The 72089-nt window shown below is 39.1% G+C and overlaps 1 protein-coding gene across 1 annotated transcript; it reads left to right on the top strand.

The window, feature by feature from the left end:
* The first annotated feature begins 14784 nt into the window (after positions 1-14784).
* ME2 (malic enzyme 2) lies at positions 14785-71853 on the top strand. The gene is made up of 16 exons (XM_080821737.1): positions 14785-14971; positions 22455-22574; positions 31753-31886; positions 36966-37115; positions 39203-39278; positions 40398-40559; positions 40873-40976; positions 43176-43285; positions 43603-43700; positions 44226-44339; positions 46732-46846; positions 49267-49409; positions 56806-56908; positions 65505-65575; positions 66259-66357; positions 70959-71853. The coding sequence occupies exons 2-16, from the start codon at positions 22467-22469 to the stop codon at positions 71139-71141; spliced, it is 1770 nt and encodes a 589-aa protein (XP_080677863.1). The 5' UTR covers positions 14785-14971; positions 22455-22466; the 3' UTR covers positions 71142-71853.
* Positions 71854-72089: the final 236 nt, after the last annotated feature.

Here is a 72089-nt window from a genome sequence, read left to right as displayed (position 1 = left end):
CACCTGTACCGCTGTCCCAGCTCAGGCCTTCATTCGGTTCCCCTGTCCACATCACAACCTCCTAAGTGTCCAGTCAGACTTTCTTCTTGCCTGCCTGGAACTCACACAGCTGCCTAAATGAGAGTTTTTTGTGTGAAAGCAAGTAGGCACTCTAAAAATGTTTTCTGAATGAACAGAAACTTGGGGAGGAAAGGCCAGGATCAAAGGTGAAAATTTCCAGCAGAGGACCCAGACTCGTAAGCCTTCATGATGGATTAGTTTAGTATTGAACCTCGGGGATCACCCCTCATTATGGGGCAACAGGAGGAAGAGATGGCAAATGTGAGGCCAATGATGAAGAGTATTGTGCCACAGATGCCAAAGGAAGTGTTTCAAGAAGGAGGGGAAGGTCAGCTGGGGCAAATTTTGCTCAAAGAATAAGGAAGTTGGGGATTAAAAAAAGGGTTTGGGGGAGCCTGGGTGGCTCAGTGGTTTAAGCCGCTGCCTTCGGCTCAGGTCATGATCCCAGGGTCCTAGGATCGAGTCCCACATCCGGCTCTCTGCTCGGCAGGGAGCCTGCTTCTCTCTCACTCTCTCTGCCTGCCTCTCTGCCTACTTGTGATCTCTCTGTGTCAAATAAATAAATAAAATCTTTAAAAAATAATAATAAAAAAAGGGTTTGGGGTGTCTGGGTGACCCAGTGGATAGAGCACCTGACTCTTAGTTTTGGCCCAAGTCATGATCTTGGGGTCATGGGATTGAGGCCCATGTTGGCTCCATGCTTTGTCCTGCCCTTCCCAATCCACTCTCTGTCTCTCTAAAGAAACAAATAAATAAAATCTTTTTAAAAAGGTTTAAATTCCACTAAAAAAGAGCAAGTTTTGCAGTTTTAATAAAGCTGTGGAGAAGGAAGCCAGACTGTACACAATAAGGAAGGTTTCCACAATGAGATACCACCTCACACCAGTCAGAATGGCTAAAATTAAGAAGTCAGGAAATGGCAGATGTTGGCCAGGATGCAGAGAAAGGGGAACCCTCCTACACTGCTGGTGGGAATGCAAGCTGGTGCAGCCACTCTGGAAAACAGTATGGAGGTTCCTCAAAAAGTTGAAAATAGAGCTACCCTACAACCCAGCAATTGCACTACTCGGAATTTATCCCAAAGATACAGATGTAGTGATCTGAAGGAGCAGGTGCACCCCAATGTTTATAGCAGCAATGTCCGCAATAGCCAAACTATGGAAAAAGCCTAGATGTCCATCGGCAAATGAGTGGGTAAAGAAGACGAGGCATATATGTAAAATGGAATATCACTCAGCCATCAAAAAAAAAATGAAATCTTGTCAACTGCAATGATGTGGATAGAACTAGAAAGTATTATATTAGGCAAAATAAGTAAATCAGAGAAAGACAATTATCATATGGTCTTACTCATATATGGAATTTAAGAAACAAAACAGAGGATCATAGGGGAAGGGAGGGGAAAATAAAACAAGATGAAACCAGAGAGGGAGACAAACCATAAGAGGTATTATATAAGACTGATGAATCACTAAACTCTACCTCTGAAGCTAATACTATATTATATGTTAATTGAATTTAAATTTTTTTAAAAAAAGGAAGGGACTGGTTTCATAGGAGCAAGCAAAGCTATAGACTCTTTGTTGAAATGGCTGAATACTGTGGAGACAAGTCAAGCTCCCCCATTTGGGTGGAGTAAAATGTGTACCAGAATGTTCTTTCTTATTTTCTTCTCACTTCTTCTTTCCACCCTAATAAGTACAGAATGGGCTGAATTCATGACCAGATAGTTCAATTTCCCTTTTCTCATTGTTGGTATAATGTTTTTTGAATGCTATTTTCACAGCTGGTGTGAAATAAAATTCTATCCCTTTCCAAACTTACAGAAGGATGATAGGTGCTTTTCATGTCTACTCAGAAAATGTGAATTAAATAAAAAATATGAACAAGTCATTTTTCTTCACAAAAGGAGCTAAGATACATTTCTCTATCAAGAAAAAAATTGTAAAATGCCTTAAAAAAAACCCTCATGGCAGGCTTTCAAAAATGTATTCTAGAACAATTACTACAAGAGTGAGAATGTCAGTAGTAAATTACTTTCTCAACAGGTCTAGCAGTATGTGCCTCTGGCACAAGGAGAGACATGAACAAATTCCTCTTAACGAGGAGCAGAAGATGACTAAGTGAAGTTTCCTAAATTATCAACCTGGGAGGCTGGGAAGTTTGGTCAATTTTCAAGTTGAAAGCAACCTCTGCAATGTGAACCAGGTAAATCCGAGTTTGTGTCGTAATGGTGAGTCACTGGGCCACAGGAAAGCCCAGGTGGCACTGTCCCAGGTATAGCTTAATAAATTGAAATGGAATAGAACTTACTGTATAATTTACTGTCACAAAAGACCTGTTGACAGGGAATGTCTCCGCATATCCTTGAAACTGGAGCTCTGACAAAAGAAACTGCTACAGGAAGTTATTTTCCAGTATCAGAAGCTGAACTCCTAAATTGCTAACAGGTAGAAGGAGGTTCTTAGCTGAACTTGAGTAAAAACTGTCCTGTACGGGGGGGTTCTTTTTTTTTATTTTTTAAAAGGATTTTATTTATTTATTTGACAGAAAGAGAGAGAGAGAGAGAGAACAAGCAGGGGGAGTGAGAGAGGCAGAAGCAGGCTCCGCCCTGAGCAGGGAGTCCTATGTGGGGCTTGATTCCAGGACCCTGAGATCATGACCTCAGCCGAAGGCAGGCACTTAATGAATGAGCCACCCAGGCACCCCTCCAGGGGGTTCCTAACCACAGGTGGTAGGTGAACTTGGATTGAGAAAAATATGTTGGGGCACCTCAGTGGCTCAGTCAGTTAAGCATCCGCCTTCGGCTCAAGTCATGGCCCAGGGTCCTGGGGTTGAGCCCCACATCATGTTCCCTGCTCAGCAGGGAGTCTGGTTCTCCCTCTACCCTCCCCCCCACTTGTGCTTTCTTGCTCTGTTTCTCTTTCTCAAATAACTGAAAAATAAAATTTTTAGAAATGAGAGAAAAATGTTTATTTTCACTATCTCTAACTAGAATTTAGCATTTTGTTCAATTATAGATGAAAGCAACAAACTGCTAGGATTAACAGAAACCCCAGATTTTTCATACCACCTTACAATTGTTGCAGATACTTTCAAATATCATTTATATTCATCATTATTAGTTATTAGACTAGTCTATATAGCTAGTCTATAACTAGACTAGTTATATTACTAGTCTGTAACTAGATTAGTTATATTACTAGTTATATTACTAGTTGCTAGATTTTTATCTAATGTATTATAAAGTAGTACGTGCATTATTGTATCAGAAATTTAGAATTTAAAAATATTTTGGGGGCGCCTGGGTGCCTCAGTAGGTTAAGCAACTGTTTTCAGCTCAGGTCATGATCCCAGGTTCCTGGGATCGAGCCCCAAGACGAACTCCCTGCTTAGCAGGGAGCCTGCTTCTCCCTCTGTCTCTGCCCCCAAATTGTGCTCTCTCTCTCTCATTCTCCCTCTATCTCAAATAAATACAATCTTTAAAAAATATTTTGATAATCTTATTTTATCGTAATTAGATTCTTTGGTTATTCTACATGCTTTATTTCATAAATTAAAAAAAAAAACCATTCTGAAGAGTCTCTAGGCTTCACCAGACTGTTGGTAATGTCCAGCGCATAAAAGAAGATGAAGACACTCTGATCTGGTGTTTTATGAATAAAGCTTATGGTTCATTTCTAGTTGCAGGCACAAAAATATGAACAAGAGATTATGTTTGCACCATTTGGTGCCCTTAATAAGCTGGAATCTAGATATAATTTTTCCAAAGTTGTGTTGTTTAGGACTAATCTTTTATTCTATATATATTTTTAAGATTTTATTTATTTATTTGTATGAGAGAGAGCACAAGCAGGGGGAGTGGCAGGTGGAGGGAGAAGTAGGCTCCCTGCTGAGCAGGAAGCCCAACTTGGGGGTGATCCCAAGACTCTGGGACCATGACCTGAGTGGAAGGCAGACACTCAACTGACTGAGCCACCCAGGTGTCCCTTATTCTCTATTCTTCTGTGCAATATACTTTTGGTTCAAGTGCAAAGAAGAAAAGATATTCTACTTCCCTTCGGATACCTATTAACACAAAATTCTCCAGTTAATTGCTGGAATTGGTACAGACCCCAAGATGGCCAAGTTCTAATGTGAAACATCAGCACTGAGTCAAATCTCCAGGGAGGCCCTGGGGTCCCCAGACATTCATGAGGTAACCAATGGCCATTTGAGAAACATTTCAGAAAACTAGCAGGTCCAAAGTCAAATAGTAAAGGGTGGGAAGGCATGCCTGGCAGATTTCTTCTATGGTTAGACCACACCTTGTTGACCTAAAAGATATGAAATCTTCAACTAAACAATATTAAAGCTGTTTTTAGGATCCTGATATCCCTTGCACCAAAGAATCCACCATTTACTGCTCAGTAGGAAAATATATTGGATAATCAAGCCCAATTTATTAATTCATGGCTTTCTTAAATTACTGTATCTATTGTAGCTACTCTCTCTCTCTCTCTTTTTAAATTTATTTATTTGACAGAGAGAGACACAGCGAGAGAGGGAGCACAAGCCGGGAGAATGGGAGAAGGAGAAGCAGCTTCCCACAGAGCAGGGAGCGCAATGCAGAGCTCAATCCCGGGACCCTGGGATCATGACCTGAGCCGAAGCAGATGCTTAACGACTGAGCCACCCAGGTGCCCCGTAGCTACTCTCTTGGCCACAGAAATTTTGAAAACTTTGTAGAAAAATGTCCCAGTACTACCCCTAAGAGATAGAATCTCAGAGATACATTTTTATCCCATGTAGTCTAAGAACTATGAAGTGTGCAGGGTCTATTTCTGTATGTACAGTAATGCTCAAGATACCAGGGATGCTATTTGGGTGATCAAGGCAAACATTTCTGGGATTCCCCCCCCCCCACCCCGACATCAGACAAGAGACCTTGCCTACATTCTATTTGGTACACATTTCTACCTGGTATCTAGACCATAACTACAACATATCTGGTGAATGAAGAATAAAATTGTGCTGCTCGCGGTTTAAGCATAACATATTCTCAGTACGGGAAGGAAAGAACAACTACATTTGCCTTGGCACAGGAAATTCTTGAGGATAAAGTTTCATAGGTTTCATAGGTTTCTAGAAATAAAAATTCATTCACAGCAACATGAATTCACAGAATCTAGAACTTCAGAGGTTCTTTGTGCTTCTCAAATGTTAATGTGCATGGAACTGCCTGACCGTGTTGGATTGATTCTGGTGCAGTAGGTCTGGGTGGGACCCAGATTTCATTTTTTTTTTTTTAAGATTTTTTTTTTTTTTAAATTTGACAGACGGAGATCACAGAGAAGCAGGCAGAGAGAGAAAGAAGCAGGCTCCCTGCTGAGCAGAGAGCCAGATGCGGGGCTTGATCCCAGGACCCTGGGATCATGACCCGAGCCAAAGGCAGAGGCTTTAACCCACTGAGCCACCCAGGCGTCTCCAGATTTCATTTTTCTAACAGTCTGGTGATGCCAATGTTGCTGCTCTTCCAGTCCTCTCTTAAGAGCTTATAGCTAATGATGGAGGCAGACTAGGATTTAGAATGAGTAACACCAAGCTGCCAATGGTTTTAGAAAATTTTAGAGGTGGCATTAGGAAGACTGAATCACCTTCATAAAAGAAAGAAGGTACTTCCACAATGACATGACACTAGCAAGTTTTACTCTCTCCGGATTACCTAAGTCCTAGAGGAAAATCAAGAGGTAAAATATTATCCATAAACACCAAAATGTTATTTTCTTTAAGGAGTAAAGATCCTTCTATTGTTAATAAGCCTATGATAGTAGCTTCTTTGTTCTTCACAAAAGTTTCTAGAACTTTCCTTAAGATATTTTGGTAATGGGGACGCCTGGGTGGCTCAGTTGGTTAAGCAACTGCCTTCGGCTCAGGTCATGATTCCAGCGTCCTGGGATCGAGTCCCACATCCGGCTCTCTGCTCGGCAGGGAGCCTGCTTCTCCCTCTGCCTCTGCCTGCCACTCTGTCTGCCTGTGCGCTCTCTCTCTCTCTCTCTAATAAATAAATAAAATCTTTAAAAAAAAAAAAAAGATATTTTGGTAATGAAGGAACTGCTTATTATGGTATTAATTTCTGCTTATTATGGCGCTAGTTTACTCTTTTAGCAGACAGTCTGATAAGTTACATTATTTTAATTATTTAAAAAATAGTACTGCTTTTTATTTTTTTATTTTTATTTTTTAAGATTTTATTTATTTATTTGACAGACAGAGATCATAAGTAGGCAGAGAGGCAGGCAGAGAGAGAGGGGAGAAGCAGGGTCCCTGCTGAGCAGAGAACCCAATGTGGGGTTCGATCCCAGGACCCTGAGATCATGACCTGAGCCGAAGGCAGAGGCTTTAACCCACTGAGCCACCCAGGTGCCCCAATAGTACTGCTTTTTAGCAGTAATTACTATCATTGGTACTTCATTGTATTTTAAAACATCATTGTTTTTTAATGATAGTACTTACCTATCCCAAATGCCTTTTTTTTTTTTTAAGCATCAAATGCTTGTGTCACTTCCAAACTAGGCTGACTGGAAGCTTGTTTCTGCAGTGTCTGGCATAAATGCCTTCAGATATACTGTTTATTTTCTCTTGTATTTTTAAAGAGTTTGCATTTTTAATGACCCTAATTTATTGAAAGATAATTCCCAGTGGTGCAGTCAGCATTCATTATTAATGTTTTCTGGTCTAAGGCAGATGGAGTTGTGTAAACCTAAACATGTGATTAGCACAATCTATCTGCTTTTGCTCTAGACGATGTGCCAACCTAAAACCAATGCGTCTACCACATATATTCTCTTTATAAGGAGAATGACCTTCTGTAACTCTCTGAAAACTCAATCATATGGATTTTCCTTAAGAAAACACACTTGTGCTTAGATGAGATAAAGTCGCTCTATTTTCATGGTAATTGGTCCTGATGTTTTTCCAAGCATCTTCCTTTAATTTTGAGAAAGGTGGGCAAAAGTGTGTCCATCTTGAGATAACTGGCATATATAACACTTTAAGCTGCCTATTGAAGAGCTTTATAAGGAAGTTACGTGACCAGGTGTGCCCTGGAAGTCTGTCCCTTTAAGGCTCCTCCCACTTCACAGGTGAACTGGCCAAACCGGTGACAAAGCCTGAGATGGCAGCCTCAGCTCCCAAAACCACAGGACTCACACAAACTTATCCACACCCATGTCCTTCTCTTTTTGTTTAGTGACCAAGCCCTATTCCTATTTCCTCCTTCTACTTTTCCATTAATTTGGGTCTTGGCACCTTGTTTTCCCTGATGCCGTGCCTTGTAACCTACCTTTCTTGGAAGAGCTTGTGCCTTCTTTCATTTGACAACCCTGCAAGGCCTGGTGAGCTACACTCCGGACAGCCAGCAATGGTCCCCTGCTTTTTCTGAGAGGGTCCAGGGGAGGACACCAAGGAAGAAGCCCAAAATGAGAGTATAGGATTCACAACCAAGTTCAGAGGCATTGACTTCAAAATGAAATAGCAATGCACAATGAAAATGGTTTATTTTATATGTTGGTTGGGGTAGATCTAAAATTCACGCAGTGAGGTGTGTAAAGCACCTCATTCAAGTGATGAACTTTAACCTACGTGTACACCTGTGTAGTCATCATGCAGGTTGAGATATAGAACGCTCCCTTGTTTCTTTTCAGCCAACCCCAACTCCCCCATTAAAGCTAACCTCTTGGGGCACCTAGGTGGCACAGCCATTTGAATGTCCAATTCCTGGTTTTGGCTCAGATCATGATCTCAGGGTGGTGAGACCGAGGCCTGAGACGGGCTCTAGGCTCAGTGCAGAGTTTGCCTGAGATTCTCTCTCTCTCTCCTTCTGCTTCTCCCGTTCATGCTCTCTTTTTCTCTAAAATAAACTAATCTTTTTTTTTTTTTAAAGACTTTTATTTATTTATTTGACAGACAGAGATCACAAGCAGGCAGAGAGGCACGCAGACAGAAGGAGGGGAAGTAGGCTCCCCGCTGAGCAGAGAGCCCGACGCGGGGCTTAATCCCAGGACCCTGAGATCATGACCTGAGCTGAAGGCAGAGGCTTAACCCACTGAGCCACCCAGGCGTCCCTAAAATAAACAAATCTTTAAAGCTAACCACTTTATTGACCTCCATTGTCAACAATTTCTCCTTAAAAGCTAAGTTCTTATAACTCACCCCGTTGTTTTTGTGCTCACGGCACCAAGTAAAATGTCATGACAGTCTTTGTGAATGCACAATAAATTTAGCTTGAGTATTATAACAAACAATATTTAAGTAATAAATTATCTGCTTAATTCCAACAAAACTGAAGTTAAGAACTATACATAGCCTTCCACTAATTTATTGTACCGTAAGGATTGCATTTTTGGATCATACAAATGGATGAAGCCCTTGGAGCCAGTTGGACTTGAGAACTTGGAAAATTCTGGATTTGAAAAGACATTAAAGGAGCATATACTATATGTTAAATTCTACCTGCAGTGGGGTCTAGGGCAACGTACCTCATAAAAACATTAGTCATTATTACAGAATATGTACTATACAAATAGGTAAGAACTGTGCTCGCTTCGGCAGCACATATACAAATAGGTAAGAACAGTAGCATAAATACAAATACTTACATTATATTGGGGAAATATAGACCATAAATAGCTTTGTGACAACTCTTATTTGCGAAAAAATAAATTCCGGCACCACAAAAATTATGGATAAGAGTTTGCAGAGCTGTAGGTAATACACTACTTAAGGAAATTTTCTACCCAAGTCAAGCCTTGCTCTCATATTATATCATCCACAGAGCTTTCTAGGTAATCCAAGTATAAGAAATGGTTGCTTCTTTTGAACTACTACAGCATTTTGAGCTTATTTTTCACATATTGCCTTAACATTTTTTTTAAGATTTTTATTTATTTATTTGATAGAGAGAATTCACAAGTAGGCAGAGCAGCAGGCAGAGAGAGGGGGGAAGCAGGATCCCCGCTGAGCAGAGAGCCCGATGCGGGGCTTAATCCCAGGACCCTGAGATCATGACCTGAGCCGAAGGCAGAGGCTTAACCCACTGAGCCACCCAGGAGCCCCGCCTTAAAACTTATTTATAATGAAATGTTCAATTATACAAAAAGTGGAGAATATAGTATAATAAACTCCCTTAAAGATATCACCAAACCTCAATAATATCATTTTGCCAGTCTTGTTTCATCAATTCCCATTTTTACCCCTAGAATAATTTTTTTAAAGATCTATTCATTTATTTTAGAGAGAGAGAGAGGGAGAGAGACAGAGACAGAGAGGCAGTGAGTGGCAGGGTGGGGGCAGAGGGAGAGGAAGAGAAAAACTTTAGCAGACCCTGTGCTCAACCTGAAGCCCAACGCAGGGTTATACCCCAGGATCCCTAGATCCCAACTTGAGTCGAAACCAAAAGTTGGCACTTAACTGACTGAGCCACCCAGCCGACCTTCCCTAGAATCATCTAAAACAAACCCAAGACATCATGATCCTGTCACCTCAACTGTAAATACTTAACAACTCATTGCTTATTAAATTACACTTACATGAGTAAATGTTTTATCTCCATATTATAATGTAGACTCTGCCAGGGCGAGCATTGTATCTTTTTCATTCTTGTTTCCCAATGAGCTCTTCTCAGTAGGAAATGCTACACAAAAACATAAATTAGATTTTTGATCAATGCATGGCAGCAGACAATGGTTCTTAAACTTGAGTGTGTATCCAGAGCAACTGGAGGGTTTGTCAAAACACACAGTGCTGGATCCCCACCCCAGAATTCCTGATTTGGTAGGCCTGGGGTGGGGCCCAAGGAGTCACCTTTCTAACAAGTTCCCCAGTTCCCAAATGATGGTGGTAGTGGTGGTGGTGGTGATGATGATGGTGATCTAGATTCACACTCTGAGAACTCCTTCATTGGAACAAGGAAGATGTTGACATTTCCAAACCTGCCTATTAATTAATCAAACATTAATCATATGTGAGGGCTTGAAAGGAATACAGGGAGAAATAATTTTTTATAATTTTTATAAGCCCCTACTCTCATGGAACTTTTATTATATGAGTAATTAAAAAAGAAATATAGGAGAATTATTAAGAAACACGGGTGCTGGAGTCCCATATCAGAAGATTTTTATTTAATTAGTATAGAATAGGCTTTTTTTTTTTTTTTTTTTTTAGTGTTCCCAGGTAATCCCAATGTGTATTTACATACCATCACACCAGGCTTTACTGAAGAGGTGAGATTAGAATTTGTCCTTGAGTTATGAAGAAGATTTTAATAGACAGCTTAAGTAGGAAGGGCCTTCCCACTTCCTAGGTGGGGGGCTGCGGTGGCATAAAGCTCCAAATGCTTTTTCTGGTCTTTCCAGGACATTGACCTGTACATAAAAATATTCAAAAATATTCAGAGTTTGTACAACACAGTTTGTATGCTTTTTTTCTTAGATGAATCAACCTCTAAATCCTCAGATTTCCCATATGTAAAATGGGAATAATAATTATACCTACATTATAGTATTGTCGAGACAATTAAATGATCTTAGTATAAATAAGGAACATTGTTTAGAATAATGTTTAGCAAATAAGTGCTCAATGAATGCTAATCATTATTTATTGAACATCATCTATATGCCAGGCAGGGAACCAGAATGAGAATACTTTGCATTTGTATTCTTTTGACTTTACAAAGCTGTTGTATATTTTTAAAGTCTTTTTTAAAAAAGATTTTATTTATTTATTTGAGAGAGATACAGATTGTGAGAGAGAGCAGGAACGGGGAGGAGAGAGAGAGAAGCAGGCTCCCCACTGAGCAGGGAGCCCATACAGGACTCGATCCCAGGACCCTGAGATCATGACCTGAGCCAAAGGTAGACGTTTAACGACTGAGCCACCCTAGAACCCAGGCACCCCAAAGCTGCTGTATATTTTTTATCACACTTCCTCCTTTCAGTGACCTTTGCAAAGGGTAGAGAAAGTTTAATAGCACCTACATGACAGGAGAAAGCTGTGGAGTGACTTTTTAAAAGAGTGCAAGAGTACGTGAACTCCAGTGTTTCAAACTCCCAAAGTGTGCTCTTTCCTTCAATAAAACAAGGAAGCAAACAAACAAAAACCAAAAACAAAAGCAAAAAACTGTTGAAGAACTGAGGCATTTGCTCAGCTAATTTGTACACATACTCCACTTTACCTAGACACAGGTCCATAGGAATCTCAACAATCTTCCTTCTGTCATTCCCAGGTTATCCATAAGAGGGACATTTAATTGGTGGATAATCTGTACTCTGTTTGGAATTACATTTCTTTTTTTTTTTTAAATTTTATTTATTTATTTGTCAGAGAGAGAATGGGAGAGAGAGTGAGCGAGCGTAGGCAGAGGGAGAAGCAGGCTCCCTGCCAAGCAAGGAGCCCGATGTGGGACTCAATCCCAGGACGCTGGGATCATGACCCGAGCTGAAGGCAGCTGCTTAACCAACTGAGCCACCCAGGCGTCCCTGGAATTACATTTCTTTTCTTTCTTTCCTTCTTTCTTTCTTTTTTTTTTTTTTTAGAGATTTATTTATTTATTTGAGAGAGAGCAGAAAGAAAGGAAGACAGCACAAGCTGGGACGAGGGGCAGAGGGAGAGGGAAAAGCAGACTCCCCGCTGAACAGGGAGCCCAACGATGTGGGGCTGGATCCCAGGACCCTGGAATCATGACCTGAGCCTAAGGCAGGTAGATGCTTAACTGACTGAGCTGTCCAGGCACCCAGGAGCTACATTTCTTATTCAGCTATATTTCTAGTCAAGGATTGTCAGATAACTCCATTTACTGGAGAGAACCCTGCCTTTAGGACAAGTTCTTTCATTCTCTTAAGGAACATCCAGAAAATGAAAAACCTAAAACTAGGCAAGTTGGAACAAGAAGGTTCTCTTCTTCAACGCACACATACAAAATGGAAAAGTTAATATAGCAATTAACATGTTCTTTCATGTAACAGGTACTTGGTGACCTCTTATGTGTATTATATTCTTGGTCTGGACAATACAAGAGTAGGAAAACAAATGTAATTGGAAAACATGAGTAATCATTAATAGAGACATAAAGCCTAAAACCTCCCAAGGTTTCCTCTACTGGTTTCTACAGGTGAGTACTGTGAAGGATACAACTCCTAGGTTACATGACGTGGCCGTTACTCTGTAAATGGTGGCAAATTTTCCACATAACTGAAAACAGATGTATAGAAAACCTATTATTATCATTACTACTACTGCTGCTACTACTACTTTAGGTGTGCTATCCTCCATTTGAGTTATGAGCTATTCTAAAGAAAAAAGTATAAACTAAGATATTATGGCAGGGAACAAGATCTTTGTGCATTTTAACAGTATTTGTTAGAAATTATTTTTAGCCCCAAACAACAGAAAACCCTATTTGAGTTGGTTTATACAGAGGCTTATTTCACAAAATAAGAAATATAAGGCTAGGAGCCAAGGCTGAATGTGACTCAACAATACTACCAGGGATCCAAGGTCTTTAATTCTGCCAATATCCTTAGAGTATATGCCTTCATACATTTGCTCGTCATCTTATGGTCCAATGATGGGTGCCATGCCTTCAAACTTTTCTGGCAAGAAGTGGAATGAAGCAAAAAGCCAAAGTACACGCCAGCTGAACCTATTTTTTAAAGCATTTTATAAGTCCCATCCAGCATCTTCCATGAATGTGACTTGAACAGGTTCCTTTTGGACTAGCACTGTCCAGCTGAAATGTAATGCAAGCCACAAATGGGAGCCACATATAAAATTTTACATTTTCTAGTAGCCATGTTTTAAAAAAGTCAAAAAGAGAGGAAATTAATTTCAATAACATATTTAACCAAAAATACTCCCCAATTTTTCTGATGTGTGACTAATACTTTAAAAATCAAATCAAGATACACATTTTAAATTCTTTTTTTGTATTGTTTTCATAGTCAGTCTGTATCTCAGTTTAGACAAACCAGCTTTCAAGTGCCCAATAGCCACATGTTACTGTCTTGGGTAGGAAATCTCAGGCCAATCACCAAAGTGACTCAGGAGGATATATGAATTGGGGCGGGCCATCCAAATAGCAGTGTTTGCCTTCTTGACAGTAGCAAATACTTCATTTAAGGAATGAAATGACCTGAATTGAGCCAAAATCAGTCCCATCCATGATAGCTCTCTACAACCCTTCAGACCAGGGTTATTCGAATGTAGGACAAACTGGCTTTCAAAGACAAAACAATTTTACTTCTCCTAATGAAGTATTTATGATGCTTGTACTTTTTGAAATTTCCCTCATTCAGTTTGATGTTCTTGACAATTTCTGGCGAGCAGGGTTATTTGAGGTGATGCTTATATACAGTCCTTTTTACTGTGGTGCTGACTATAGCAGCCATACCTATCATTTATCATCTAACTACAGTGTTCCCAAACATGCCCGCCCTTTGATGTTCCCAGTGGCCTGGTTGCTCCAGATTTTATGTAATTGTCAGTGTTTAGGAAGGGACAAGGCACTGTTCTCCACTTCCACTCAATTTTCTCTATTTTACGTTTCCATCACTTTCAGTTTTCTTATTCCATGTTCCTTGACTCTTTTTAAATCTTTTACATCTTCACCTCAAAATTATCATTCCCAGGGGCGCCTGGCTGACTCAGTCCATGGAGCATGCAACTCAGGATCTAGGGGTTGTGAGTTTGAGCCCCACTTTGGATGTAGAGCTTACTTAAAAATAAAATCTTAAAAAAATAAAAAATTATCATTATCATACTTTAAAAGTGCACAAACTCATTTATAGCAAAGAATTTTTGGTGATAAGATTTTCCTGAAACAAGAGTGAAGAAAAATCCTCCAATGTCATAACCGTGAGTGGGTCAAGGGGTACTAAGGTACAGTCCCCGCTGCTTTCAAGATGACAATTTAGTGTTCCAGTGCTTTTCTGAGAGAGGACATTGAACATCTATTTATGGTGACTGTGATGATAGAGATTAGTAAACCCCCTGCGGGCCGATAACTGTGCCAGCAGGCGTGGAGAGTGGCAAAGAATTCTGCAGAGATGGAGGCCTAGGCACACAAACAAAAATAGCTCAGAAATAGAAAGTGTTCCTTAACTACAGAGGCCTCACATTTCCCGGTCCCACCTATTCCGCTTCTCCAGCCACCTGACCTGTATCCAGCTCTTAATCTCTCCTTCATCTTCTGCCTGCCTCCGCTCGCTGTCCCTGATGGACCTAAACTCCCAGCCTTCCTCTCGCCTCCTGGGGCTGGGAGACTGGTACCCGCGGATTTCCCGGGCCCGCCCGCGCCTGCGCAGAGCCTCTTCTCGCGCGAACGTGTAGCCATCCCCCTCGAGTACCCCAACACCTCGGGGGATGCGGGGTCCGCCGTAAGCCAACCCCGCTCCTTTCGTGGAACAACGGGCGTCACCTGGGTCTGCTGCGGACTCCTTCAACTCTACACGGCCCCTCTCGCATTCCTCGAGATCGCGTCCCCACCGGCGCGCGCCGGCCTCTAAACAGTAACCTCAAAGAACCAGATCCAGGAAGGTCCTTGGGGGGGGGGGGGGGGAAGGAACGCGGGCGCGCCGGCCGCGAAGTGGCGGCCAGAGCCCGCCCCCCGGAACGGCTTTCTGCCTCCGCATTGGTCCGCGCGCCCGTCAGTCTCCGCCGGGCCGCGCCGGCCCGCCTCCCTGGCTCACTACACCGCCTGCCTGGCTACCTCGCCGGCCGTCTGCCGCCCCTGCCTGTCGGGACCTGAGCTAGCGCCAGCTCCGCCAAGCTCAGGGAAGAGGGGGGCGGACTCGGCCGCAGCTGAGCATCGCCTGTGTGGGCGGCAGGGCCGCGGCCTCTCCGCCGGCAGCACCACCTGTCGCGGGCCGAGACTTGGGTAAGGCTCCGCGCAGCACGCGGTTGCTGGCGGCCTGGCGTGGCGGGGCCGGGGCGGGAGCTCCGGGAGGGCAGCGGGGGCGGCCTTCTCCCGCCCAACCCGCCCACCCGATTGCGGACCCGTTGCCGGCTTTTGCGCGGGCGGCCGGCAAGGACCCGCTTGGCGGATGGGCGGGGCGAGGCGAGGCGAAGGGAAGCTGCTCCCCGAGCTCCGGGGGAGGGCGGGGGAGCGATCAGGTCGCGGCGGTCCCCAATACGAGCGCCCGCGGCTTTTTCCCGGGCACGGTTTCGGGGCGCGACTTTCCCGTTTCTCTACCCGCTGGTCCCAGGGCGGCGCCCTTGTTGCCCCGGGATGAGGTCCTGTGGCTTCCAGACCGCGAGCGTCGCTCTCTCCCGCGCCCTTTAAAGACCGATTTTGTGGTTTGATACCTTTTATCAAATCTCCTTCTGCAGGGATGAATTAATGACAGGAATCAGGCTGTGTGTGTGTGTGTGTGTGTGTGCGCGCGCGCGCGTTTGTTCGTTCCTCGCTTTAAAGGAAGTTTGCTACAAGCTAGAAAGTTCTACGTTTGGACAGTTCTGCCCATTCGTGTGAAATGGCATAAATAGACCAGAACTGGCAGGTGTTTCTTTGACACTGGTGATGACCACCTCTGCTTCTGTGGTGGTGTTACATTTGCGGTCCAGGAATTGACTTCTTTCGTGGTTACGAAAACAATTTTAGAAAACATGTTGCCTTTTGATGAGAAGCATAATCAAAATGATACATCTTAGCAGTAGTGCTTCCTTACAAAATGCGGTATCTTCTTATCTGATTTATTTTCCTAATGCTTGCGGCAGCCGCTTCTAAGCAGAATAGTTAATAGCATTGTTGTTTCTTTTAGTGTTGCAATTGCTAACAATAGAAACACGTTTTAATTGTCAGTTCTGGGCCTGACATTGTGCTGTACATGAATCATCTCAAAATAACTCTTTGAGGTTGGTACTGTTATTTCTATTTAACAAATGAAGAAACTAAGGCTTAAGAAGGTTACGTAACTTGCGCAAGATCACAGATTTTATAGGTGGCCAAGTCTGGATTTGAACTCAGGCAATTTAACATAACAGCTCCAGCTCAGTCGCTCCTTAAGCATTGTTCATGTTGTTCAAGTAATTGCAATGTTGTACTCATTAATTTTACTCTTAATCTTTACTCATGAATTTATTCTTTAGTTTCCAGGCATCCTGGAAGTTAGAGAAGAAACATTTGCCTGCACTTTCCTCTCCCCACCTTCCCCCGTGTGTGTATTTGTATGTGTATAATCTATTGTGTAACTACTAAAACTAAGTTACATGATACTATGTTACATGGTTTGCAGAAATACAGAAAAAACGGCTTAACTCTTGTCTTCTAATGTTGGACCTTTAATTAGCTTTGAACTTTGATTTGCAATCTGTGTTTGGCTCTCTTATGGTAGTTATAAAGACTTAATTAAAAGTTAAGCATAGAGCCCAGATATGCTGATAGAACTTTTATCATATATTAAGGAAATGTTGGGCTATGCTTTTGTAGAAGTTCTTCATTCTCTTGAGAATTAAATATACTCTTGCTCAGTACTTACTTCTGAGAAAGAACTACTCACAGGTTTCAGTCTTACAGGGTGTTTTTGTCTTTTAAAATACACTTGTTATGGAAATATGTTAAAAATTCATAAAAGAAAAGCTAATTTACCATTTAAGAATTTCTTTTGCAAATTAACTCCTATAAAGCTGCTCATGTATAACTTGTATCAAGTTTCCTATAAAAATAAGCTATTCTTAACTATATTAAATTTTATATTAAGTTAAACTAAAATAAATTCTAATTTATGTTGGTGAATTTTCAATAAACTTAGTCATATTTCATTTATTTATTTATTTTTTAAGTAAGATCCACACCCAACTTGGGGCTTGAATTCACAACCCTAAGATCGAAACCTGAGCTAAAATCAAGACAGATACTTAACCGACAAAGCCACTCAGGCACCCCAAATTTAGTCATATTTTAAAACATAAATAATAATTGAAACCTATAGTTGTTTACTGAGGATAAATTTTAGAAGGAGGACAAAATTCATACTATCAAAATCATTCTACATTTAATTTCCTAAAAATCTATTTTATAAAAAGTTAACTTTTATTTTAAAGTCACTGTTTTGATTATATGGCTATATATTATATTTCCTTTGATCAATATGTACAAGTTGCAAAAGTAATAAAAAATACTATATTGATTCTGTAGATGTTCAGAATGACATTTGATGTTGCCTGGCTCTGTATACCATCCAACTTCTAATTACTGACCTAGAGATTTAATTTGAAATAGTTTAAATAAGTGCTAACCATGAGTATCCTTATAGTCTCAAGGATTTCACAGTAGATGATGTTGATGCAGAAACTAAAAGGCATTCAGAAGACATCTTCTGACCACCATAGTCTGTCGCTACTACTAATAGTGCTTAAAGAACTAACATTTATAGAGCACTTAGAGGGCACTGTGATAAGCATCTTACATGGATTATCTAATTAAAATCTTAAAATGGGAGGCGCCTGGGTGGCTCAGTGGATTAAAGCCTCTGCCTTTGATTCAGGTCATGATCCCAGGGTCCTGGGATTGAGCCCCACATCGGGTTCTCTGCTCAGCAGGGAGCCTGCTTCCTCCTCTCTCTGCCTGCCTCTCTGCCTCCTTGTGATCTCTGTCTGTCAAATAAATAAATAAAATCTTAAAATGGCACTGTTTAGTAGGTCCTGTTATCATCCCCATTTGAGTGATGAGAAAACTGCAACAGACTTATTCAAAATCAGAGTAAGAATTGGCCAAAGCCGGATTTAAACCCGATAGTTTGATTCCAGAGCTTGCCTTTGACTACTCTGCTAAACTGCCCGGATATGGATTTTATTGAATAGACTTTCATGTCAACTAGTCAGGCTCTTTATGATCATGATAAAGCTCTTAATTGCTTGATACTTTGTAAATATCATCATTACTACACACAGCTCTGCAAACCAGAGTTCCCCCTCCCTTGTTTCATTGATGAGAGAAATGAGACTTCTAAGGCAGTCCTGAGACTTTTGGACTTGATGGGCAGGTGTGTGTAGGGGAACAATTGGCACCAGCCATACACTGCCAACTTTTAATTCTATCAAGGTTAAGGACCCATTTAAGAACTATTGCAATCCACCACCACCATCTTTTCATATGGGAAAAGATTTTTTTATCACCAGATACGAAGATCATAATTAGAATAGGAAAACAAAGAGAATAAATTTTGTTTTATAAAGGACTATATTGCATTGTTCAGTTTTTCTCATTTGGCCACACAGCAGTGAGAAATGTGTTCCAGGCTAACACCAATTCAGAAGCCGTTTGGGAGTGCCTGGGTGACACAACCGCATCCAGAGTGGTGATGAGCTGAGTCCAGATTCCGATCCCAGTCGGACTGCAGAGCTTGTGCTCATTGCACTCAGTCACGACCTCTAATTTCTGTCTCCCTTGCAGTGACCTCCTTTAACCCCAAGTAGGGGGCCAGGGAGAGTCGTCTCCAGCAGCCAGTAGCCTAGCAGTTCCTGTCCCTGTCCAGCTTGTAAACACCAGAGAGTAAGTTCCAGGGCAAGGCCATGTGAATGACACACCAGGGGGAGAAACCAGAGGCAGATCTCAGTATTCCAGAAGCTGTCAAGGAAGCAAGTGGCTTGATTTTACATGTCAATTAAAAATTAGAAATGCTGCCTTTTGGTTCCTGTTTTTACTTCACTCATTCTTAGAGTTCTCCTTCCAACCCACCTGCATAACAGCGTTTTATCTTGTTGCCTCTCATTGTTCTCATTACTGGTATTTAAGCCTCCCTGTCTATCTCTTATTCCTTGGTTCTAGTTTTGGCAGATTTTTTTTCCTTAATTTTTTTTTAACTTATGACCACTGTTTTCAAGACACTATTAAAATTACCTTTACATTTTATTTTACTATCACTTACTAATAAAGTAATTTTAGTGATAAAACTTTCTGTAATTATAATACTTTTTTGCATATGGTCTCATTTGATCATCATAATTATCTATAAGGTAGATTTGACAAGTGGTGTTATCTTTATTATACAGACTAAATTCAGTATTAGGTAGTAGCAAAACTTTAACCAGGAGTTGAAAATAGATTTCATGTATTAGAATGCTGCTCTTAACTACTGAAAGGAAAAACTTTAATCTTCCTTACTCGCAGTGTCAATTCTTCTGGCCACTAAATGTGGGACTCCCCTGCCGCACACACACCCAGCAATTCTCCATTTCTCAGCAGATGCTGATTGGGTTTGCTTTAATGTAACTTAATTCTTACATTGTCCATATGGAGATAGCTTCAGATCCCATAGGTTAAGGATTCAGTTCCAAAAGACAGCCCCTTCTTGAGATGCCAATCCTAAGTCCCAGGTTGTGACCCATACTTCTGACCAACTCTCTATAAATTGAAGCTTCCCACAACCCCCACTGTTTCAATGATTTGCTATAATGGCACACAAACTTACTTATATTTGCTGGTGTATTATAAAAGGATACAACTCAGGAACAGATAGAAGGGATACATAGAACTAGGTATTGATGGGGGTGGGGGTGGGGAGGCATAGAGCTTACTTGTCCTACCTGAGTGTGCCATCCACCAGCACCTAGATGTGTTCACCAACATGAAAGCTCAACAGATCTCCTTGTTAAAAAGAGCCCCTGCCCGGGGCACCTGGGTGGCTCAGTGGGTTAAAGCCTCTGCCTTCAGCTCGGGTCATGATCCCAGGGTCCTGGGATCGAGCCCCGCATCGGGCTCTCTCCTCTGCAGGGAGCCTGCTTCCTCCTCTCTCTGCCTGCCTCTCTGCCTGCTTGTGATCTCTGTCTGTCAAATAAATAAATAAAAAATCTTTAAAAAAAAAAAAAAAAAGAGCCCCTGCCCACTTCCCTTTCTGGAGGTTCTGGAGTGGGGCAGTAAATCTCTACTCTCTAATCACTTGGTGTTTCTGGTGACCAGCTCTATCTGAGGCTTTGCAGTGGTCCACCCTAGGTCACCTCATAAGCATAAACTCAAATGTGATCAAAAGTGTCTCTTATGAGTAACAAAAAAATACTCCTATCATTCAGGAAATTCCAAGGATTTTTAGGAGCTCTGTTGCAGAAACTGGGGACAAAAAACAAATATATTTCTTTTTTTAAAAAAAGATTTTATTTATTCATTCACGGAGGGGGTGCAGAGGGAGAGTGAGAGGCAGTGAATCTGAAGCAGACTCCGCCCTGGAGCCTGTCTTAGGGCTCGACCTCAGGATCCTGAGATCATGACCTGAGCAGAAATCAAGAGTCAAACATTTAACTGCCTGAGCCCCCCAGACATATTTCTTATCATAAACCACAAGTACTGATGACAAAATGAAATTTTTTTCAGATTGTCTTTGATTTAAAGTAAAAAGTATTCTATACTATATCGTAGATTTGCCTACCTCACCAATATACTGGAATACTAATCCAGTCTTTTGGTACCAAAGTTTTAATTTTGACAAATAATGCTGTCTCTCCTGGAGGAACTACACAAACACATAATCAATGCTACCATTTCAGTCTTTTTGAAATTTATTTTGAAATGATTTGAAAGGCTTTGGTTGCATATATCATATTTCTTGGCCCCTTAATACTTCACTGGGTTTTCAGGACAAGTATATCTCTTCCATATGGTTATCAAATACAGAAAATTTAAAATTTTACAGCACTTTTATTTAAGCTACGGTATATCTTCTAGTTTTGCCAGTTGTCCCAATAAGTGTCCTTGATAGCTTTTTTTTTTTTTGATTCAAGCTTTGCATTTTGTTGCTATATGTTCAGTCTTCTTTAAATTGCAGTAGTTCCTTAGTGTCTGTCTTTCACTAACATTTTAAAGTGACCCAACTATTTTGTTGTATATCTCTCATAATTCTTTTTTATTATTAATGAAGTATATTTAGCATATGACATTGTATACATTTAAGGTATATAACATTAATTTGATTTATATATTATAATATGATTGCCATTGTAGTGATAATTGTCACCTCTCATGTTATATAATTATCATTTCTTTTTAGTGGTTGGAACGATTAAGATCTAGTCTCCTAAAAAGTTTGATGATTATAATACAGTGTCGTTATCTATATTCACTATACTATGCATTAGATCTTTAGGAGTTATTATTTCTTAGGACTCTCACTGCAAGTTTGTACCTTTAAACATCTGTCCTGTCCTCCCACCCCCAGTCCCCATCTCTCATGATTCTTGATGTCCTTGTAATCGTATAGATTTTTTTGTTTTTGTGGACACATTTATGCACCACATTTATAGGAAATATCCAGAATAGGTAAATCCATAACGACAGAAAACAGGTTGCTGGTTGCGGGCACTGGAGGATGGAAAGAACTGCTTAATGGGGTAGTGTTTCCTTCTGGGATGGTGAAGATGTTTTGGAACTAGGTAGAGGTGGGTTGCACAACATTATGGATTTTCTAAATCCCTCTGAATTGTTCACTTTAAAATGGCAAGTTTTGTTATGTGAATTCACTTCCATAAAAATTAACTTAAAAAATAATCTCACTGTAATAGTTTACTGCACCCCATATACAAACCTTGATTTCTAAGCAAATAAAAATTCCAATAAAAAACTTATTGCGGGATAATTGCAATGATTTCTAATGATTAAGATAAATGGGTTTTGCAAATTCATTTTGGGTGGGAGAAGTGATATGCAGAAGAATCTATTGTATTCTCATTTTAAATATTTAATGTGCAATGTATTATGTGGCGTTTTCCATTTTGAAAAATTCCCTTGTATCTGTGATGGTCGTGAAAGGGCAAAAACATGTTTTCTAGCCAATTTGCGTATTTTTTATATTAAATAACAGGTTTTTTGAAGACAAAAAAATATTTAGTACATTCCATTTAAACACTGACTTTATTAATACATTAAAATTATACAGCTAGATTAAGAGTTTGAATGGCTTCTCTTCCTCTGAATGTTTATGCTCCAGGCTTTCCTGGTAACTTACTTTTCCACCTTCAACCTAAACTCCCATACGCGTTTACATGGACCTGACTGCATGTCTTTGTTTACTACATATTACCTTGTTTCTTAATTGCTGGATTTCTTTCTTTCTCTCACAATCAGGAGATACATACCTTGCCACACTTGTGGCTTAGAAAAAGAATAAGTGTTTAGCACACTCTAGTATACATACAAAATAGCAATGATGACTAACCAGGAACTTAGAGTATTGTCAGGAAAAGTCAGTCCTTGTCTTCACCCAGTTACTTTTTTACAACAGTTACAACCTGTAGAAACATAAATGTACTTTGATAAAGGTTTTTCAAGTATGAAAAATTAAGCTTTCTGTATCTGCTTTTGAAAACTGGTACCTGATGTGCATGCATTCTGTAATATGTTTCTCATCCGTTATCTGCTGCCTTTTCCCCAGGTGAAAGGAAAGATGTTGTCCCGGTTAAGAACAGTTGCTACTCCCTATACTCTAGCATGTCGTCATATGCACATAAAAGAAAAAGGCAAGACACTCATGTTGAACCCAAGAACAAACAAGGTTAGTAACATTAATACTAACATAACATTTTCTCTCTTCCTGGTAAAGGTTTGATATATTTTAGGCTGATAAAGTATGAACTTTTTAAATTTTGTAGCTTTCTACTAAAACAATCCAGAGCTGTTTACTCTTTCTGTATGACTTTGCACTTTTCTCCACATGGCAAGAATCATAGCTGCTTGATGGGTCCCAGTTTCACCATTCAAATTCTACTACCAGAAAAAGATTGACTTTGTTTCCTGGTTTCAGCTCAAAAATATCCCTAGAATAGCAGTCTGCCCAGAACTTTTGGGCAGTGGGGGATACTTAGATTTACCCAGCTCACATCCAACTGAGCCCTTGGAAGATGGGGTTAAAATTGTAAAATGAACTATTGTCTAATGTCTGCACCTCCACCCAGCTTCTTGGACACAGATCATTGCACACAAGTGCTTTTGCCCATTAATCTCACAATACTGCTTCATGGTGGAGACTTCCAACCCCCTCTTTATACTCTTGGGGTAGAAGTGATGGGCATTATTGATACCTAGTCTTGCCTTTACTCCATGGCCAAGCTGTGTTTAGTGGGCAAGTCCCTCTCTATTTTCTAGTGGTGATAGTAATTAGTAAGTGCATGTATTTCTTGAAAGAGATTTCTCACCAAAAGCTTGTAAGAGGATACACTGAGTTCATTGTAATGGGTGAAATTTACCTCTTGGGAATAATGCATACAGGTTAAGGTGTGACTTATTTTAAAACAACAGTCATCAGAAATTTGCCAATGCTAATTATTTCCCATGGTGGGGGTTGAGGATAACTAATTGTACAGTATGATATGTTTTGACGGATTTCAGGCCTACAAAGGGAAATTGACCAGGGGCCACCCAGACTGCCTTATTTTTGCATTTTTGTACCTTAGACAGGATGAGAATTCAGCAGGTAGTAGTGAATTGAATGAAGCTTAATGAGGGATATTCTGGTGCTCTCTTGTTTTTGCCTCACGTCCCCAAATCATGCTTGCTCTTCAAGATGCAACTCATTCAAAGTCCAGTTCTCCTGTAGCAACTTCTCATACACCATAGACTGGAATAATGGCTCCCTTCTCTGAAGCCCTATAGCAGTTTTTGTCTTCCTGTTCCTGTAGCAAGTAATCAGCATCTTGCTGTGTGCTTCCTTTCATGCCTTAAGTTGTCATTGAAGTAATTGTTGGTATTTACGTTTTCCTGAATTTATATTTCTTACCTATATTTCAGTTTCCTTTGGGTCAGGGACCATTCAGAATTTTATGTTTTTTACAATGCCATGGGTATAGTAAATATTTGCTAAGTATGTTGGTCTTATTTTTTTATCCTTAAAGAAACTACTTAAAGCGTACTATGAGGGAATTGTGAGAAATTTATAAGGTAGTTTAAGTGGCAAATTAATTTTAAGGAGGAGGGTAGTCTAAAATCCATCACAGTACTTCTGCAAAGATAGTAACTAATGCTCTGGGCCTCTGAGATCTTGACGGTTGGATAGCATCTGTAAGGTTACCTCATTGAAGGATAATTTTTGGAAACCCCTTAAATATCAGGAAGAGTTTTTTGTTGTGCGTGTTTAAGAAGGAACATAAATTAGGGATTCCTGATTTGAGGGTCATGAAATCCTTGGGGACTTGAAAGACATCAGGTTTGTGCTTCAAACATCATAGGCTAAATGTTTTAAGAGTATGTTGCTGCTATGATTAATAAAATAGTAATTTTAGACATTATTGAATTCTTTTAAGATTGTGATTTTTTTTTTTTTAAGATTTTATTTATTTCACACACACAGAGGGAGATCACAAGTAGGCAGAGAGGCAGGCAGAGAGAGAGGGGAAAGCAGGCTCCCTGCTGAGCAGAGAGCCTGATGCGGGGCTTGATCCCAGGACTCCGAGATCATGACCTGAGCCGAAGGCAGAGGCTTAACTCACTGAGCCACCCAGGCGCCCCTGTCTGTGATCTCTTAAGATGTCTGTAATCACTGTCTACTAAAGGCACACCTGTTACCATGTCTTTAAGGCTTTTTCAGTGTGGTAAATAGTGTACAGGTCAGTGACATTAAGAACATTCACTGTGGTGCCTCCATCACCTGAAATGGAAACTCAGAAGCCATTCCGTAGTTACAGCCCCCGCCCCCCACCACATTCTCAGCCCCTGGCAACCACAAATCTGTTTTCTCTTCCTATAGATTTACTAATTCTAGTATGAATGTGAAATTCTTTATGACATTTTTTAAAAGTCCTTATATGTTAAAGGATTGGACATCATCGTGCCAGGTTACAAGCAGGTGTTCTGGTGTGCATTTGAATTCACTAGCCATGAAACTTTGGGTCTTTATTTAACCTCTCCAGATCTCAGTTTTCTCACTTAAATCATGTAGGTGATACATTTTGAAATGTTCAAAAGGCTGTGTGTGTGGAAGGTTGGCTTTCCCCTTCTCTCCTTATGCTCATTTGGTAACCTTTCCAGATAACATTTTGAACCTCATCTCTGCATCCTGTCCTGTAGGTAGTATGCGCTTTCCAGTTTGTACCTGGAGCTCTGGTTTAATGGTTCTTGGTTCTGTGAGGGTTTTTGTTTGTTTTTATTTTAACTCCCCTGGCTACACCTCTAATAGTAAACTAATTCAAAATTTTCTTTTTTATTTGCATAAGTAACAATTACATTACAACTAATAAAAGAAAGAAAGATCACATTCCTACCGTCCCAGAATATCATCTGTTTTTATTTTGCCAAAGCCCCTTAAAAGTATATTTACTTTGAAGATCATAGGATACAATTTTACATGTGATTTTCCTACTGGGAAGAGTATTTTACAAATAATCTCTATGATGCTTCATAACCTTTTATATGTGGCTGCATCACAGTCCAGTAGGTAGATCTGGACTCACAGAGACTGAAGAGAGACCCAACTTGACCCTTACAGGCTGCGTGATCTTCAGTGTAGATACAACCTCTCAGATCCCAGTTTCTTCATCTAAACTGTTGTGGAGAAAAAGGAATATTGTAAAGCTACTTTAGGCACTGTAAATTCTATGTAAGTGTGAGTTACTCCCTTCAGGGGATGTTTTATAATTTGGTTAGTCATGATGCTATTGCTGAATATTGTTTTCAGTCTTGACATTATGCATCGTTAGTTACTAGTTAGCAGTTTTGTAAGTAGGTATTCTTAATTCCTGACGGTTTATTCTAACTACACTTTAAGGGAAGCAAATAGAAGGGGCTTTTTCTTTCTTCCCAGTATGTTTACCTGTATATTCAAATCTAGTTAATGGATTTTTATCAATATTGGCTTATGTGAAGAAATTGAGTGTGTCTAGAGGAAAATAGCTCAGGGGATCTTTCAGGATCAGCCAAAGAAGACACACTTCCACGCTGCTAAATGGGAGGGCATTGCTGTGGCATAGATGAGAAAAGGGCAGACATGATGAGACAGGTGACCTGGGGAGATGGAGGAGGAGGAAAAATGGACCGTTAAAGAACTGATCGAGGTGTTCATTTGAAGCTAATGTCATCTTTGTGGGCTTGCTTCATTTGTTAATACCAGGCTAGCAAATTTAAGCATTTGATCAATTACTAACTTAAATACTTACTGTATAAAAGTTTTTTTTAAATCGTTTTAATTTCTACCCTGTATTATAAATAAAATACTTTCTTTTTTAACTTTTTTTTTTTTTTAAGTAGGCTCCTCACCCAACGTGGGGCTTGAACTCATGACTCTGAGATCAAGACCTGAGCTGAGATCAAGAGTTGAACACTTGGGGCTCCTGAGAGGCTCAGTTTGTTAAGCATCTGACTCTTGATTTCGGCTCAGGTCATGATCTCAGGGTCATGCGGTGGAGCCGCATGCGCATGTCAGGTTCTGTACTCAGCTTGGAGTTTGCTTGAGATTCTCTCTCTCCCGTCCCTCCTACTGCTCACTCACTCTCTCAATAAAGAAATAAATAAAATCTAAAGAGTTGCACACCCAACTGACTGAGCTACCCAGGTACCCCAAATATACACTTTTGAGTGTCCCTTCACCCTAACTTTTGAGTGTCCCTTGAACCTCAATAGGAGATAGGCAGTGACACCTTGTGTAGCCAAGTCATTTACCTTTGGCGGTAGGGTAGGTAAGGCACCTTTAAGTGAACTAATTTGTTCATTTAAATCTAAATTTTAGGGGTACCTGGCTGGCTTAGCATGTGACTCTTGATCTCAGGGTCATGAGTTCATGCCCTGCATTGGGTGGTGAGATTACTTAAATAAATGGGTAATTTAATTTAAAAAAATAAATAAAGTTTAGCTTTTCCACTTTAGTCTTGTACTAGAGTGGGAAAAGGAAGTAAGGGTGACAGTTGGGGTTTTACTTCTTTTATATATCCCAGCCTTAGGTGAAATTTTAGAAGGAGAAACATGAGTTGCAAAGATTTAGAGATTTCAGTTTTCTCCCTTTCTCCTTTTTCCAGTATAGCTAAAGGTTTGTCAATTTTGTACAACCTTTCAAAGAACCAACTTTTGGGTTCACTGATTTATTTTTCCAGTTGTTTTCTATTACCTATTTCATTTATTTTCACTCTGATCTTTTGTATTTCCTTCCTTTTTACTTCAGGTTTAGTTTGCTCTTTCCCCTGCTAGTTTCTTTTCTTTCTTCCATTTTTTTTATTTTGAGAGAGAGAAAAAGAGAGAGCATGAGCAAGGTGAAGGGCAGAGGGAGAAGCAGACTCCGTGCTGAGCAGGGGGCCCAATGTGGGACTTGTTTCTGGGATTCCAGGATAATGACCTGAGCTGAAGGCAGACACTTAATTGACTGAGCCAACCAGGTGCCCTCCCCTGGTAGTTTCTTAAGGTATAAGTTTAGATTATTGATTTGAGATCTTTCAACCTTTTTAGTGTGGGCACTTATACCTGTGAATTTCCCAGTAGGCATTGCTTTCACTGCATCCCCATAAGTTTTGGTATGTGTGTTTTAATTCATCTCCAAGTGTCTTCTAATTTCCTTTGTGATTTCTTCTTTGGTCATTTTGTGTGTTGTTTGAAATCCACGTATTTGTGAATTCCCCAAATTTCCTTCTATTACTGATTTTTAATCTCATTGCATTATGGTAGGAGATCCTATTTGGATTTAAATCCTTTTTAAATTTACTGAGACTTGTTTTATGGTTTAAGACTATGTTTTATGTTTAATTCCATGGGCACTCGGTTTGAAGGATGTTTCCTGCTGCTCTTGCGTGAAATGTGCCATACGTGTCTGTCAGGTTTAGTCGCTTTATAATGTTGCTCAGGTCTTCTGTTTCCTTTTGATTTTCTGTGTAATTGTTTTCTCCATTATTGGAAGTGAGGTATGGAAGTCTCCAACTTGTCTTTCTTCCTCGGATTCTTTCAGTTTTTGTTTCATGTATTCTGGGCTTTTTTCACAGTTGCATATATATTTATAATTGTTACATCTTTTTAATGATTGATCTTTTTATCATTATAGAATGTCCTTCTCTGTGAACAATGTGTATTTCACAATCATTTTGTTTGTTATTAATTTAGCCATTCCAGCTCTCTTTGGGTTACTATTTACATGGTTTATCTTTTTCCATCCTTTTACTTCCTACCTAATTGTGTTTTGAATCAAACTGTGTCTCCTGTAGACAGCATAAAATTGGATTGTGTTCTCCATCTTGCCAATCCATACCTTTTTTTTTTTTTTAAGATTTTATTTATTTATTTGACACAGAGAGAGAGATCACAAGTAGGCAGAGAGACAGAGAGAGAGGGGAAGCAGGCTCCCTGCTGAGCAGAGAGCCTGATGCGGGGCTCGATCTCAGGACCCCGAGACCAAGACCTGAACCAAAGATAGAGGCTTAACCCTCTGAGCCTCCCAGGTGCCCCAATCCATGCCTTTTTATTGTAGATTTTTATCCATTTACATTATATAGTAGTTGATAAGATATAAGTTATGTCTGTCATTTTGCTGTTGGTTTTCTAAATGTCTTGTCTTTTTTTGTTCCTCTATTTCTCCATTGTTCCCTTCCTTTGTGTTAAACTATATTTTCTAGTATACCATTTTAATTCCCTTGTCATTTCTTCTACTGCCTTTTTCTGAATTATTGTCTTAGTGGTTTGCTCTGAGGATGATAATTACCATTTTCATAACGATTTAATTCAGACTGATTCCAACTTAATTTTAATAGTACATAAAAACCATTCTCGTATAGTTCCATTCTTTCCTTTTGTCGGCTTTGTCATAAAATTACATGTTTATACATTGTTTGATCATCAATACAGATTATAATTATTTCTTTATGTACTTGTCTTTTAAATCAGGTAGGAGAGACAAAGAGCTACAAACAAAAAAAAATACATTCATACTGACTTTTATATTTACCTATATGGTGATCTTACCTGTGTTCTTTATTTCTTTGTGTAGATTTGAGTTACTCTCCAGTGTCTTTCTTTCACCCTAAAGGACTCCCTTTGATATTCCTTGTGAAACAGGCATGCCAACAATGAGTACCCTATCTTTATTTAAAAACATCTAAATTTCTTCTTTGTTTTTAGATAATTTTGTAAGGATTTAGAAATTCTTGGTTGACAGGGTTTTTTTTTTTTTTTTTTTCCTTTCAGCACTTTTAATATGTCATCCTACTGCATTATGGCCTCTGTGGTTTCTGTTAAGACATTAACTGCTCCTTTTTTTGAAGGTCACCTGTGCATGTTGAGTGACTTCTCTCCGCTTTCAAGTTTCTTCTTTTGGCTTTTAACAGTTTGAACATGGTATTTCTAGATGTAGATCTCTTTGAGTTTTTTCCCTCATTGGAGCTGTTGAGTTTCTAGGATGTATATTTCTTCTAGGGGTAATATTTCTCACCAAATTTGAGAAGCTTTTGGGCATTACTTCTTCAAATATTCTTTTGTCCTTTTCTCTTCTTGCCTTCTGGGTCTCCTATTACGCATATGTTGGCACACTTGATGGTGTCCCACAGGTTTCTGAGGCTCTGTTCATATTTACTCATTGCATTTTCTCTCTTCTCAGACTGGATTATCTCAATTGACTTTTCTTTATGTTTGCCGATCCTTCCTTCCACCTGCTCAAATCTGCTGTTTAGTCCCTCTGAATCTTTTTATTTCAGTTATTGTACTTTGAATTCCAGAATTTCTATATTTGGTTCTTTTTTGTATCTCTTCATTGATATTCTATAGTTAGTGGGATATCATTCTTGTACTTCCCTTTAGTTCTTTAGATGTGGTATCCTTTAGGTCTTTGAATATATTCAAAATCACTGAAGTCTTTGTTTAGTTAGTATAATGTTTGAGCTTCCTCAGGGACAGTTTCTATTAACTAACTACTCTTTTTCCTGTGTATGAGCCAGACTTTGTCTTTTTGCATGTCTTACAATTTTTTGTTGAAAACTGGACATGTTCAATAATGTGGCTTCTCTGGAAACCAGATACTCCTCCCAGGGTTTCTTGTATTGCTGTTGTCTATTTAGTGACATTTCTGAACTAATGCTTCTAAGGTGTGTAAAGTATACTTGAACTATTTAAAATCTTTATCTTGTTTTGATATGCCCACTAAAGTCTGCTTTGTTGGCTTAGGCATCAACTAGTAATTAGACAGAGACTTAAATACCTAAGGGCTCTGCGTACATTTTGGGGCATGCCTTTAGTACTTAGGCAGTTTACAACTACACATCAGCCTTCACCTCCTGCTTACACAGAGCCTCAAGATTAGCCAGAGGTGGGAGCTAAGGGCCTTCCCAAGTCTTTCCTGGACTTGCCTATAGCTCCCGGTGATCATCTAGATTCTTGGGAATATTTGAAGCTTTTCACATTCCCACCCACCCTGTGGACATTTTGTTCCTCGGTTTTTCCTTTTCAGCTTTTTGGTTAGCCTATTGTTTCCCTCAGCTGTTATCCACTGCTTTAGGCAGCTGCCATGTTAAATAATTACTTCCGATTATTTTTAACAAGCTCTTCTGGAAAAAAACCTGTTCACACTGGGTGAACTCCGGATCATATTCAATAAATCCTTGCAAGTGGGGTTGTCCACTAAACCACCAGACAGGTCAAATAATGACAAATTTCCTGAGTATGGGACTGTAGAATTATCTCTAACCTCTCTTTAGTAGCTGCCAGGCTCTGTTTTTCAAAGCTTATTGTTTCATAATGATTGCTGTTTTCTAGGCTGCTGTGGAGCTGGGGAGGGAAGCATAGGAATAAGGCAAATAAAAATGTCATGAAGCTTTTGCTGTTCTTATGAGAATTCAGCTGTTTTTCTTGAATAAAATGTTCCCTGATTGCTGAAGCCTTTGATTAGTTTCCAGAATTCCAAAGAAGTTTATTCTGATCACTTGGCCAATGTTCTTAACGTTTTTATAGAGGAAACGATTTGGGAAATCCTTGCTCTGGCATTTTCACTGACATCACTTCGATGAAAAGAATTTAACACACAACTGAATATCAGAAATTGGAAAAGATTTTCTTATGACATAGGTTAATTTCTTCCTAAGTACCATTGCTTCCTTTGCCCTCTTTAATTCAGCCTCTCTTTCTAGTGAGGGTAGCTCTATCATCATTGGTCTGTATTCTTTCAAGCTGTATTCTGTTAATTTCATTTCTAATGTATGCATGTATCTGTGTATATGTACTTTATGAGGGTTTTCTGAACATAACCGTCAACAGTGAGTGTGTTTGATTTGCAACTTGCTTTTTTTCCTTAACTACGTGTCTGGGAGGTAATTGTACATAACTGGAGGTCTGTGTTTAAGTGTATGGTATTTCATGGTATGGAAATACCATAGGTTCCGTAACTGTTCCATAATTGATGGGCTTTTAGTTAGTTTGTAATAGTCAAGAAAACTAGAAACAGTACTATAGTCTTTTTGTATACTTGCCTTTATTTTATGTATGAATATTTCTCTAAGATGGCTGTCTAGATGTAGTGTATGTGCATTAAAATTTAAAAATATTTTTGAGTTGTCTTTTAAAAAACTTAAACCTGTTTACATTTCCAGCAATGGTATGTGAGAATAACTCTTTTACCACATGCTTACCATTATTAGAGATGACCAGTCTTACAGATTTTTGACAGTGTGGGCAAAATGATATCATACTGATTTTTTAAAAATTTACATTTAAATTACATTTTGTAGGATAGCACCATTGCAACCTCAGTAAGCAATAATTTTTCATCCTTTTCTCCTTTTTAGGGAATGGCATTTACATTACAAGAACGACAAATGCTTGGTCTTCAAGGACTTCTACCTCCCAAAATAGAGACACAAGATATTCAAGCTTTACGATTTCATAGAAACGTAAAAAAATTGAATGGCCCTTTGGAAAAGTAAGAGTTGATTAAATGTTTAGTTCTTTATTGATGCTCTGATCAGAAAAATTGGGAACATTATGGTTATTGTTGCATAAGAAATATGCAGTCTTATAATGAAATTTGTGTTTTAGGCAGTTAACTTATTTTTATAATGATTATGTTTCCTTTATTTCACTGAATATTTGTGTTCACTATTGTAAAATTTAGCAGAAATCTATTTATTTATTTATTTACTTGACAGAAATCACAAGTAGGCAGAGAGGCTGGTGGGGGGGGAAAGCAGGCTCCTTGCTGAGCAGAGACCCCCCCCCCGATGTGGGGGTTCAGTCCCAGGACCCTGAAATCATGACCTGAGCCGAAGGCAGAGGCTTAACCCACTGAGCCACCCAGGCGCCCCAGAAATCTATTTTTTAAAGCCTAAAATCACAGAATATTTCAGCCTTGATTGGAATGTTAGATGCAAAAGCTGTCATCTGATTTGTACTCTTTCTCTTCAACAACTTTTATTAATCCTCTACTTTGTGTGTGTCACTATACTCGTCACTGAGGTTGTAAAGTAAGTAAAAGATAGGCGATCAGTTATTATGTCATCCAACCCAGGGGAGTGAAAAAGAGAAGTAACTGAAACCGTCCCAGGTGAAACAGAGTGTATTGCCACCCCGTAGCACACAGCCTTGCGTTCTAGGAGCTCATCAGTAGTTATACTGTGATCATCATCATACCCTATACTGCAGTGTGCAGCAGAGAAAAGGTACATGCAGAGGATATTCCAGACTTAAAGAGTAACTAACTGAGCTAAAGAGTACATTAAAGCTTCCTAGAGGAAGTGATGCCTGAGTTCTCAACAGTATGTTACAAGGGATAGGTAACATGAGAAAGAAGGGCAAGGTATTCTGCGTAGAGAGATCAGTCTGAATACAGAATTAAAAATATCTTTTGGGGAGCGCCTGGGTGGCTCAGTGGGTTGAGCCTCTGCCTTCAGCTCAGGTCATGATCTCAGGGGCCTGGGATCAAGCCCCGCATTGGGCTCTCTGCTCAGTGGGAAGCCTCTTCCCCCCCTCACTCTCTCTGTCTGCCTCTCTGCCTACTTGTGATCTCTGTCTGTCAAATAAATAAATAAAATCTTTAAAAAAATATATCTTTTGGGGGTCGGCACCTGGGTGGCTCAGTTGTTAGGTGTCTGCCTTCAGCTCAGGTCACGACCCCAGGGTCCTGGGATTGAGTTCCCTGCAACCGCTCCCTGCTCAGTGGGGAGCCTGCTTTTCCCTCTCCCACCACCCCTGCTTGTGTTCCCTCTCTCACTCGCTCTCTCTCTCTGTTAAATAAATAAATAAAATCTTTGAAAAATATATCTTTTGGGTTTGTTAAGTACAGGAGATTATTGTATGATGACAAGTAAGAGTAGTTTCTTTGATCTGATGGGGCAAAAGGAAGAGAACAGTAGACAGAAATGATTGAGACGAAAGGAAATCCAGACTGTTTCAAGAAGTTAGGTAAGGGGATAGAAAGGACACTGAGCACTAAGTAAAGCAAGACTTGGGTTTCTAGTCCTGCTTGGGGACTATATTTGGGGAGGTATATTTCAGGCCAGAAGGAGGTTTAAGGTGCTCACGCTGTGAGGAATGAGCCCAGAAGAAAGGGTAACTGATAGAACAAGATCCCACAGAATGGAAAGGGACATAGGGACAAGTGCAAAGTAGAGCTCATAGGGTCAAAGGCAAAGATAAGAGGGCATGGGGTCGAGTGCAGAGGTAGAAGCTGGCCTTGAACAAGAAAAAATAAAAGCTCATTCTCTGAGGCAAGAGCGAAGATAAAATACAGGCACAGGTAGGGGTAAACCCTGCGGGTGGTGGAGCAGAGCTTGTGAGATCCCATCCCACCTGATGACCTTGATTTTCTATGATGTAGAATATGAAGGTCTCGGCTAAGATTTGTAAGGGTCAAGGTTAAACAGAATTGGTGAGGAGAGTGATAAATGTTTAGAATAGCCATTTAGCCAAAAGTGAAGCTATTAGGCCTTCCGGGCTTACCCAGGCCTTCAATCTAGGACAGATTAAAGGCCTGGGTAAGCCCGGAAGGCCTAATAGCATAATCTTATTTTTACTGATGCTACCCTGCCCAGCAGTGTTATTTTTTCCTCAGAAAAAATGAAATGTAACGGTAATTCAGGTTTGGTGTTTGCTGGGCTGGCAACGATGCTACATTAACTCATTCAGCTAATATTCATTCAGGGCTCCTATGTGCCAGGCATTGTTTTAAGCTCTAGAACTACAAAAATGAGAAATTCCAGCCCTTGCCTTCAGGGAGTTCATGGCTGGAAAAGACAGGCACCGTGGCAGGGTAGTGCCGTGATGGAGGTGCGGGCGTGTTCCACAGTGGTGAGGATTTGTTGAGAGTGAGAGGCTTGATCGTGGATCCACAGTGGGGAAAGAAGAGGTGCCAGCAGGGAGCCTAATAGAACCGGAGAAAATGAAGCGAGCCAGCGGCCAGGGCTCCGTCAGAACTGTGAGGCAGGGCATTGTATGGCTAGCTAGAGCGGGGAGGGTTGCGATCAGAGGACTGCGTCCGTGGCGTTTAGGATTTCTGAGCTGTAACAGTCCCCGGTGAGGACAAGATCCAGCGGGAAGCATTCAGAGGAGCGACCAAAGTGAAAGGAGGGTGAAAGTGAATCACGTGTGCCTGGTCAGTCATCTGTTCTTGGCGTCTCTGCTGTCTGTTTCATGAAGCTAGTCCGTCTTCATTGTTTGTGTTCTTCCCTAGCCTGAGGAGCCGTCTCCTTCCCTTTGCTACCTACTGGCATTATTTCTGCCTGCAGTAGCTACATAGAAAATATTATTCCTTTTATAAATAGAATCACTTCTCCCTATTTATTCACCAAATATTTGCACACCACGTATATTGCATTTACTTTGGTAGTTACTGAAAATAATAGATTTATATAAGGCAGTAGTCCCTAGCTCATAATATCATCCAGGCTCGGGGGAGAGACAAAGTCAGGAAGTGGACTGAGAATTGCAGAAATAGGACTAGGGTATTGAGGGACCCGAAAACAGGAAAATCTGTGTATATATGTGTGGTGGGGGAGCATGTGTGTGCAGAAAGGGAGAGCATGCCACCTGTGTTGCATTCAGGGAGTGTAAGTATGGGACTGTGCATGGGTAGAGGGTGATCCAGGCAAAGGGTGTCTTGTGTATAGCGACACCAAGGTAAGAGATGTGGGGCATTTGAGAAACTGAAGTAAGTTCAGTTAGGAGGATGAAGCTAGGAAGTAGGCAGAGATCTTGGTAACTATTTTAGAAGCATAAGTCTATTTAATGGGTGTTTGGGAGACATTCAAGGAGAATAGAAATGGCTAGAGTTACTTTTTTAAGAGAAGAATAAACTGGAGCGGGGCGGGGGGTGGAAATAGTGTGTATTAAAAACGAGTTAGAAAGTTCTTGAGATGGGGCACCTACATGGCTCAGTCAGTAAAGCTGACTCTTGATTTCAGCTCAGATCATGATCTCAGGGTTGTGAAATCGAGCCCTGAGTTGGGCTCCGTGCTGGCGTGGAGCCTGCTTAAGATTCTCTCTGCTCCCTCTGCCCCCACCTCTAAAGAAAAAAAAGAAAGTTCTTGAGGTAGCCCAGGTGAGAAATGATGCTGGCTTGGACAGGGTGAGGGTAGAAGGGGGATATAGATATATTTGAAAACTATTTAGCTGGTGGACACTGTAGGTCTTGTTGATTTATTAGACTAGGGTAAGACAGAGTGGGTGAGGAAGAAATCAGGAATGGGATCTCAGATTCCCATTCGGTCAGATGATAACAGGAGGACAGACAAGTTTGAGTAAAAAGTAATAAGTCTATTTTACACATATCTAATTCAAGATGATTGGTGGCTTTTTTTCTTTTTCTTTCTTTTTTAATAGGAGAATCATCTACGGCTTTTTATTTATTTTTTAAAAGACTTTATTTATTTATTTGTCAGAGACAGACAGCGTGAGCGGAAGCAGGGGGAGGGGCAGGCAGTGGGAGAAGCAGGCTCCCCACTGAGCAGGGAGCCCAATGTGGAACTCGATCCCAGGACCCTGGGATCGTGACCTGAGCTGAAGGCAGGCACTTAGCAGACTGAGCCACCCAGGTGCCCCTTATGACTTTTTATTTTTAAGTTGATTTATTTTATTTATTTATTTATTTTAGTTATCTCTCTACCCAACATCATACTTACAACCCCCAGATCAAGAGTCACACAGTTTTCTGACTGAGCCAGCTGGGTGCCCAGTCACTGGTTTTTTCGAGTCAACATTTCCCAGTTTTCTAAACTTTATTCTTGAAAAGCCATTATTTATATATGTGTGCTAATTGACCATTGCCTTTGTGGTACCTCTGCACTCTGTATAGACCCTATAATGCCTTAAACGTACTGGATTCTAACTCCACAAGGACGGGGTCACTTCTTACAACCTGGGAGCGCAAAATAGTGCCTGGCACATAGTATTTAGTAAATATTTGAATGAATGCCACTTTATTTTGCTTCCATATTTACATGTCAGTCACCTTGAAGGTTCTTTTCTTTTCTTTTTTTTTTTTTAAGATTTTATTTAGTTATTTGACAGAAAGAGAGAGAGAGCATGCACAAGCAGGCAGAGGGAGAGGAAAAGCAGGCTCCCCACAGCAGGAAGAGCCCGATGTGGGACTCGATCCCAGGACCCCGGGATCATGACCTGAGCCGAAGGCAGTCGCTTAACCAACTGAGCCACCCAAGCACCCCAAGGTTATTTTCTTAAGAGGAGGGTGGTGTCACGGTAGTCTTTGCATTTCTAGTGCCTGGTATAGAGCCTGCCTCACAGCGAGGGCTCAGTGAGTGTTAGCTCTTGTTTCTGCTGCTCTCCTTCTTCCCCTCTGCTTCGTTATCATCACCTACCATTTAAGTACATTTTTATTTTTGTTAATTTTTGTCCTTGGTATTAAATAACGATAATTTAGAGTTTTGTTTTCTGGTAGGGAGGGGAGTCCTGTTTTAGATGTTTACACATAATTTCTTATTCTAAAGGCCAAAACTTTTGAGTGTAAATGCTGACTGATGTAGACATTATTGACTGTGCTTGATTTCAGATACATCTACATAATGGGAATACAAGAAAGAAATGAGAAGTTGTTTTATAGAATTCTGCAAGATGATATTGAAAGTCTGATGCCAATTGTATACACACCAACAGTGGGTCTTGCCTGCTCCCAATATGGACACATCTTTAGGAGACCTAAGTAAGGCTTATTTTTAAAGACATAAATTTGTAAATGATTACCGTATGGGAAGAATGGCACTCCCTAACAGCTCTTACATTTCTCTTTTATATATTGCCATCTTATGTCAATCACCGTTCCCTCCTCACCAAAGCTTAATTTGGACAAGAAGGGGTTAATAAACACCCAGCATGTTCATATCTTGTTGTAGTGGAAATGGTAACATTCATTCCTAACCTTCTGCAAGTTATTATGATTAGTAGAACAACCGTGCATTTCTGTACTCTTGATTTTGGTGGTAGGTTCTCCAGAATTATCACTAATAACAGTTTGACAATCTGCCCAAATTAAAAGATTCTCATTTTTTTGTTGGCTTTAATTTCTATTGTTTGTTCTTTTTTATGAGCTTCTCCAAATTTTAATATCAAATAGTTCTAGCGCCTCAAATATTTTAAATAGAAAAGAGTAGGGGAATGGGCATCTACTTAAGCCTTTCCATAAGTCACTTTCTCCCTCTGAATCTGTGTTCTTGTAAAATAGGGATGCTAGTGCCTGTTAAAGTGCAGCAGAGAAGGTCAGATGAAGAACTGATGGGAACTGTTCTTTGTAAACTTAGGATTAGTTTGTGTTTTCTTGTTGCATTCCTCTAACCCATTAGCATTTTCAACAGTCCTCAGCCCTTTCCCATGTCCTGCTTACGGATCGGATCGATGCAAATGGTGGAGACCTTCGGGCAATGCATGACAGCATCGATCTTCAGTCTCCCCTCATCTAGCCTCATGGCTTTCCTATGTTAATGTGTGTACAAAACACCCGTGGGACTTAAAATGTTGATCCGAGCCAACCTCCCTGTCCTTCCCATTCTTAAGATTCTCATGAAGAAGAGAAAGATGTGGAGGTCTGGATTTTAATGAACGCGATTGGTGACAGTATTACAGGTGTTCCCTGGAAGACACTTTGAGAATAGTCTCTGTTCTATGTGGAGCCATCAGTTAATGTGTGTTAAACACTCCTTAAGTTAACCCGGCTGTTTAGTTCTTTTATAGTTTCTTTTTCATTCAGAATAGTGGTTCTCAATCCAGATTAAAGACCAAGGAAAAACCTAAAAATAAATTTACACTCGGGCCCCACCTGTAGAAGTTCTGATTCAGTCAGTCTGGAGCTGGGCCCCCGGGTGGGTGTTCCAGAAAAGTTCGTGTGTCGTTCTGATGTGTACCCCGCTCTCAGAACCGACATGAAGCAAAAAGAGCAGGGCTTGGGGACAACACAGATACTGTGTTTTTTGCATAGAAGATGGTCAGTAAATCAGACCAGGTCTGTTTAATCAGAATCTCTGGGGCTGGGACCCCTGGCATTTTTTTTTTTAAAGCCCATCAGATGATTCTATTATGCAGCTACAGTTGAGGAACTGTTCAAACTGATTTGAGTTAGGATAGCAATGCCAAAGCTGAGACGCTAGTGAGAAAGTCAAGTGTTAAGAGCCAGTTTGAAGGCACTGGGGCCTGTTGGCCTCCATCCCTACCTAACCCTGTGTTTCTACACACATGTCTACAACCTGTGATTCTCCCCCACCCCATCCCCTTCTTCCTTCCTCTCTTCCTTTTTAAAAATCTAGATTTATCTCAGTTGGATAACAATATGCAGCGTGTTTAAAATAACTTTTCACTTTTTCCTAATGCTTCAGAGACATCCTCTTTTGGGTGAAGTCACTGTACTTTTCTTCCTTCCCTTCCTGCTCCTTCAAATTTCACATTTTCAGTTTTAGTGAATTTTAATAGTAGTTTATATAGCTTTATTATGCTGTCCTACATTGACGGTTTATTTTTACACTGCTTTTTACCACAGGTGTATCAAGTTTCTTCTTGGGTAAAACAGTCATGTCATTTAATAATGATCTTTGTTGCAGCTACTGTGTGCGCAATGCAGTTACAGTTTGGAGTAGTTGAAAATGTTTGAAAATAATCCAGTGTGATTTAGCTAAATCTGCTTGGAAATGATACTGTGTCTTGATGTTTTATTAAAATACCTAAATATTCCAGTTATGAACAAAACTTAGGAGAAAACAAAAAACTGTTGTGAAATGCAAAGGTGTTTTTGTTCTGTTGCAGGGGATTATTTATTTCAATCTCAGACAGAGGTCATGTTAGATCAATTGTGGATAACTGGCCAGAAAATCATGTTAAGGTACTACTAATAGCACAACCTTCCTCTTCATAATCTTTTTTTCCTTCTTTGTAAGTTGCCTCTGAATTTCCAAGAATAGTTTTCATTGTTGCTCTGATTTATTTTGCACTTGCATACATGCAGATTTAGTGCTCTGAGGAGATCATGACAGTAATAATTGCAAAATGGGTCTCCAGTACAGAGCTCAACTCTGGGAACGAAATGGGAGTTAGTTCACAAGGTGAACCTGTCACTGTGGATACCATGGTGTTCCTTGCCTTCTCTGTATTCCTTTTTAATATTATTCTAGGTAGAGAAAACACATTAAAATGCCATAAAAACTTTCATTTTTGTGGGTGGTGAGAGGATTTATGACACTTTTTTTTCCTAAATTTCAGATGGATTTAGATCCTTAAGCAAATATAAAACTCTGTAGAGTTTCAAATTTAATAAATACAAATCTTGGTCCATGTGGCTGTCTTTCATAAAATAAAATCCAGTGATTTACTTTAGATCTTTTGGCAGGCTTTAGTGCTTGTTACAGGCAGGAATCTTACTTGCCTTTATAACATGTCTTCCTCACCAAAATAATCTTCAATGAATAATCATGAGCTCTAATAATATAGAAAAAATTTGGCCAGATAATTAAACCGTTAGTATGATCTTTAAACCTTGTAGATAGGTATATTTTTTATTTTAGATCTTCTTCCCCCCACTGTTGTTAAGGTGTTTCTTGTTTGGCCTAGGTTATTATGTGTGAATAGCATATCGTTCCATTCTAACCTTGTTTTTCTCTTCTGGTGAATCTCTATCAGAAGTTTGCCTGCCTCTCCCCAGTTTAGTTTTTGTGAAGATACATAACTGAGCCTCCAGTCAGGAACATTCTGTTTCTAAACCAAAAGCAAAGGGAAATCAGATCTAGTTCATCTTTGTTTCACACCTAGATTCTAGAAATCCTAGAATTTTAAATACGCTTGGTTGGTTTACTTTGGAAGTTAGTCAAGAAATAATTTTCTTAAAAAAAATAAAATAATTTTCTTTTTAAAAGTGAGAGTGAAAATATACAAAGAATCTTTTTTCAAGTGCTTTTTAGTACCCCACTTTTGACAACTTTTAATTTATACTTTTTTTGTAATTAAGGCTGTTGTGGTGACTGATGGAGAGAGAATTCTGGGTCTTGGAGATCTGGGTGTCTATGGAATGGGAATTCCAGTAGGAAAACTTTGTTTGTATACAGCGTGTGCAGGAATACGGCCTGATAGATGCCTGCCTGTGTGTATTGATGTAGGAACTGATAATCCAGTGAGTAAAACCATTTTCTGCCTTTGATCTTTCTCCCATATTTAAAAAACAAAAGCTTTACGACATTCCTCTCTCGAAGATAATGTAAGATGGAAAATTTCATGATTAAAGTTAGTCTTTTCTTAAACTGTGCTTTTAATATTTATACAAATAACAGTAAATTAAATCTATTAAGAGTTTCTTGAAAAAATGTAGTAAGGTTTTAAAAGTTACCTTAGTAATTTTTTTATTTTGCAGTTTTTGTTTTATAGAATATGTTTAAGCTGGTTGTGTAACAAAATGATTTTATTTTTACGTTTGGTCTATGTTATAGGCACTCTTAAAAGATCCATTTTACATGGGCTTATATCAGAAAAGAGATCGATCACAACGTTATGATGACCTGATTGATGAGTTTATGAAAGCCATTACTGACAGGTATTTTCTTTTTAAGTTGGAGTAAATGCAATTGTCTTTAATTAATAAAAGAAAGGAACCACAGTTTTTCCTTGGTCTCTGATAAAGATGCATGGAAGGAGCTACATTTTTGAGAGTTTGGGTTCTGTCCTGCCTGCTTAGGTGTCCTGGTACTGGTGAGACCCTTTGCATTCTGCCTTGCTCTCCTGAGTTGTCTGACCTCCTTTGGGAAGTCTACACTCCCCGCTCCTGCCAGACCCTCACTGCTCAGCTCTCCCAGCCCTTGGCAGCTGGGCTCACATCCACCGTTCCTGGGACTCTTGGGCAGTTTTCACGTTTCAGATTCACTGACCATGGATCCTCCTCTCTCTCCACTTCTGCAGCATCTGATCAGGTTTTCTACTTCTTCATCTTTGAAATTCTCTCTTAACTCCTAAAAGGCTCTCCTAGCTCGGTCTTTCTCTCACCCCTTTCTGTCCTTGTCATCTTCACTGGTTCTTCTTGCTCACCTTTATTAAATGGGGATGAGTCCATAGCTCCCTTCTCTGTGAGTCACAGAAGCTATGAATCTAGGCATGTGACTCCTAAACCCAGGAAAACCCATCTCTAGGCCAGCCTCTCTCTGACACCAGCATCTAGAATCCTCCATCTAGACATTCTGTTGCTCTTTCACATTCGTGTCCAAAACAACTCCTTTCCGTAGCAAACAGCCTGTCTTCTGTTTAGCCAGCCTCTATTAATGGCAGCAACATTCACACTCTGGCCACAACTTTGTTCTTGATACTCTTTGACTCTTCCTCCTCCTCCATCAGCCCCCTGCAGAGTCCGTCAGGCCTCAGACCCAGATGGTACGACCACTTAAATGCCTCAGAGATACGTCTCCTCTCGTCCGCTGCCACAGCCTTTCTGCAGATCCTCCTCTCTCTCTGGGATGCTTCTAAACCTGCCTCCGGTTTTTCTCCTCTCCATTTCATTGCCACCTTACCTCCATGTTCATCTTTTAAAAACCGGTGCACTTAATCATGTCGTTCTGTTGCTTGAAATCTCTCGGGGTTCCCTGCTGTCCTAGGGTAAAGTCCAAACTCTCCATGATCTAGCTCAGGCCACCTTTTACACTGCTCGTACATAGAAGATACTAGAAAATTAATGCTTTTTCAGAGTCAAAGTTGACCATCCTAAACTAAACTTTTCCTCTTCCCAGAAATTGCCTTCTCCTCCCTTCCCTCACCTCCCTCCCTTGGACAAGCAGATAGTGTCTTCCTGGTCATCCAGATTGCTCTAGTACTTGAACAGTTTTCCCCTTACATCTCAGGTGATTCTCATCAAATTCTGTTTGTTCATTCCAATGTCTCATAATTGTCCCTTTAACTTCCCATGGGTTCTCCTTCAGATTTTCTTGTCCCCATACCACAGGAGCCTCCTAGCTACTTCTCCACACACCAGTTTGCGCTGCATATCACTGGCAGGTCTGTCTTTCCTAAAGAGAGTCTTTCCTTCCCTAAAGCCTTCAGGGATTCTACATCGGATATAGAATAAAGGCCCCATTCCCTACTTTTGCATTCAAGAGTCTCCCTTATCTGGCCCCAACCTACCATAACCAACTTCTCCTTGTCTTCTCATATAAACCCTGAGATATATAGCCTGACTGTTGAAAATTCAGGGTCACCAAAATACACCTTGTTTTTCTTCCTATCTCTTTACTTTTTGTTCTTGGAGGGCCCAAATAAAGTCTTACCTCCTTTTCAAGCCTTCCCTTACCTCATGAGGCTCACCAGGGTGATTGGGGTCTTTTTTTGAGTGCCAGTGAACTCTTACAAAAATTACTTTTTAACCTTTTATTTAATATATACTTTCCTGTGTTGCTGTTTAACTGCTAATATGGTGAGAATACACATATCAAATATATACTTTATGAGACTCAGATAAAAATCTCTTTTTAGGACGTTACTTCATGCTTACATGTGCTGGGCAACCTTGTAGGCACTTGGAAATAGTTTATACTGATTCATATCCCATAGGTTCACCCCATAAATTTTTCTGAATGAGTAATAGATTTCTGCATTTCAACTCCAGTTTTCAGAGGCTCTGAAAATTGCCAAGTGGCCTTAAATGGACTGACTTGAGACATTATTTCAAAATGGAGTCATAAGGAATATTAGACAGGAAAGCTTTTTAATAATGATATTTTCAATACCACTGTTATGGATTTTGCTGTTTTAGATACGGACAGAACACACTTATTCAGTTTGAAGACTTTGGAAATCATAATGCATTCAGGTTCTTGAGAAAATATCGAGAAAAGTATTGTACCTTCAATGATGATATTCAAGGTAAAGCAAAAAGAAAATCTTAGGTTTTTGATCCCTACCTTCCTTAAACCTTTTTAATCTGCCCTTTTTTTATTTAAAAAAATCTTTATTTGAGGGGGGGCACCTGGGAGGCACAGTCGATTGAGCGTCCGACTCTTGATCTTGACTCCAGGTCACGGTCTCCGGGTTGTGAGATGGAGCCCCACGCGGGCTCTGCGCTCGGTGGGAAGTCTTCTGGAGATTCCTTCCCTCGGCCCTTCCCCCCCACCCTGTTCGCGAGCGCTCTCTCTCCCCGAAATAAAGAAATCATTTGCGAAACATCCTTATTCATCTTACAGGGACAGCTGCAGTAGCCCTAGCGGGTCTTCTCGCCGCACAGAAAGTTATAGGTAAACCGCTCTCAGATCACAGAGTCCTATTCCTTGGAGCAGGAGAGGTACGTTTTTGTGCGCTTTGAGCATTTAAAACTAAAACTCTGCTTTAGAATTGGAGAAATGGGACATAATGAGCTTCTAATTTTGTTGTGATCTTGTATGAATGGAAGATCTCTGTTGTGAAGTAGGTAATTTAACACATGTTTAGAAATAACTGTGTTTAGAGAGAATACCACAAAGAATCAACTTTTGCGGGGAGCCTGGGTGGCTCAGTCATTAAGCGTCTGCCTTTGGCTCAGGTCATGATCCCAGGGTCCTGGGATCCGGCCCTGCATCGGGCTCCCTGCTCGGCAGGAGGCCTGCTTTTCCCTCTCCCACTCCCTCTGCTTGTGTTCCCTCTCTTGCTGTGTCTTTCTCTGTCAAAAATAAGTAAAATCTTAAAAAAAAATTAATTTTTACGTGATTTGTTAGAGAATAAACCAAATATTCCTCATAATGCATAATCCTCATATATAAAGTAGTTCAAGCATTGTATTATTGTATTATACCCTGGTCTTTATTTTTTAAATTTATGTTTCGTTGGACAGGCTGCTCTTGGAATTGCAAATCTCATAGTTATGGCTATGGTTGAAAATGGCCTCTCAGAAGAAGAGGCGCAAAAGAAAATTTGGATGTTTGACAAGTTTGGTTTGTTATTTAAGGTAAGGTATTTAAATCTTGGAGAAGCAAAAGAATGTTGTTAAAATGATACTTTTAGTTTGACTTTTTAAAAATATTATCAATTCGTAAAATACTGTATCGCACTGGACTATCCAGATTGTACCCATTGGGGACCTTCCAGTATATTCTCAACAGAAATCCTCCAGTCTCCTTTCTGGCTTTTATAAAGACTCTTGCTTCATATTCAAGTCATAATCTCCATGTTAGCACCAGACATATTCTTTCTTGCTTTGTTCTCTGATTCTTAAGAAATCAAGTAACCATACGAATAAGATTGTACTTGGCCTTTCTAAAACTAGGTTTTTAATTGGAACTCAGAAGTTCCTAATGAAATTGTTAGCAGGACATCTGACATTTGAGCAGAAATTCCTTAGCCATTTAGAGATCATAGTCCATTGTAACAGTCTGAGAGCAATCCATGGATCCTTTCCTGAGGCCAGTTCATGGATAAGGAAGAGCTTCCAACCCAGATTTGGTATCCTTTGCACCTGCCTGCTTTCCTAGCACTGATTGCCATTTTTAGTAGCTTAAGAAATGCATTATATCTTACACTGTGTAACACATTAGGTAAACCATTTCACAGTTGAACCTACAGTACACAGTGCTGTTGTATTTTTGCTCTATATAATGCCATACAGCAATTACTTGAAATATACCTCTTCAGAGCAAGCTTATTTCAATGTACTTTGCTTCAGTTCTGAAATCTTTTCTTCTTAACTAGTACTCAAAACTGTTGACACGGAAAATAAAATGAAAAAGTGTTTGAATGAAAAATCTTGAGTGCTTAAATTATACATAATTTAAAATAGTTTAAAATGTACTGGACCTTATGATAAGATTCTGCAGGTATTATCTCGTTTAATCTTCTGTGAAATTTTACAAATAAGGAAACTGAGGATTTAAAAGGGCAGGTGACTTTTCCAAGGTCATTAGCGTAAGTAGTGGATGTGAGAGTCACATCCAAGCAGACTGTGAAGCCTGTGCTCTTGACCATGAAGCTGTGCTGCCTTCCAAGTGAGCTGTCACCACTGTATTTGCTTGTATCTAAGATACAAGGATTAGAAACTTTGTACTTTTAGAAGGCCATTGGCAGAATACATATTTTTACTGGTACACAGTTTGATGCTTCTTTTTGTGGTGTTGGTTTTCACAAATGTTTTGTGTTTCTTTTTTATATTTGTAGCAAGTCAAGTCTAGAATGAATATGCTGTTGGTTAGCATAAATGTGAATCCCTGAATATCTGCAAGTTCGGGGAATATTTTTCTTTTAGAGTGTGCGGATAGCTTGACTTATGGGTTTTAGGCTTCTGGACTCCCCTGCTGACCCAAACACTGCCCTCCTTTTTGAGACTCTGAGAGTTTCCTGTTGAACCTACATATTGGAGAGCTGTGGTCCTCCAGGGGGCAAGTATAAGAAGCCACTGTTCTGAGAACCTGAATCTGTTGAGGCTATATGTCAGTCCTTTAATTAACTTCCCATCTAACTGATTATGGCGTGCTGCTTTTTCTAGACCCTGTAGTTCTTATCTGGGGGTATTCCGGAGTTCTGATGGAAATAATTCACCTCTGCAGTGGGTTCTCCTCTTTTGCCAAAATAAGGATACGGATTTCTCAGCCTGGTTGGATTTTGCATTTGATATATTTTTGACTGCTTTAATTTGTTGAAAATTTCTCCATTGTTCTGGTTTGTCAGTGGTATGTCTCCTGGCCTTATAACACCACTAAGGATTTAATTGTTATAGTTTTTGGCTTGGGATTTAGGGAGGAAAGCATGTTTCTCCATTCAGCCATCTTGGACCAGAATTCCCTGTTCCTCTTGTTTCAGAACTCTTGCTAGTACAAGTCCATGATGTCTATCTGCAATTCTAAAATCCTAAAAGCTCTGAAATCCCAAAATTTTTTTGAAATTGGTAACAAATCTGATTGACTTGGACTTATCTGATAGCAAAACCAGAGAGGTATTTGTAGTCTTGACCTTTTATACTTAGTGTACTAAATTTTCTTCAGTTTGGGGTGCCCATGTTGGGGGATTTTAATATTTGATATATTACCACAATACATTTCTAAAGTATGAAAATATTTTACATCTAGCCTAGATAAAGGATTGCAAACCTTTGTGCCATATTGGATTAAGAAGCACTTTACAAAGTAAATGAGTTTTTGACAGGGACTAGAAAGTTTCTGGTTAAGGTGGGATTTATGTTTTATATCTGGGTTTTGTGGACACTGGAAGATAGTGGCTGAAGAGGAAAGTAAATGAGAATGAAAAGGCATTCCTATTGTAGAAAGAATATATGACTCATAATGATGTCTTTTCCTTAATCCTCAGTAAGCATTTACTAAAAAATACTGTATTTTTTCCCAAAAATTCAGGGGCGGAAAGCTAAAATAGACAGTCATCAGGAACCATTTGCTCACTCAGCCCCAGGGAATATACCTGATACTTTTGAAGATGCAGTAAATATTCTCAGGCCTTCAGCTATAGTTGGTAAGTAGAATTGTTGACATGTCATCATATCACTTAACAATATGTTGCTGGATCAGTACCGTGCAGGAGTGCTAAAAATGAAATGACCTATTTTATCTAACTTTCAGCATATAATATGTTTTTCTGTGATAGCCTTTATGTGTAAAGTTCAGTTAACAGATGTTGCCTGTGATCTTAAGTGTGGGAAGCTGTACAATTGATCATGCTTTGCTTTTAGACTTGGTGTGACTACTGTGCTCAAAACCTGAAAAAGACCAAGGTCATATGACAGACTAAACCAAGAAAGTCCTATGCAGGGTCAAATCTTTGCACTGGCAACAAAGCAGAAAGTGTTGTTATGTTTTGAGAGTAAGGCATTGCATAGCTGACTTCAGAGTATGCCAAAATGGTATTGGGTTCACCCCAGAAAATGTGAAAGTCTTTATTTTGTTTTTTATTTTTTATTTTTTTATTAACATATAATGTATTATTTGTTTCGTGGGTACAGGTCTGTGATTCATTAGTCTTATACAATTCACAGCACTCACCATAGCACATACCCTCCCCAATGTCCATCAAAAAGTCTTTATTTTTTAAAAAGGTTTTATTTATTTATTTTAGAGACAGAGAGAGGATGCGAGCAGGGTGTAGGGTAGGTAGGAGGGGTGGGAAGAGCAGAAGGACAAGCAGACTCTGTGCCTAGGGCAGAGCCCAACACAAGGCTCAATCCCAGGACCCTGAGATCATGACCTGAGCTGAAACCAAGAGTCAGATGCTTAACCAACTGAGCCACCCAGGTGCCCCAGAAAATGTAAAAGTCTTTAAAAGAGGAGCTATTTCATTTCCTATATAGCTGTGGGATTTGAATCCATAAGTTTTTAATAGTTTTATCACTTTCTTGTAGAACCCCTATTGAATGTTAAATAGAAAACAGTCACAAACAGTAAGTTTCTGTGGTCATTAGCTTCTTCATTGATTAGAACACACAATTTCTTAGAGCAAGAGGACATCTTGAAGATCACCCAATTTCTCTCAAAATTTAATATGAAAACCTAAGAATCTGCCCACTGATTTTCTCTCTGGAGGGTCAAGGAAACAAAAATTTAAAAAGTTTAATTTCTTTAGAACTCATAGACTCCTCAAAATATGTCCATACACTTCCCTATAGAGAAACACTGAATATAAATTCCTTTTTTACATAAGAAAAACAAGCACGGAGATGTTAAACAACTTGCCCAAGATTTGTGAGTATTTCATATAGCCAGAAGTGACAGAGAACACTAAAACTCTAGTCTCCAGATCAGTAGTTTTCTTTGTTACATATCAGTTTTTAAAGTAGAATTGAAAATTAACTATTTTGACTGTTAAATATAAGTCATCTTACTAGATGAACTGGAAAAGGACACAGCCGAGGTTTTGCTTGGTCATCCCCAGATTCCCATCATAGGCTGAGTACTCTTCATGCTTCTGTAACACTGCATACTTGGCACCTGTTACAGGTTTTCTCATTTTCTGCTTACTTTGTTTTTCTCTCCACTGTAAGTTGCATTGTGTTCATGTTTATATCCCAGTGGCCTAATGCAGTGTCTGAGACATTGTAAGGACTAAAGAAAAGGTCATTAAATTGCGTCAAGAAAATAGATTGCTTTAGTCAAGATGATTTTTTATCCCTTCTGAATTCCTATTATTTGTTTAATTAAACCCGAGTTTAACAATTTAACATTTGAAATGCAAGTTTTTAACTTTTTAAAATTCATTTTTAATTGTGGTAAAATACACATAACATAAAATTTGCCATCATAACCATTTTTTAAATTTAAATTCAACATATAGCCAACATATAGTAAGTACATCATGAGTTTCAGATGTAGAGTTCAGTAATTCATGAATTGTATATATTATAACCCTTTTTAAGTGTATGATTAGGTAGTGTTAAGTACATTCACATTGTTGTGCAGCTGGTTTCCAAAACTCATTTTGCAAAACTGAAACTCCATACCAGTTAAACAAATACTTTCCCTAGCCCCTTGTTGCCACCTTTCTACTTTTGGTGTTTATGAATTTGACTACTCTGGGTATCTCATGTAAGTGGAATCATATAGTATTTGTCCTTTTGTGACTGGCTTATTTTACCTAGCATAATATCCTTAAGGTTCATTCATGTTGTAGCAAGTTTTATCTTAATTAGACAGTGATGGAGATAGTCATACTCTTTTTTTATTTCCTAGCATTTACCATGTTTGGGGTAAACAATAAATATTTTAGTAAAAACTTTCAGCATTTTATTGTTTTCAGATTCAAGATTGTGTTCCCATGGCATTATCTCAGCAATACAAAATATGTGTTTTCTTGTATTAAACCTATTGCCGAAATGCTGTTGATAAGAATTGTTTTATGTTACATGTAAGGAAGTTGCTTTCCCCCCCCCTTATGTATTATAGGAGTTGCAGGAGCTGGCCGACTTTTCACTCCTAGTGTAATCAAAGCCATGGCTGAAATCAATGAAAGGCCTGTAATATTTGCATTAAGCAATCCTACAGCAATGGCTGAGTGCACGGCTGAAGAAGCATATACACTTACAGAGGTACTACGAATAATTGTATGAATTGGTTATGTCCATTATTTTCCTTCTATGGGTCTTAGTTATACATTCTTGCATAATTCTTTTCATGGTTAACTGTAGAGATTACAGTATGTACCCTTGGATCCTCAAGTTCTGATATAAACTATTGTGTGTATGAATTCTGGAACATAATTACCATACATCTCCATTTTAACACCTTTCTGTCTTGTGGGCTATTGTTGTACATTTTAATTATATTTTAAATCCCAAAAGACAGTCTTGTTCTAAACACAAAATAATTGATTTTGATATATTTCGATACATTTTAATCTCTTCTCTTGCCATTCTGTCTGACATGTATGTCTGTGCTTTTATCTTGGGTCATTTTCCTTCTACCAGATGAACTTACCTTGAGTGTGTCTATGATGAATTTCTCTCTCTTTTTTTTTTTTTAATTTTTTATTTATTTTCAGCATAACAGTATTCATTGTTTTTTCACCACACCCAGTGCTCCATGCAATCCGTGCCCTCCCTAATACCCACCACCTGGTTCCCCCAACCTCCCACCCCCCTGATGAATTTCTCTTAATAATCTCTTTATTTTGCCTTCATTTTGAAGGATATTTTTTTACTATGTATAGAAGTAAAAGTCAGTGGAGATAGTATTCTATTATTTCCTGACTTCTGTTTTCCTTTTGATACATCATTTTGTCTTGGTTTTGCTATAATAGATGTAGTTGAGTTTGTATTTATTCCAACTGGGACTGTAGAACTCTATCTTGATGCCCTCTTTTGTGGCCTATGTTGGAATATCTGGGTTGGCTGCATTCTCTGTCTGCTCTTATGGGTCTCCGGTTGGAGAGTGTCAGACTTGTTCTCATATCTCAGGTATCTCTTACACAGCTTTCTGCATATTCCATCTTGTTGACATACTGTGTGGTCTTTCTTTTTTTTTTTTTTAAGATTTTTATTTATTTATTAATTTGAGATCAAGAGAGAGCAGAAGGAAGGGCAGAGGGAAAGGGACAAGCAGACTCGGTGCTGAGCGCAGAGCCCAATGCAGGGCTTGATCCCCCATAAGGTCATGACCTGAGCTGAAATCAAGAGGTGGATGCTTAACCCACTGAGCCACACCAGCACCCCTGCATACTGTATTTTAATATTTGGGTGTATCTTCTAGTTGCGTGCACTCTTTTTAGCTATGCTTATTTATTGCTAGGCTCTTAATTTTATTGTATTTTTCATTTGTAGAATTTCAGTTTGTTTTTCTAATTAGTGAAACAGACTTACAATGGCATATTATAGAAATAATCAATTCATAAATAAATTCTACTTTCTTACCGTCACATTTAATAAAACAATTCTTTTTACTCTTCAAACATAGCTTCACTGTCAGTATTTGTCTTCATGAAAGCCATTGTTTTCAGTCATCTGACAGCCGTCAGGAACAAGCTTTTACTTTCATCCAAATCATTTAAGGTTTAGTACTTCTGAATTCTTTGACACTGCCCCAGGGCTATATCCCGATTACAGGTGTCTGCTCATATACCATTAGGTCAGTTAGGTTTTCCCCACTGTTCTTGTAGGGATATATTTTTAATCTCCACAATGTAATCACATTCTGTATTGTTCTTGTAAATGGTCTTTAAGTGACCCCAGGAAGTAGTATTTAAAGGCTCGTTTACAGAGACACCCAACAGGAAATTACTAGGTCATATACTTCAGAATAGGTAACCAATCTGTGATGAATGCTTTTTTCTGCACTCTATTAAAAATGTCTTTTGTTACGGAAAATTTCAAACATATACAGAGGTAGAATAATCTAGTCAATTCCCATATGCCAGTACCAGCTGTGGAAATATCACCTCCTCCTCAATTTTGTTTCTTCTACGTCCTTCCCACCCTAAACAGATCTCAAGACATCGTATCGTTTTATTGTAAATATTATAGTATATCTCTCAAAAGTTAAGAGTTCTTTTAAAGATATAATCACGGTATCATGACCACACCACAATTTTTAACAATATTTTTCAAATACTTATTTCATCTTTCTACATAGCTTATAGTTCTCTGCTAAAATATTCTATCTTGTTATTTAATTTCTGAAATATATGAATCATGATGAAAGTTAATGTCTGATAGCAGGGAATACCTTACTCTCTGTGAGTCCATTTCTATCCTCTTTCTTTTTCTTGGTTATGCGGTCTTATATTTTTGTAAGCCTGGTTTTATTTTTGTTTTTTGTTTCCTTCTTGAGTGCTAGATGGTATGGGTGAACAATTGTAGCGGTAATTTGAGGCTGTGGAGGAGGGGGTCTTCCCTTTTCCTGTGGTGGGGGCTGGTCTGGAGCAGCTCACCTTAATCTAATCAGGATGCGGTCTGTGGGGTGCCTGCTCTCTTTCCATGGTTTACCCTTTCTCCCAGCATGTACCCCTTCGTGCATGAATCACAAGTCCTGGGCTATTTGTTAGCAGCCATCATCCCCAGCAGGCCCTGAACTTTTCTCCCTCTGTCATCGTGAGGCTCCTGATAGCTTTGTTGCTCAGATTCTCAGCCACAGATACCACTTCTTTTGAAATCCGCAGTCCTCTTGAGGGGGAAAGCTTCAAGTGCTGGAATCACATATATCTTGTTTTCCTCCTCTTCTGCATTTCCCACACCCAAGCTTTCATGATTTTGATAGCACTGCTGCTTTTTTTTTTTAAAGATTTTATTTATTTATTTGATAGACAGAGATCACAAGTAGGCAGAGAGGCAGACAGAGAGAGAGGGAGGGGGAAGCAGGCTCCCTGCTGAGCAGAAAGCCCGATTCGATTGGGGGGCTCGATCCCAGGACTCTGGGATCATGACCAGAGCTGAAGGCAGAGGCTTAACCCACTGAGCCACCCAGGCGCCCCGTACTGCTGCTTTCTTAACAGATATTTTTAATGTATTTTATCCAATTTCTCTCATTGTTATCAGAGGGAGACTGGGTGTGAAACAGCCTAGATCATTGCCAAAGCAGAACCTTCTCAGAACTTTCCAGACTTAGTATTCATGCTCCTTAAGTCTTCAGCATTCTTTTTTTCTCATTGCCAAAGTATTTATTTTGATACATACATTCCCTCTAAATTTCTTTTGCTTCATATTGCCGCTCAGTTTAGTCAAAATGAATTCTGACTACTGGTTTCCAAGTTATAGTAATCACTGAAACTTCTAATAGTTATTGAAATCTTTTTCTTTGAAATCATCCACAAAATCAGCCTCCAGATAGCAAAATAATAAATAAATGAAAATCAGTGTCTTTTAGTATCCTGCCTTATCTTTTTACCAAAGTATGGTATTCTGCTTACCAGTCTTTACTACTTAAAACTAATGGGTGCTCGCTTCAGCAGCACATATACTAAAAATTGGAACGATACAGAGAAGATTAGCATGGCCCCTGCACAAGGAAGACACACAAATTCGTGAAGCGTTCCATATTTTTTTGGAGAAAGACAACTATCCTATGATCTCTTTGATATGAGGAAGTGGAGATGCAATGTGGGGGGGCTGGGGAGAGGTAGGAAAAGAAAAAATGAAAAGATGGGATTGGGAGGGAGACAAACCATAAAAGACTCAATCTCAAAAAGCAGACTGAGGGATGCTGGGGGGAGGGGGGACGGGAGAGGGTGGTTGGGGATATGGACATTGGGGAGGGTATGTGCTATGATGAGTGTTGTGAAATGTGTAAACCTGGCATTTCACAGACCTGTACCCCTGGGGATAAAAATACATTATATGTTTATTAAAATAAATAAATTAATTTAAAAAACACTAATGATTATTGCCCCCAAGATTAAGTCTTAGTCTGATACAATGACTGCTGAATATACTCAATTTGTCTGTAGGTTTTGGCATTTTAGAAATATAAAATATGTAAATGTTTTGGGCAGTAGTAGCATATCACTAGAAGATAGCCCAAATATTTAAGAATTTTATTTTTTGAATAAATACTGTCATGAGAGCTGTGTATTACTGGAATGAATAAAAATAAAAATCCAACAAGGAGACTAGTTCGATATATTGTAGTCTATCAGTTCTAAGATGCAAATTTTTTCTCAATATTGTATTACCTCCTAAAAATGATAAAAAAGCATTGTGTCATAGTTTAATTTACATAAATTCCTTCTTAGTCTTACATAAAATAATGGCATAAATTACATATTTGCAGTCACCTCTTAAATTTTTAGTGTCCTTTTGTTTTCAGTAGAGAGAAGTCTTAGTGTTACTCTCACACCCTCTGCTGCTTAGTGAGAAAAATACTTCTTTTTAATTCTTGAACTTCAGAATGAGAACACTTGGTTATCATTAAGATCCAGCCATATTTGATTGATCATATAAGACAAAAAATATCCTGAAGAAGAACTGCTGTAGAATCTTGCCATTCTAGAGAAAATACCCAAGATCTTTCTAAATCTAAAAATTTACTGATATCATGAGAATGTAACATTTTTCCTATAAAGAGCTTATATCACATAAACCATTTTATAAAGCTATTAAAATTAGTGGTCTTACAAAAATAATTATTATATGCATTATCATTGTAATGTTATATGGCATTAACCATGAACTGACTTTAATCTTCAAAGAAACACAATTTCATCACATTCTCTGTACTTAGAACAGGTAGAGAATGATAATAGCTCTCTGAGGAAAATGATACAGCCGCCTGACATTGTAGCATCAGGATAGTCACCTGGGGCCAACACTAGCATAGTTAGATAGCTTCTATATTTTGTGTCATTTTGAAACTGAAAGTATGTCTTGTAAAAGTAAAAATTAACATACATTGTAGACCCGTGGTCCAAAGGGTCAAACTGTTGAGTGTTAAATCCACTAATGCCAAGGGTTCACTATACTTCAGAGATAATCAGCCTTGATATAATACACATTTTTAGATCTAGAGAAAAGAAAACAAAATATTGTCTAAACACTTATTATTCTGTCCACTGTTCAGGTACCATGTCAGTTTGTCCATCCTTCTCTGTGGAGATAGTTCAGTTTTCTGTGAACCATCTCTTACTTAATCCAGGTAGCTGTTAAAACATGACTGACTTTTGGGGCACCTGCATAGCTCAGTCGGTTAAGCTTGATTTCAGTTTGGCTCATGATCTTGGGGTTGTGGGATTGAGCCCAGTGTCAGGCTCTGTACTTAGTGTGGAGTCCGCTTAGGGTTGGCTTTCCCTCTCCCTCTGCACTTCCCTGCTGCTCTCTCTCTCTCTCTCTAAAATACATAAATCTGGGGCGCCTGGGTGGCTCAGTGGGTTAAAGCCTCTGCCTTCGGCTCAGGTCATGATTCCAGGGTTCTGGGATCGAGCCCCACATTGGGCTCTCTGCTCCCTGGGGAGCCTACTTCCTCTTCTCTCTCTGCCTGCCTGCCTCTCTGCCTACTTGTGATCTCTGTCTGACAAATAAATAAATAAAATCTAAAAATACATTATTCTTTAAAAAATTAAAAAAAATATAAATAAATAAATAAATAAATAAAATAAATAAATAAATAAATAAAATAAAAGTAATAAACAGTAAAGAAAACAGTAGTTCTCAAGCATTCCAAGATAGATTATCCTGTTTGAGAACTACTGTTTTCTTGCTCTTTGTGGTTTTTTGCCGAAGAGGAGTGGAGCGGATGGGACTTGTGGTGGGGAAATTATATTTAAAGGATTTATAGGGGCACCTGGGTGGCTCAGTTGGTTAAGCGTCTGTCTTGGGCTCAGGGCTCAGGCTCAGGTCATGATCCCAGGGTCCTGGGATTGAGCCCTAGGTCCCTCCTCAGCCAGGAGCTTCCTCCTTCCTCTCCCTCTGCTGCCTCCTGGGGTTATGCTCTCTCTTTCTCACTCTCTCTCTCTCTCTTTATCTCTCTCTCAAATAAAGTCTTTAAAGAAAATAAGAGATTTATAAATTTACTTTCAGGTACTTTTCAATTTCACAGGTATCTAATTCTCCTAGAAATATTGAACATGGGGGCGCCTGGGTGGCTTAGTCAGTTAAGCATCTGCCTTTGGCTCAGGTCATGATCTCAAGGTCCTGGGATGAGCCCTGCATGGGGCTCCCTGCTCAGCAGGGGAGTCTGCTTCTTCCTCTGCCCCTCGCCTGCTCATGTGCACTTGCTTGCTCTCTCTCAAATAAATAAATAAAATCTTTAAAAAAAAAAAAAAAAGAAAGAATGCATATGCTAGTAACATTATATTCCGTTGTTGAGCACAGTACTAAAATTGGTACAACAAATTTGGAGACTTATTTTTCTTTAACAAGGCAACATGCTGTATTTTTCTGGGGTAATACTGTGGTTATACCATACATCTGTTTTGTAAACTGCCCAACAGGAGCACTGTTAGCATAATAGAAAGACCATGGGCTTTGGAGTTACAAAAAAAAAAAACAAAAAACCTGGATTCAAGTTTTTTTTTTTTTTTTTTAAGATTTATTTATTTATTTATTTGTCAGAGAGAGAGAGAGAGAGGAGCGAGAGTGAGCACAAGCAGACAGAGTGGCAGGCAAAGGGAGAAGCAGGGCCCCTGCTGAGCAAGGAGCCCGATGTGGGACTCGATCCCAGGGCGCTGGGATCATGACCTGAGCCGAAGGCAGCTGCCCAACCAACTGAGCCACCCAGGCGTCCCAACCTGGATTCAAGTTTAACTACTACAATTGTAACGTGTGACTTTTTACAAAGTACTTGGAAATCTAAGCTCTAGTTTTTTGAGATTCTTTTTTTTTTTATATCAGTGAGATGGAGATGATGATAATCTCATAAGGCTTTTTATGGCTAAACTGAGGGAACACATACAGAATACCTGGTACAGAGCCAAAATTCATAGATGTATGGTCAGTGATCACAGTTTAACCTTTGGTGTGTTCCCCTTCATTCACAGATGTTTATAACAATCTTTATTATTCAGGATGGTATTTGTTGGCCCATCTACATTTTAAACTTTTTAAAGGAAGTAGAAGGGGCACCTGGGTGGCCCAGTGGGTTAAAGCCTCTGCCTTCAGCTCAGGTCATGATCCCAGTGTCCTGGGATCGAGCCCCCACATCGGGCTCTCTGCTCCGCAAGGAGCCTGCTTCTTCCTCTCTCTCTGCCTGCCTCTCTGCCTACTTGTGATCTCTATCTGTCAAATAAATGAAAATCTTTAAAAAAAATAAAATAAAGGAAGTAGAAGTGTGAGGTTTTTTTAGTTTACTGATGGACAATTTTCAATTTCATTTGAATGTGTGCTCTGCATAAAAACTCATTCTGATAAGAATTTTAATGAAAGGATTATGTTATATAGTAAATTGTGACTGTTTGCAAGTAATACATTGGTCTGTTTTAGTACAGGATTTAATTGTGTTTTGACTCACCTCAGTGTTGGTCCACATGAAGTTACAAATTGAGGTTATTTCATTTCTTACCAGGGAAGGTGTTTGTTTGCCAGTGGCAGTCCATTTGAGCCAGTGAAACTCAGTGATGGGCAAGTCTTTACACCAGGCCAAGGCAACAATGTGTATATTTTTCCAGGTAAGTGCCACCGTGATTTATATTAAAGAGTAATAGTTAATTACATTAAAATACTTAACAAAATTATGTAGAATTTAAGATTAAAATGAACAATTGTATTTATAGAATTTTGCTACGTATGTACAGGAAAACTCACGGAATTCAGCAAACCCGTCTTGCTTTATTTTCCCTGTAAATGTGTTTATTCATCTTTTCCATTAAGCTTGTTCTTATTGTATAAATAATGTAGTACATGGTACATAAAAATGCAAAAGGAACAGAATGTTATAAAATTATTTAGTCTCTGCCTTCAGTACCTCTTTTTTTCCTAAGTTTTTATTTAAATTCCAGTTAGTAAAAAAATTGTAAAAAATAAATTCCAGTTAGTTATACAGTGCAGTATTAGTTTCAGGTGTATAATATAGTGATTCTGCACTTCCATCCAACACCCAGTGCTCATCAGGACAAGTGCTCCTTAATTCCACCACCTGTTTAACCCATCCCCCCCCCCCCCCCGCCTCTGGGAACCATCAGTTTGTTCTCTATAGAAAGAGTCTGTTTCTTGGTTTGCCTCTCTTTTTTCCTATTGCTCGTTTGCTTTATTTCATAAATTCCACATATGAGTGAAATCAAATGATCTTTGTCTTTCTCTGACTGACATACGTCGCTTAGGATAATACTCTAGCTCCATCCATGTTGTTGTGAATGGCAAGGTTTCATTCTCTTTTTTTTTTTTTTAAGGGCTGAGTAATAGTACATTATATATATATATACCACATCTTTTTTTTTTTTTTAAAGATTTTATTTATTTATTTGACACAGATAGCAAGAGAGGGAACACAAGCACGGGGGAGCTAGAGAGGGAGAAGCAGGCTCCCCACTGACCAGGGAGCCTAATGCGGGGCTGGATCTCAGGATGCTGGGATCATGACCTGAGCTGAAGGCAGACACTTAACAACGGAGCCGCCCAGGCGCCCCTGGCCCACACCTTCTTTATCCATTCACCAGTTGATAGGCAGCCTACATAATGGGAGAAGATACTTGCAAATTACATATCTGATAAAGTGTTAGTACCCAAAATACATAAAGAACTTACAAAACTCAACACCCAAAACCCAAATAATCCGATTAAAATATCAGCAAAAGACATAAATAGACATTTTTCCGAAGAGGACATACAGATGGCCAACAGATACATGAAAAGATGCTCATCATCACTGGTCATCAGGGACAAACAAGTCAGAACTACAATGAGATCATCACCTCACACCCATCAGAATGGCTAAAATCAACAACACAAGAAACAGCAGGTGTCAGTGAGGAAGCGGAGAAAGGGGAACCATCTTGCACTGCTGGTGAGAATGCAAGCTGGTGCAGCCACTCTGGAGAACAGTATGGAGGGTCCTCAAAAGGTTAAAAATAGAACTACCCTATGATCTAGCAATTGCACTGCTAGGTATTTACCCAAAGAATAAAAAATACTAATGCAAAGGGATACATGCACCCTGATGTTTATAGCAGCATTATCTACAATAGCCGAAGTGTGTAAACAGTCCAAGTGTCCCCTTGGCACCTCCTTATTGTACTTCTCAGCTATAACCTCTGTCAGTGGTTTGCTTTGAGTTTTTCTGATGGTTACCATCATGACTAATACCCTTATCTTCCCTTATCTTGATTCTAGCCATGGACTGTATGTATGAACTTCCCACTGTTAAATATAATAGTGTACACATACCTCCTAATACTTTGCTTCCCTACCTTTCAATTTGTGTTACTATTTTTAGTTTTCCTAGTAGTTAGTTACCTTTATTTTTATATAACGCATCTAAAAAGCTTTTGATAGCAACTTAATGATAGTTTTTATTAGTTTGCCACTGTTGAAAAATCTGGTATTTAGCTGTATCTGTTCTTATTCCATCTCTCAATTTTGGTTAGTTAATGTTTCTACATTGTAGGGCTCCTGTGTGGCTCAGTTAAGCATCTGCTTTTGGCTCAGGTCATGATCCCAGGGTCCTGGGATCGAGCCCCGAATTGGGCTCCCTGGTCAGTGGGGAGCCTGCTTCTCCCTCTCCAGCTCCACCATGCTTGTGTTCCCTCTCGCTATCTCAGTCATAAATAAATAAAATCTTTACAAAAAAATATTTCTACCTTGTAGAGAGGGTTTTTGGACATGTAGGTTGTGCTCTGTTATTTTCTGTGCTTTGTGGCTTGATTCTGAAATTACATGACTGTTTATGTCTAAACGGGTATGATTTGATAAATATAGTAGAATATGTGATTCTATATTACAAAATTTTTAAAACTCAAAGTAAAAGTCTTTCAAGTATCAAGTATCGTGAATCTTTCTTTCATTTCCTGCCGGCGTTCTTCATTTCTTCTGGATCGTGCTCCACAGCTGACTACTTTCTCTTTTTCTTTTTTTTAATTTTTTTTTTTAATTTATTTATTTGTTAGAGAGAGAGCAAGCGAGCACAGGCAGACAGAGTGGTAGGCAGAGGCAGAGGGAGAAGCAGGCTCCCCGCCGAGCAAGGAGCCCGATGTGGGACTCGATCCCAGGACGCTGGGATCATGACCTGAGCCGAAGGCAGCCGCTTAACCAGCTGAGCCACCCAGGCGTCCCTCTTTTTCTTTTTTTTAAGATTTATTTAATTTTTTGAAAGGGACAGTGTGCGTGCACATCAGGGGAAGGGCAGAGGGAGAGGATCCCAGGCGGACTCCCCTCTGAGCAGGGAGCCTGATGGGGGGCTCAGTCTTACAACCCCGAGATCATGACCTGAGCTGAAACCAAGAGTCAGGTGCTCAACCGACCGAGCCCCCAGGTGCCCCGCACAGCAGACTACTTCCTGTGACCCGCGTTGTTCTCCCTCTCGTGCATGTGCTGTTTCTGTCTTGCTGCTGTTCCTCTCTATCTTGATCTCCTTTTTCGGGAGTACACCTTTTGAAAAAGTGTTTTTATTAAGCATGGATGAAAACTTCCTGAGTTTTTACATATCTTAAAAATGCCTTTATTTTGTCTTCTCACTTGATAGTTTGGTTGGGTAGAGGTTTGTAGATTGAAAGCCCATTCCCTCAGACCTTTGAAAATATTTCTCCACTTTTAGTGTTGCTGTGAGAAATCTGATGTCATTGAGATTCTCATTTCTTTATCCATACTAGCTTTTTCTCTCTAAAAATACTTAAAATTTTATCTTTATCTTTAGATTTCTGAGGGTGACTGGGATGCATCCAGGTGTGGGCTTATTTCCATTTATTATGCATATCTGTGTGGGGGCCAGGTCATTATATATTCTTTTCCCCAAAGGATTTTTTTAACTTTTTTTTTCTTTCTTATTTCCTTCCTTCCATTATTTGTTTTTCTCTTTCGGAACTTATGTTAGACCATGGTCAAATACTTCTGTTGTCCTTGATTTGTAATTTTTATTTTACATTTTCAACTCTGCCTTTTTGAATTCTGTAATGTGGGGGAGTTCTGTTCATGTAACTCTTGATTTCAGGGCTGTGAATTCAAGCTGCATGTGTGGGTGTGGAGCCTACTTAAAATAAAACCTAAAACAACAACAAAAAAGTCTTTTTTTTTTATTATAAAAATTTTCAAACATACACAAAATCAGAGAAAAGAATGAACTCCCATGTTCCCGTCTCCCACATTTCAGCAATTACTGACATGTAACCATGTTTTCCTACCCATTCCTTCCTCACTGGGTTATTTTAAAGCAAATCAGAGAGCTAATATAATTTTATTCATAACTACTACAGTATATGTCCCTTAAAAAGTAATTTTTTTTACTGTTGATAGAAATTTTTTTTAATTTTATTTTTTTCAGTGTTCCGAGATTCATTGTTTATACACCATACCCAGTGCTCCATGCAATACCTGCCCTCCTTAATACCCACCACCAGGCTCACCCATCCCTCAGCCCTTGCAAAACCCTAAGTTTGTTTCTGAGTCCACAGTCTCTCATGGTTCATAATTTTTTTAATTAAATGTAATTTTATGTATCATACCACATAAAATGAACATTTGTTTGATATCACATATCATCAGTTCAGTAGGCTCAAATATTATTTTTTTATTCCCAATACCTTTATCTTATCCTAAAATCACTCTCTTTTAATAGCCACTTTTATTTTTTTAAAGGTTGCAGGATCTTTCTGAATTTCTTCTGAGAACTAAGATTCTTTTAAATATTTCTTCCTTTTTGCTGTTCATTTCCTATAAATTTCTGGTGATCCTTAATTGTTCATTCATTTTAATGAAAGACTGTGTTGGATTTGGCCTGAATTTCCTTTGTCTTCTTGTGGGCCTCTCCCTGAAGAGCTGACAGTAGGCACGAAGATTTCATGACAGGTAGATTTTTAGTGTACGTAGGCTAGCATCAAGCAAGCACATTTTAACTGTTGTCAAAGTAAAGAAGACTTCTAGCCTGTGAATACCCCAGTGCTTTTGTGTGTGAATTTTCCTCCTTTTCCTCCTGTGTAGCTGTTTCATGTCTAGAGTTGTACCATGCTTGGCTCTTGAGACCTAGTGTCTGTAATAGAAACTCTCCCATCACCAATGATTTCTTTCTAGAACTTGATAATGTTCAGAATCCATCCATTCTATCCAGCAGTATTCCTGTGGCATAAAGGCATAAGAGTATGGAAAAGAATATTTTTCTGCTCATTTTAACAAAGTCATCTTCTGATCTTATTTGACTAATAAGGAATCTGGCAATTGATTATTTTTATACAACACCACAAAGTCCTAACTTTATTATTAACCATTACCAACACTATAAATACAGATGTAAAAATGACTTGGTAATAGAGGTAAAAATGGACTTTAAAGCAGGAGGCCAAAAGTCTGTTGATAAAAAAATATAAGGCTCCGATAATGTTTGAATTACCTGGCCCAAAATTATAACTGGATGAAGTAACAACAAAAGTAAACCCTTAACAGGGTCAAAAGACTAATAAGATATTGACTAATAAAATACTCGGGAATTCTGGATCAAGAATAGGGGGAAAACTTGAGCTTCGAAAACCAGTATGTGAAGGACTTTCGCCATGAAGTGTTCTCTCATCAGCGAGAGGGGGCTGAGCAGTCCAACAACAGTGCTTTTGGTGTAAGGAGGGCAAGCGTCAGAGTCTGGCATCTGCCAAGAGTGGGATTCTGTGTGAACCTCCCGTGCTGTAGCCCTAAAGGCTGAACCGTGGAATATGGGTCTAGTTTGTGCTACCGCATGGATGATCTAGAAAACCTCAAGCCTTTGTTCTGGCTTACCAGCACTCACAAGTGACTGGCAGAAGCAAACAGAAATCTTCTATGGAACAAGATAAACACTACCCTTTTCTTCAGGTTACTTTCACAAATTTTGAAATACATCTCCAGTTAAAAAATAAAAGGTAAAGGCACACGTATAGAGACAAGACAGCAGAAGCCAAAAGTATCAGAAACAACAGGAAAACTGGAATTCTGACTATCAAACAGGTGCTGTGAAACAAATACGCTTGTTGTGTTTATGGAGATAAAAGCCAAGCTTGAAAGATTCAGCCAAGTAACACTAAATTGTAGAATTTAAAAATAAAATAAATTTGAGAATTCAGTGAATGAGGCTTATGGTAGATTAGACTAAAGAAAATTAAACTGTAAAGTCAGAAGAAATGATTGAGAGACCAAAAAAAGAAAAATATAGAAAAACAGATATATATCTTTAATTGATATACTTTATTGTATGGTCCCAGAAAATGAACATGAGAATGAAGCAGAGGCAATATTTGTGTCTCGGTGGCTGAGAATGTCTTAGAACCTGATGAATGAAGTCAGTACACAATATTGACATGAAACCAGTGAAACCCATGTGGGATAAATAAAAGGCCACATCTAGGAACATTGTTGTGAGGCTTCAGCAGACAATAACAAAGAGAAGACTATGAATGCAGCCAGAGCAAAAGGATTGCCTCGAAAGGAGCAACTATAATAGTTTATCAGTTAAGCAGATTGAAACTGTAAAGGGACTTGCATTGTCTGGCCGGAGAGTACATTAGAGATTGCCATGGAGTTTTCATAGAGTGCAGGTTATAAATTTTACGATAATCACTAGAAGGCTAGAAGAGCTTCTCAACTATGATTAGAGACTGTTAAGGGAGGAAATGAAATGATTAAAAAAAAACCCAGCGGTCAAGAATGAAGAGGAAAGGAAGGAACATGGAATAGACAAGACAAATATAAGAGGACAATAGATTTTGCTCCAATCATTTAAGCAACTATATTAACTATAGATGGAACAAATAAATGCTCTACTTTCTGAAATGTATCTATTATCTAGAGGCTAGATTAAAATAAGGAATCTATTAACCATCTGTTTTTCTTCTCATCCTTGATTAATTGGATAACTGTAGTGCCCCACTCTGGCCAAAGACTATTGGGATACTCTTTGAATACTGTAAAACAGAATTTCTAGACTGGAAGACACCAGACAGAGTTGAGGAAGGAGGTGTCAGAAAGTAGGGTGATTGAAAGCCAAGTCACCACAGTGATGCTCAGAGTGGGCAAGCCCCATCCTCGTCCTCATGGCTACCAATCATTCTTTTAGTTCCTAACCCTTACATATGAAAAACACTCACATGTTACTGGTCAACTAAGGAAATTTCTTATATAAACAATTTATCTCATGAGAGACTAAAATAGACAGGAAATTAAAAAGCTGTTTAGGAAGAAGCAGGGATTGATTAGGTGGGGAGACGGAAAGTTTAAAAATTATCAATAACCCCACGGAGACGAAAATAATACGTTCCAGAAACAGAACAGATTTTTTTTTTTTAATTTAGAAAACAAAAATGAGGGGCGCCTGGGTGGCTCAGTGGGTTAAAGCCTCTGCCTTCGGCTCAGGTCATGATCTCAGAGTCCTGGGATCGAGCCCCACGTCGGGCCCTCTACTCAGTGGGGAGCCTGCTTCCTCTTCTCTCTCTGCCTGCCTCTCTGTCTCCTTGTGGTCTCTGTCTGTCAAATAAATAAATAAAGATCTTTAAAAAAAAAAAAAAAAAAGAAACAAAAATGAGCTCTTGAAAACAAAAAGTTTGATAGCAGAAGGATTTAAAAAAAAAAAAAAAAGCTGAGGAAATCACCTAAAAAACAAGCAGAGAACAAGGGATGGAAAACAAAAGAAGAAAATTAGAAGACTAGTCCAGAAAGTACAATATCAGAAAAAAGAACTGTAGAAAGAGAGAACAGGTGAGTGGAAGGAAGAATATTATCGAAGATTTCATGAACATTTCCCCAAACTGAAAGACCCAAGTTTCTAGTTAGGAAGGGGCCCCCACTGAGTGCCGTATGTGATATGTGAAAGTCATGCACCTCAAAGTCCATCACTGGGGAACTGCTGAACATTCGGGACGAGAAAGGTTCCTAATACTTCCAGAAATGCAGTAAAAAGATAATCACTGAAAAGGATCTGGAATCGAATTGGCACTGGTTTCTCACCAACAGTGCCGGCAGCTAGAACGTATTGAAGTCATGACTTAAAATTCTGAAGGGAAATTATTTCCAAACTAGAATTCTAAACCCAAACAAACTGTCAAAAATAAGTGGACAGTAGTTAAAAAAAAATGGCGGGGGAGGGGGGAAAGGGGGCATCTTTGGAAAACTGCAGGAAAACATGTCTGACCAAAAAGAGGGAGTAACAAAAAACTAGGAGGAAGTGGGATTTAGGAAGTGAACTCAGAAAGAAAGAAAGGGAATCCCTATGAAGATAAGGGATTTTGCAGGATGACTGCTCCAGATCCAGGATGGAGAGCAGGATCTGGGCTGGGAAGCAGATGGTCGCAGCAGCAGAGGATTCTTCTAGAGCATGAAGGAAGAGAGTACATGAAGTGGCTGAGTTACTGGATGATTCAGGCAAACGAATGACTGTTTCAGTGTGAAATAATTTTAAGTACTGAAAATAAAATAAGGAGAATAGGGTAGTAACTTGAGGAAAAACCAAAAGTTTTGCAGAAGAGGAGAAATAATCACGACACGGTGTTAATAATGGCTCTGCTGGGAGTAACACTCATGAAGTCATAATAATACAAATGTTGACTACTGATTGATTCAGCCAAAATGGTGTCCTAACCATACCGGCAGAAGGGACAAGGCTGGAAATGGGAAAGAAAGCCAAGTCCTTAAATACTACAGGAAGGAGTGGGTGATTTTTAAAACTCAGAAGTCAATCAGGAGAAATACAAGCAAGCTGTTTGAGAGAAAGAAATATAAAAATAATCAGCTAAAAGAATTGAAAGTAGCTGCCTCTATAGGGCAAGAAGTGGCAGGGTTAGAGGTGGGCTGGGAATTGATGTTTCTTATAACAAGTGTTGATGAGTTGTATGCATTGTGATTTTGCTAATTGTAAAAACTAAATTGAGAAAAGGCATTTGATATTTCTCAAGTTATTCTAGGAGGTAAAAATTCTAACAGTTAACAAAGATCATTTGATTTTAACTCTCAGGCTTCTGTTTTCTCTTGGCTGCTAATTTGGTGGGGGGCGGCCGTCTGGGGCTAGCAGTCACCATTAACTCACTTCAAGTCTGGAATTTGTTTGGTTCCTTTCATAATTTGAAAAGTGACCTTACTAAATAAACTATTTAAAATGTTTTGTAGGCGTGGCTTTAGCTGTTATTCTCTGTAACACCCGGCATATCAGTGATCATGTTTTCCTAGAAGCTGCAAAGGTAAATGTTTTAGATATTGTTTGGCTCTTTTATCAGGATGAATTACAAAGATGAATGGATCTTAATTAAAAGCAGAGAGAGAAAATGGGTTGAATCTGCCTTATGAATGGAAAGGAAGTTATTCATCTGTTGCTTTTTTGATCTGGCTGTCTACTTTTGCATAAGATTAATTTTATATCATGATTTTTCAAATGTTTGAAATGTTAAGCTATGAATCCTTTCATATTTATAACACATATTTTCCCTTTTGTGTATCTGTATCTGAAGGTACTATATTGTGATGGCATAGATAAAATGTAACACCTTCATTTTTTAATGGACAAATACTGGTTTATTTGGAGTGTGCTGGCCTGTTAGAGTGCCAAACTGTAATATGAGTTTTGAATAACTCACATTAATACAGATTTTCATGTTTATTTTCATAGTAACTGATGTAATTATGCCACACTTTGTATATATTAAGTAGAATATATCAATAAACCTTTCAATCTGGTTATTTCTTATTTAGTGGTGAACAGTTTTAATCTCTGCGGTGCATATTCCTGCGAAAAATAAGGAGAATTATCTTACCTATATTATTTTCTGCTCCCCAAGCCCCTTTTCCATTTTGTTAGGTCCTTATTCTGTGTTACTTAAACAAAAATAAAATGCTGTTTTTCTCTTCTCTTCTTTTTCTTTGCCAGGCTCTGGCAAATCAGCTGACAGATAAAGAGCTAGCTCAAGGGAGACTTTACCCACCACTTGCTGACATTCAGGAAGTTTCTATTAACATTGCTATTAAAGTAAGTATTAATGTATACCTCTTCACATAAATTTTAATGATGTTTTCTTTTTTTTTTTAAGATTTTATTTATTTATTTGACAGAGAGAGATCACAAGTAGGTAGAGAGGCAGGCAGAGAGAGAGAAAGGGAAGCAGGGTCCCTGCTGAGCAGAGAGCCCGACATGGGGCTCGATCCCAGGACCCTGGGACCACGACCTGAGCTGAAAGCAGAGGCTTTAACCCACTGAGCCACCCAGGTGCCCCTTAATGATGTTTTCTTAAATAGCACAAGTTTATTAGAGAAAAGTTTGAAAATTTCAAGGGTGCAAAGAAGAAATTTTAAATCACCCATTTTCTTACTACCAGAATATAACCCACGTTATATTTTTTTTAAAGATTTATTTATTTATTTGAGAGAGAAAGAGAGCAGGGGGAGGGAGAGAATCTCAGGCAGACTCCCCTGCTGAGCAGGGAGCCTGATGTGGGGCTCAGTCCCAGGACTTGAGATCATGACCTGAGCGAAAGGCAGAGGCTTAACCCACTGAGCCATCCAGGCGCCCTTGGGGACACCCATGTACCTTTAAAATTATCTGGTATGGGGGTACCTGGCTGGCTCAGTCAGAGAGTGCAATTTGATCTGAGAGTTGTGAGTGTAAAGATTACTCAAAAGTAAAATCTTAAATAATAATTATTGTGTTATATATCATGTGTATTATTTGATACTGTTTCCCATTACTATGGTTTTTCAGTATTTTCCTATCTGTTCAAACTGTGCATTCTTTTGGATAAATTTTTCTATCAATTTTTTGAATTCAAAGAAAACCCTGCATCTATGTATGAAACTATCAGACTTATAAATTAAATTAGTGAAAATGAGTCTTTGGTACTGGCTCTTTCCTCCCTATCAGTACCTCTTCCCACTCAGCTGTTTGTTTTTTTTCTTAAGTGTTTCAATATTTTTTTGTTTTCTTCTTTAAACATGGTATGTGACTTATACTTATTTTCCTAGATTTTAAAATTTTTTGTTATTTTTAATAAGTAAAGATTTTTCTTTCCATATCCTCGCTTGTCATTTCTGGCATATAGGGAAGGTATTAATTTTAATGAATTTACTTGATAACTATTTTGTTAAGCAATCTTAACTCTTTAAATTAACTCTTCTGGAATTTTGAGTTTTGAATCATTTACAAGTAATTTTTTCCTCCATTTTTTATGTATTTTTTCCCCTTTGAGACCAGTTTTAAGCAACTTAGTTGATAAGGGCATCGTTATATTTTAATACTAAATATGATACTAGCTTTTGGCTGAAATATTCTTTTATCTTCTTAAAGAAATAATCTTCATCCCTAGTTTACTAAGATTTTCTTAAACATCAGGATTAGATGTAGAATTTATTAATAATATTTTCGACTGTATACTGATGATCATAAAATTTTTACCCCTCTGACTATAAATGTTATTGTTGCATTATTTTAACACTCATAAGCTAAATAAAGATTGGAAATTAGAGGTGATGTGTTTAAGAAATAACAGCCAGGGGTGTTTACGTGGCTCAGTCATTTGAGCATCCAAGACTCTTAATTTCAGCTCAGGTCATGAGATCAAGCCCCACATCAGACTCCGCACTTGGTGGGGAATTGGCTTGAGATTCTCTCCCTCTGCCCCTCCCCCCACTCATGCATGCTGTCACGTGCTCTCTCTCTCACTCACATAAATAATCTTTAAAAATATTCTTAAAAAAAAAAATAACAGCTAATCCAGGGGCACCTGCCTGGCTCAGTCAATGGAGGATGTGACTCTTCTTGGAGTTAATGATTTCGAGCCCCTGATGAGTATAGAGATTGCTTTAGTTTTATGTTTTGGCTTCAAAGTCGGTTTTGTTTTTTTTTTAAGATTTTATTTATTTATTTGACAGAGAGAGAAACAGCGAGAGCAGAAACATGAGCAGGGGGAGTGGGAGAGGGAAAGCAGGCTTCCTGCCGAGCAGGGAGCCTGATGTGGGGCTTGATTCCAGGACCCTGGGAGCCGAAGGCAGATGCTTAATGACTGAGCCACCCAGGTGCCCCAAAGTTGGCTTTTCAATTATGGGATATACTCTAAGCTATTAAATGTAAATGGATTCCTCCTTGTGCATGGTTGGTGGGAATGTAAATTAGTGTAGCCATTATGGAAAGCTGTATGGCTATTCCTCAAAACCCAAAAATTGGAACTACCACATAATCCAGTAATCCCATTTCTGGATATATATCCAAAAGAAATTAAATCATAATCTTGAAGAACACTCCCATGTTCACTGCAGCATTATTCACAATAGCCAAGACACAGAAACAAATTAAGTGTCCATCAACACTCAATGTGGCATATATACACAAATACATGTACACACACACACGAATATTGTTCAACCTTAAAAAAGAAGGAAATCCTGCCACTTGTACAAGGATGAATGTGGAAGACAGTGAAATAAATCAGTCAGAGAAAGACAAATACTGTTTGATCTCACTTATAAGTGGAATCTAAAAAAGAAACTCAAAAAAACAGAGTAGAATGGTGGTTTCCAGGAGCTAGAGGAAAACGGGAAATGCTGATCAAAGGGTGTAAACTTTTCATAATAAGATAATTAAGTTCTAGAAATCTTAATATATGGCATGGTTTAATGAAATTTGCTAAAAGAGTAGATCTTAAGTATTCTCACGACACACGCAGGAAGTATGTGCAGTGATGAAGAGGTCAGTTTGCTTGGTTGGGGGGAATTATTTCACAGTGTACACATACATCAGAACATCTCATTGTATTCCATAAATACATGATTATTTGTCAAGCCTATCTTAGTAAAGTTGAAAAAATTTTAAAAATAAATAAAATAACATCTTAAAAAATAAATAACAGCCAATCCACTTGAGCTGGAATCTAAAGTATAAGTAGGAAGATGGCACAAGACAGGATTTGCAAGTTTTCTTGAGGCCAGCTTGTCCAGATACACAAATGCCAGGCTAAGGAGTCCAAATACCTTACTGTTGCAAAACAGGTGAGGATTTTAGAGCCCAGAACTAGGATGAACAACACTCGGTTTTAGAATTTATAGAATGATACTATATTTGGGACAGATTTTGGAATGTATCAGTCAGTTAGATTACCAGTGTGTCAAGCTGAAAGGTCATATGAGAGACCTGTGCTTATGGGCTGGTACAGGAGCGTAGCCCCAGGTTGATGCCTCTTCTCCCTTCCCCAGGGTAGAGAATTTGCTCCTTCATTGTCTTAAGACTTTCCTTTTTAAGACTAAGGGATCAGGAGACTAGCAGTGCTTTGTTTCTGTCCCTCACCCCATCCCACAGCCAGTGAGCATCTCCGATCTCTCTTGCTTTGCCTCAGCCTTTTCTGTGGGTACAAATATGTTTCTTATAATAGGCTAGAAAATAATTGAAATACATGTTCATCACAAAATACAGTAAGGTTGAGCTCCTGGAACGAAGGGTTATTTTTAATAACCTTCATTTCTTTGTTAAATTTTTTTCTTAGAAAGCTGAAATAAACTTGAATAGTGGTCACCGTTTAAATGGGAATTGGAGTAGGAGGAGAAAGACAAAATTGAAATTTTTTAATCATGTGTTACAATATTTTCTTAAGTTAAAATTAAACCATAACTTGAGAATTTACTATATAATAAGCTCTGTGCTATCCTGTGAGGAAGCTTTTTCTACCACCTCATTTCACATCAAAACTCAGAGAGGGTTTATCCTCATCACCAGTCATGGTGTGTGGCTTGGTTACAAATATCAGAAATCCATTCAAGCCAAATGAGGTGGGAAGTAATCTGGCTTCACTGTGTAGGGCCTGGGATCTGTAGTCTGAATGCTTTAGGTTTGAGACACAGCTCTCACTTAACTACCTTGGGCAAGTTACTTACTTGTAACTTGTTACTTACTATTATTACTTACTTACTCCTCATACTTTAGTGTCCTTATATGTAAAATGAGGATAATACTACCAGTACTTAACCTCATAGGATTGTTGTGAGGATTAAATGAGCTGTACATGTAAAGCACATGGGACATGCCTGGCACTCCATAATGGTGGTGGTGAGTTGCCATGTGTAGGTCCCAGTCCTCACTTTACTTGACCTTATAGTTCTAGTGTCCAACACCTGATTTATAATAATCTCTGTGACTCTTAATCTGAATTCTAGAGCACAAACACCTGGCTCACATTAGGTTAGGTTTTTGCCCCAGTCCAGTCAGCTATGGATAGGACGTAGACTCTCTTACATGCTGTTTGAAAGTGGGGTAGGACAGGGGCTCAGTGGGTCACTCAGGTAGGGCTGCCTGACTGACACAAAGTAGAGCTTAAAATTGTTTGTTAGCTTGAAGTATTAAGGAAATGCCAATAATGGGTGGGGGGTAACTTTAAAACACATCAAACTTATATTGAGATGGCAGATTATTTTTATTTCATCTTTCAAGTTTTTAATAGCTTCCAAATGTTTTGAAATGAGTCAAATTAATGTTAGTTTTTTTATTTTGAAAAAAGAAAAACGTCATACATTCTTTTCACTGTGTTTTAATAGTACTTTTTCTCTCCAGTTACTATCAGAGTCTACACAGCAATCTTACTTATTTTTCAGGTCACAGAATACCTGTACGCTAACAAAATGGCCTTCCGATACCCAGAACCTGAAGACAAGGCCAAATACATTAGAGAAAGAATATGGCGAAGCGAATACGATTCCCTGCTGCCGGATGTCTATGACTGGCCAGAATCCCCACTAAGCCCTCCCTTGATAACGGAAGAGACGCACACCCACTGAAAAATACTTTCCATGCTTCAGGGAACCCCCCCTTATTTTTTTTTTTCCAGAGTAAAAGAGATAATCTCAAATTTATGTGTTTTTTTCCTGTGTTTTATTCTCCCCCACTGCTTTGCTTGACTTTTTTTTTTTCCCCATGAATCTGTACTTCCTTAGGGGATCAACATGTTGGCTACATTGTGAATGCCCACCAGCACCCTGCAATCAAATAACCATAATGCTTTTCTTCTGATTCGTAGCTCATAGCACATCAAAGAGATGTCACAGATGTATTTGTAAATGTCTTCACTTGTGCTATTGTTCATGCTTGCCAAAGTATTTGCTATTTACTATTACAGTAATGATCTTCTCTCCCCAGCTCTTTTAGGGCTACTAAGAAATTTACTTCTGTGGGTATGAGTATAGAGTTTTAAGAAGCCAAATTTAACCAGATTATAAGGACAAACTGTCTGTCTAAAAGTTCTTTTATTTCAGCCTATTTTATCTTCATGCTCTGAAATTCCTTTCCAGCTGATAAATCTAGAGAAATGTGAAAAATCTACCCTGTTATTTATTTTCTGGACCTAAATTGAGGCCCAACTATAACATCAGGAGAGAGAAATGGGAAGTACCGCTGTCTTTAGAGAGATAAACAAAATAGTCATTGTTTTCAACAGTGTATAAAAATCATAGTGTAACTTTTTTATTTAATAAAGGTATTATCTTAAATTTAATTGCTTCAATTAATGTGATTTTTTTTTAAAGATTTTATTTATTTATTTGACAGACAGTTCACAAGTAGGCAGAGAAGCAGGCAGAGAGAGAGGAGGAAGCAGGCTCCCCACTGAGCAGAGAGCCCGATGCGGGACTCGATCCCAGGACCCTGGGATCATGACCTGAGCCGAAGGCAGAGGCTTTAACCCACTGAGCCACCCAGGCACCCAATTAATGTGATTTTATTGCCCAACT

The sequence above is a fragment of the Martes martes genome (genome assembly GCF_963455335.1).
Source record: "Martes martes genome assembly, chromosome: 13".
NCBI lineage: Eukaryota > Metazoa > Chordata > Mammalia > Carnivora > Mustelidae > Martes > Martes martes.
This window is presented reverse-complemented; position numbering and strand designations above follow the sequence as displayed.

Coding starts and splice junctions, on each gene's coding strand:
- ME2 (XM_080821737.1), top strand. CDS start 22,467: ATGTTGTCCCGGTTAAGAACAGTTGCTACTCCCTATACTCTAGCATGT. Junction 39,279..40,397: donor GGCCAGAAAATCATGTTAAG/GTACTACTAATA, acceptor TTTGTAATTAAG/GCTGTTGTGGTGACTGATGG. Junction 49,410..56,805: donor AAGCATATACACTTACAGAG/GTACTACGAATA, acceptor ATTTCTTACCAG/GGAAGGTGTTTGTTTGCCAG.